At 39.5% G+C, this 72,089-nt stretch overlaps 1 protein-coding gene across 5 annotated transcripts; it reads left to right on the top strand.

Annotated features, from left to right (window-relative positions):
• Positions 1-31,770: 31,770 nt before the first annotated feature.
• SKIL (SKI like proto-oncogene) lies at positions 31,771-56,277 on the top strand. Of its 5 annotated transcripts, XM_021702612.1 has the most exons (7): positions 31,771-31,797; positions 32,427-33,487; positions 48,398-48,495; positions 50,107-50,339; positions 54,038-54,279; positions 54,567-54,791; positions 55,655-56,277. In XM_021702612.1, the coding sequence occupies exons 2-7, from the start codon at positions 32,450-32,452 to the stop codon at positions 55,811-55,813; spliced, it is 1,995 nt and encodes a 664-aa protein (XP_021558287.1). In that variant the 5' UTR covers positions 31,771-31,797; positions 32,427-32,449; the 3' UTR covers positions 55,814-56,277. The 5 variants fall into 5 exon arrangements, with proteins under 5 accessions (XP_021558287.1, XP_021558286.1, XP_044776084.1 ...); XM_021702611.1 differs by lacking the exon at positions 31,771-31,797 and having other exon boundaries at positions 31,874-33,487; XM_044920149.1 differs by lacking the exon at positions 31,771-31,797 and having other exon boundaries at positions 31,874-33,491; positions 48,402-48,495; positions 50,107-50,201.
• Positions 56,278-72,089: the final 15,812 nt, after the last annotated feature.

Raw genomic sequence — 72,089 nt, 5'->3', positions numbered from 1 at the left:
CTTCTCCTTTCTCGGATGTACCTGGTGTCTATAAATAAAAGGTATGAGCCTGGCGCCCCACACTTAACCTCTTTACCATAACTTAATGTCTCCTTCCCTTCACCAGGAGAATAAAATCTTAAGTGCCTTTACTTTTTTTCTCAGTGGACTTCTCAGAGAGCTAGTGCTTATATATTAAAACCACCAAAGACTGATCTCCTGTGTCTTATTTTTTAAAAGATTTTAAAGTAATCTCTACACCCAACATGGAGCTCAAACTTACAACCCTGAGATCAAGTCACACACTCTACCAACTAAGCCAGCCCCACACCTCCTGCGTCTTATTATTTTATCCGAATTTCAATTCTTCCTTAAAATGGAGTTATAGACAGTATTAAGCCCTGCTCAAGCTAGCCCCTGTATCAACTCATAAATTTGATTGTTTTCTTTGAAATAGTAAAATCCCAAAGCAGAGTCCAAAGAGGAGTTTGAAGCTCTAGGGAAATTGTGCAGTAAGGCGACCAGTTTCTCCCTGGTAAAGCCAATCTCCAGTTTTTAACATTCAGCAGCTTGGTTTCTGGACAACACCCAACAGTGAGTTGTTTGGTATATTGATGGCCTGTATCTCCCTAGATTTACCCTCCTCTGCCCTAGTGCTTAAGGGATCAGTTAAGACCCAGATAGTCCGAGTAGTTGGTATCTATGTTTACTGTTCCAGAATATACTGTAATTTACTATGCACGGCACTAAAAAAGAATCTCTGGCCTTGGCATTCAAGACAGAGCATGGACATGCTGAGAAAGATGTTCGTGTCTACAACAAATAGTCCAATGAGAGGAGCCAAATAAATGCAATAAAATCTACAGGATGTGGTCCTAATAGTTTATCAGCTTCACCAATGAAACTTGTCTGAGTTTTACTTGACATTTGTATGTGATTTATGCTAGACATTTTTCAGATGTATGGTAGATTCCACAAAACTTTCAGAATTCATATATACACAGTAAGAATTCATTTATAAACACTAAGAATCCATATATATACATATATGCACTTGTATATTTACATTTGATTGTTTTTGGCTCTTGTGCCCAGAAATATGAATGGGAATGGGAGACAAAATTGTTAAATGCTTCTGCTTAGATTGGATTTTGTACAATTCATCTTTGAAATTTACGATGAAAATGAATCCGGCTCAGAATTTGAGAGTGATTTCCGGCAGTCAGTCCACCTTCATGTAGCAATTTGTGCCTTACTGGCATTAACATGATTTTTACCCTAATTACTATTCTTAATGTTTTTATTGAAGAAAATGAAATTCTAATTTTTCTAAGAGTTAAGTGATTACTTGGTCTGATCTTTTATAGGATGTCTGAAATTTAAAACCCATGCCAGATGGATTTGAGGTTTGAGAGAGCTTTAGCTTTTTTTTTTTTTTTTAAGATTTTATTTACTTATTTGACAGAGAGAGGGAGAGCACAAGCAGGGGGAGTGACAGGCAGAAGGAGAAGGAGAAGCAGGCTCCCCGCTGAGTAGGAAGCCCAATGTGGGGCTCAATGTGGGGCTCGATGAGGGGCTCGATCCCAGGATCCTGGGATCATGATGTGAGCTAAAGGCAGACGCTTAACTGACTGAGCCACCCAGGCGCCCCAAGAGCTTTAGCTTTTCATTGACAGTTTAGCTGATCAGAAGCAAATTCTAATTATATAGGAAAATCCGTTAGAAAAGAAAAAAGCCAGTTGAAAAGCTCTACCAAAATCCATGAAAAATTAGATGCTGCTTTTTTTTTTTCCATAAAAGGTAAGTGCTGGGTTTCTAGAGGTAGTGACACGAAATGAGATTTAAAACTTACATGATATAAACTGTCTGCAATGTGGGTGGTTATACTTGGTGACTTTTTACATTATTCATAACATATTTAGGGGAAAATCAGGTAAAGGTAGTTAAGTACAGGAACCTATTTTAACTCACATTTTATGGCCTTTTACAGAACATTTTCTTTCTAAGCCAAATTTTTTTCTTGGCACTCTAGGTTTTTATTTAAAAGTCAGGTTTTTAAATTTAAGGATCATGAAAGGATGTGCATTTGTGAACAGTTCGAAAGTTTACCCAGTTTGAAACAATATTTCAGTGAGGAAATCTAAGTCACTGTGGCAAAGACTTGATATTTTGCTAAGTTATTCCTTCTTTAAGTTTAAATTTTTAATTATATTTATCGGAGGCGTTACAATGTGTCTAAGCACTCTGTCAATTCCGCAGGATTTAGAAACATTTTATTATGAGGAATTTTTTGTGATCTAAAGAATAAATGCATTCAGAAAAGTTGACGTAAGTTCAAAAGAAAAGTCTGTGTGCATGTTATCCCTTTAGGTAGGGGATATTTCCTATGATTAAAATAAAGTTAACATTCTCCCCCAGGCAGTGAGGTCTGAAACACATGGGAGGGAGAGACAGCTGTATATCCGCCTCTCAGAATGGTGATTCTCTTTGCTTTACCACCACCAGGGGCCAGTCTGTTGCTGTAATCAGGTCAGAGTTACCAGCACCTTAGCCCTCTGGAAGAGGCAGTATGTTCACTGCAAGCCAGTGAACAAGAGGTTCCAGGATTTCATTGGTGCTAAATATGTGTATTGTGACTTTACAGAACTATCAGAAATCAACATTTGAACTGCTCTTCTGTGGGAAGTCTCAAATATGTTATCTGGGAGGCTGGTAAGTTTTCAGAGAAGTGCTTTGCCTCCTGGTGTCAGAACTTTTAGATCTATTAAACACAAGTGAGGACCTACTACGTGCCAGGCACTGGGGATATATCAAGCAAGAATTTCGTCATATCATATCTCATGCTTCCCCTCTATGGAGGGTACCTTCAGCTGAAAATAAAACCAGAGCTGTTTTCAGCCACTTAAATGTTGAGAAATTCAGTGAAAACAAAATCCAAGAAATGGCCCACATTCTTTAGTTGTGGAACTTTCTATATCAAATATTGGGTGGCATCACAGATTTAACCCATGAATGTTTGTAGACCCTCAGATTGTCCATTAAAAACATGATTTCAGAAGAATTTTGACTCTGTTGCTATTTCAAAAACACTAAACACTTTTGTACTGGAGGTAAAGGGTTGAAAGCATCAGTTTGCCAAGAAAAGGCATTTTCTTGTTAATCCTGTTGAAAATTAATTTCCACCATGCCTCAACTCCAGGCAGGTATTTACTTCATTGCCCAAAATAACTGATTGTATGATGTGCGTAAGTTGCATTAAACAACCTCACACCTTCTCCTTCACAACTTTTCATCAACAAGTTTTTTTAAGACTGGTTGTGTTGTTGACACCACTTTATAATCTGCACATTGTAACTTGGTAGTAAGAGTAACTAGGAAGTATGATAGCCGTCCACTTGCACAGTATTCTTAAAAGTATAAGAATTCCTTTTTGTTTTTTAAAATAGTTTTTTAAAAAGCTTGTACTTTAGAATGAGGCCTGGCATGTTTTTGTTTTTTTGCTTCTTCGTTTTTTTTACTTCTGTTTGATTTTCAGTGATGCCAAAGGAAGTTACATTTCCCGAAGAAAGTTGCTCCTCCATGTTGGGTCCACCCAAAAAGGAATATTATTTATGGATTTTAATAGCTGACGTGGGCCAGGCATATGCTAAACATTTTGCATTCAATCCTAAAAATCCTCTGACAGTGCATCCCACCCCAGAGCTACTAAACTGAAATCTCTGGAGGCGGCACCTGAGACTAGCATCTCAGACAGAGTCAGTTTAAATTTTGAGAACCGCGAGCCTGTATTAATATGTACTACTATCACTACTCAACAGACGCAAAAAAAAAATGGAGATTTAGGAAGTAACTTGCTCAAGGTCCCTATGGCTCCAGTATCTACTGCTTCTCAAGAGAGTTTATGTAAAGTTTGCTCTAAAATCTCAGTCTCCTTCTGAGAAATGACACACAAAGAATACACTGTCTTGCTAACTCGAAGGCCATCTCTGCGGGTCTGTTTAAGGCCTTAGTCTGTTCTCCGCGATGGTGTCAGCTCAAGCCTCCCAGCCTTTCCCATTGCTGTACTCTATCTTTCCGTAATTTGAGCCTCCCACTTCATAGACAGCCCAGGACCCTTTCCTTTCAAGCATGCAGAACCGTGCGGTAGTCCATCAGAAACTGTTCCCATATCCAACATTGGGTGTGAGCCTGCCTAGTGAAAGAATCCTGTGGCTGGCCTCCTCACCCAACTCGGACACCCTCAGATCAAGAAGTCCAGGATGCTGCTGGTTTCTGGGAACTCAAGGTGCCCTCTGAAACACACCCATCTTTAATGCACTAGGTGACTACGGGGGTTCGTTCTTTTAGCTATCTCAGAGTTCATTGTGCCCATATGCCGGTGATCTGTGCTGACCGCCCACCATGTGACTCCAGTGAGGTAGCCTGCCCCATCCTCGCTTTCCCATTCTCTGTTCTCACCCTTCCCAAACTCAACCTTCCCTCTTCCCTGCCCTCCTACCATTTCTCCAGTGCCCACTGGGACCCTCCTTCCTGGGTCATTGAACATCATCAACGTTCTCAGCCTATTCGTCACATTTTCCTTCTCCTTCTGACCCCCCTGAGGACATTGTTTTCCCTGCCACCCTCTCACGTGGAAGCTGCTTGTTCTCTGGATGGCCCCTAGCACAGGGGTCAGCATTCTTCCGGATCCTTAATGCCACTGCCTATTATTACTCCTTCACCCAAGTAAGAAAATCCCACTTCTTCGGGTTCATGCCATGTGGCTCAACCTCTTTGTCCTGTAACGTACTCCTGCTTATTCCATTTCAACTGAGGAGGATTTGGCACCTGGTGCATTGCCCTCTCTACCCTAAGGCTGCCTCCATCCCAGGACCAGAGATCATGACCTGAGCCGAAGGCAGACGCTTAACCGACTGAGCCACCCAGCGCCCTGTTCGTTGGCTTATTTTATTATCATCTGTCACTTCCACCAATCTGGGAGTTCCATGAGGACAGGGGCCGTGTCAGTTTCATTGACCACTATAGTCCCAGCACCTGGAGCAAAGCTTGGCACACAGACCCTCCAGAAATATTTATTAAATGAATGAATAAATGAGCGAATGAATAAACATTAGCCCTGTACTTTGGAAAGAGGAAGCTCCTGGTGGCTTGTGGTTTCCCTCTGAGTGGAGACTGTCAGGGTAACTTTCATTGCTGTAGCAGAGTTGAGGCTAAGGAGCCAGGACTTTGAAGAGACCGTGCAGATGGCTTTTATGCTTTAATAGGGACTGGAAAGCTGAGCTAGGAAAAAGCCTTCACCCACACACTGAATGCTGATCTAGGCTAAAGAAACGTTTTGCTACAGTTGGGAAGGTGAATCATTCTGGGGTTTTGTGGGATTCCCCAGCACTGATGTAAACGGAAGCTTTTAGAGAAGGCCCTAAATTTCTCAGGTAATACATGGAAATCTGGGGAAAGGGGCCTTCTGAAATACTGTAGAGACTGCAAAGCATAGACCGGTTTAGTTGATTATTAGTTTTCTGTTTTGTAGGAAGAATTTAGGAGAGGAGAATTTCAGTTTATAGGTTGCCTCGATTGCCTTAACCAGGTGACTCCCATTGAAAATCCTCAGTGGCAGCACATTTCACACTTTGAAGATGGATTTGATTCTCAGAAATACTCAAAAGCTATTTGGAGTCAAGTCCCATGTGGGTGGCAAATCTGGGAAATATCGTTCTGGAAACTTGGACCTTAATTCTGCCTCCTTTCTACCCCCTGATGGGAGAAGCTCTGCTGGAATGACTTGGAGGTAAATAGAACATTGTGCTTCTTTTCTTTGGCCCACAGAGGAAGACTTACATTCTCAGGGGAGAAGAAATGATGTCCTAGAGAACATCTTTTTTTCTCTCCAGCACAATGATTCCCCAAAGCTGTGTCCTTTGTCTTTGTGTTCAGCCCACTGGCAAAACCTCAGGTGCTTGGCCGGGACCCGGGGGGTGGAGAGGGTGTACTTCCAAAGCTCTTCTCAGTCTATATTTGCAGAACCCAGATGAATATTTAATTAGTTCTGTACTCCAGGCTACTCATAACAGGATTTCACAGGGTTGGGATGTGGGGATGAAAAGAGAGGCCTTGCACCTCTAGTTTAGAATCCTTGTCCCTAGAAGCTTACACAATCGCAGGGTCTCGGCCACAGGTCTGGAGGTGTTCTCCCATGGGTGCTCTCTATGATGGCAGAGAATGTCCCACTCAGAGTCCCCCTTTCTCTCTTCCCGTCCCCCATCCTTAATCTACCTCCTTTACCACATGAGTAACTGCTATTCTTACCCCACATCCCCTCTCTGCTGCTCAGATGAGTAGGGGAAACAGGCATTCTGGGGTTGGAGGGGGGCAGAAAAGAATTGCCTTGCCTTTGTTTTCTGTGTTGTTTTGTTTTGTTTTGGGTGACTTCTAAATTCCTTTTTCTAAAAAATCGGTCATCTTGCATCGTGAGGATTAATACCCTGTGGCTACATCTCCAGGTTTACAATTAAGACTCATACTCTCTCTGCTCACATGGTTCTTGGGCCTTTGGGACTTAAAAGAGCATCTGCCTCCTTTTAAAACCTGGAGTAACATTACCAAGTCCCTTTCTATTAATGTGAGCTTAACAGAAACCACGTCTGATTTCCCCTTCTCAATTTCCTGTTTTCTTCACCCTCCGACATCAGACAGAGATGTTATAAATGATGGTGGCCTGTATCGAATTACTGCTTTTGGTATTGTAGTTTAAGCAAGCCTAGGTGTGAGGACCTAGCTGCCATTTCTAACACCATCTACATGGGGAGAGATCTTCTATGTTCCAAATAAGGACAGACAGGCAAACTAGTAGACCTAGTGTTACCGTGGAAACAGTCTCTATGTGTATGCATGGGTGGTCATACACATAACACACATAAAGGCAATGCTCTGGGGCATTCTCTCTGTGACAATCCTTTTGGGGCCTTGGCGAATCTGTGGCCTCACTGAGTATTACTTTAAGGTAGGCTACACTGCTCTAACAAGTAGACTCGTAAGGTAAGGGAAGTTTATTTCTTCCTCTCTTAAGAGTCCAGGACAGATGCTCTGGGTCTGGAGCTGGAAGGATGGGGTTCTGTTTCCACTGCCACTCAGGGGCCCAGGCTGATGGTGGCTCCGCCATCTTCAAGCCATAGGAAGGGGAAAGGCTGGGAGGTATATTCACGGGAGGTGTGATGGCCCAGGCCCCGAAGTAGCTTGCCTCACTTAGGCTCACGTTACTTCGGTGAGAACCCAGTCCTTTGCCTTTAGTAAAGCCTGGGAGGCTGCGGATTGCCAGCCAGCGGTGCGCCTAGCAGGAGGAGGTGGATAGATAGCGGTGGCCGCAGGCTGCTTCCGCCTCGCTGCGGCAGGACTTCTTTCAGACTGAGTCACATCAGGCGAGAGGCCCTGAACTGACCCTCGGCAGGACATCAGCGTATGTTTCAGACTGCGACAGATCGGTGGGAAGTCCTGAATTGACAATCAGAGGGTCACCAGCACGGCCCCCTCTTGGGTCCTGGTGGCTGCAGGTGCTACGCTTTGCCTTCCTTCTTCAATCCCTGGCTCAGTTGGACTTCCAGGTCCTTCCTTTGCTCTCCTCCTGTGCCCTGCTCCCCAGCAGTGTGGCCTCAGGCTCACAGCCTCTCCTTGCTACCCAGGATCTGCCAACGGAGCTTCCTGGCCCCTTATTCAGCTGCCTGCTGGACTCCTTGGCTTTTGGATCATGTACCTTGTGAGTCCCCTTGTGTTTCTCCTAGTGCAGAGAACAGCTCTGGGGCTCTGAGTCCTTGTCCTCATGCCCCACGCCCGGGACACTGTGCTTCATGGCCTCCCATTGGCTTTGGCCCTTTGGTTTCCTCCTTTTTTCTCCTCACCTCCATCTGACCTCCCTCCGGGCTGGTTTGGACTTCTTCTATCTTCTTCTCCTTCTTCTTTTTTTTAAAGACTTTATTTATTTGACACAGAGAGAGAGACAGCGAGAGAGGGAACACAAGCAGGGGGAGTGGGAGAGGGAGAAGCAGGTTTCCTGCTGAACAGGAACCCGATGCAGGGCTTGAACCCAGGACCCTGGGACCATGACCTGAGCCTAAGGCAGACGCTTAACGACTGAGCCACCCAGGTGCCCCTCTGGTTTGGCCTTCTTGAAGTCTCTTTCACACTGAAACACGCTCAGCTTTTTGCTCTCCCAAGCTGCAGACTGCGTCTATATTGAGGGCCTAGAGCTAAGGGCCTAGCTCCTCCTTCCTGTGAGGAGCCCCCTAACTGGAAATCTTCTGTGGCCCAAGCAGTTCAGAAGACATAGAGACATAAAATGCACTCAGTAAGAATCCTACTTCACATATATCAACAGCCTTGTAGTGGTGGGATTTATTTATTTATTTATTTTAGATTTTATTTATTTATTTGACAGAGAGGGAGCACAATCAAGGGGAGAGGTAGAGGGAGAGGGAGAGAAGCAGACTCCCTGCTGAGCAGAGAGCCCGACCTGGGGCTCAATCTAATAACCCAGAGATCATGACCTGAGTGGAAATCCAGAGTCTGACACTTAACCAACTGAGCTACCCAGGCGCCCCAGGAAATTCTTTTTATAGTGAAGATTTAGATGACTTAAGCATTGGCTACTCAGCCCTTAAAATAAATATTACAAATGAAGCAATGACAGAATAGACAATAGGAAAGGCTAAGCATATAGCCCTCCTGAGGAAGATTTTATCAAAAACTAAAGAGAAAAGCAGTTTAAGAACTGTATATACTAGAAAGATGTAAAGCTAGATATTTATTGCACTATTCTAAAGCTTGCTTTGTCATTGTACTTATACTGTGGCTTGCTTGTGCTTTTCACAGCATTATAACTACATGTTAAAATGAGGATCTGTCTCAATAAAAATATGGCAGCCATAAAGAGAAATATCATCTATGCAGGCTAGAAGTTGACCTGCTCAAGAAATTCTTCGGACACTCCTTTGTATCATCTGGCTAAGTGAACCTGGAGAAGGAATTGTAAATTATGGAATAATAGTCAAAATTCCAAAAGGGAAATCTGCTAGGTAGGAAATGAGTGCTTTTTTAAAGAAGCTGATTTATGTGAAATGAAGGAAAAAACTGATGGATGGTTTAAAAGGAAACGTTTGACTGAAGCCTGCCTGCTGTACCCATAGCTACCTGCCCACAAGAATGGGGCTCCCTGGTGACAGCTACACTAATTATAGAAAAACAAGTTGAGTGGAAGAAGATGAATTATGTAAATTTACATTGACTGAGGATCCTGTGTTGGAGCATTTAGGAATTTTGGTTATTAAAAATAAACCTAAGATTTTCTTACATTGAAAAACAATTGAACTGAAGGATAATTTGCTAGAGTCTTAGCATGAAATCTGGATCAGCAAAAATAATATCTATTCACATTACTGTAAATTACTTGCAGGTAACAGCCATTTTGTGGATGTGAAGGGGAATTTAAAGTTTTAGGTTCTAACTTTACATGTGATTTTTTGTTCATAAAAAAATAATAGGGACCCCCCAAAATCACCTTTTTCATAAACCCTTGCTGTTAAAATAGAAGCCTGCCACTTTCTCTGTTCCATTTCAAGCAGTTTTCTTATTCTAAAATATAAATCTATCTTGAGGGCTGAGGATTAGAAAACAATAAAGAAAGGAAAACCACTCAATCTTCTAAAAGAAAACATTTTTTATTTGTGTTCCAAGATGGGCCATTGAAATCAATACCTTCATAAGGAGGATTCTTTACACATTTAGAAATTTGATAAAGTCAGTTTTAGTGACTGTGTTCACAAAAGCAAATGAAACTGGTATTTAAAAATTTTTTCTTAGTGAAACATTACTCAACACTTAATTCAATATGCTGTAATTTTAAATGAATCTTTTTTTCTACTCAGACACATTGAAGATGCAGCTACACTGTTTCAGTCACCCACACTCTGAACCAAAAAATGACTTACTGCTTGGTGCATATCAGGAAGGTGGAGGCCTACCACTAACGCAGCACAATTCACAAGGCAGGTTCCTTTCTCACTCACTCCCCACCATCATAGCACTTTGACTAAGTGGGGCGAGCACTGTTACATCGGGGTCAGAAAAATGTGTGAATGCAGATAGCCCTGTGTTTCTTGCGACTCTTAACTCTCAAGTATGTATATTTTAATAAAATCTACAGTTCAGGAGAGAATACCCAAGCTTTTTTCCAATACAGATCTTTCATGAGTTGTCTTACAAACGAAAACCCCTGTGCAGACAAAGGACAGCTTGAGGATACTGAGCGTTCGTATTTAGCACTGACACAGCATTTTCATCTGTAACGTGCCTTACAAACATTAACTAATTAAGAGGAACAACACCCCTGCAAGGTATTTAGCAAGATGCAAAAATGAAAAGCTACAAGCAAGACAGACAGGATGCATAAATCATGAAGTGTTAAATCAACATGACCTGAAAACCAGCAGGACTCCCTCCCCCTTTTCTTGCCACCACCGTCTTTTGGGAAAGGCAAGAAGTCAGATTTTATGCCAAGTGATCAGGGTGGGGGTGATGTCTGGGTAGGGGTGGGTGGGAGGATGGTGAGATAGTTCCAAGTATCACATTTCCAAAAGGGAAATGTTCTACTAACTCAGAGAAGGGGTTTCAAGAACATAACCCTTTTAGAAATACCCCAGAGAATAGAAAATCAATACGGTGTTTAATTAATCTACTGCAGATGGACTTCACATAAAGGAGCCCCAACCAGGAAGGTCCTCTGCTAGGAAATCTGACAGTGAGCAGTTGGAGAGTCTAAGAGGGCAGGAGAATGCCCTGTAGTATAATTTTCAGTTTTTGTTCTTTAAGGGGTGGGGGAGGGCATCCTGACTACTCTGCGGTCCTCCCACAGATTTTGCTCACTTGCTCTCTGAAAGCGTTCTCAGCAGGTAATAGCATTACACAACAGTGAGGGCAATCAGTTCCGTAGCTTGTAGAGGAAGGAATAGAGGGTCATTCAGAAGAATCTGCCGGCCAGGGCTTTGGGTGAAGAAGACTAGGATTCTAAATAGCGCCATGATGCAAGTCTCTGTCTCGTCACCTCGTATGGTTTAATAATCTCTATCTCAAACAGGATGCTAGAATATGAAATGGGATGGATGGAAACACTTGAAGTGCAGAGCAGATACTCCATGAACTGCCGTTCTCCTTACTGCCTTGGGTGTGCTGCAGATACGAAGCAGGTGCACTCCTGTCTCAACCACAGGAGGTCCCCATCTTAGACGCAGTTCCTAGAGTCTGGTCAGATGCCCTTGAGTTGCACTGTCTATCTAATGCGTTGGCCAGGAGCCACATGTACTACTGAGCATTAGGCTAGTTCAAATTCAGACGAGCTGTCAGTATAGACCACATGCCAGATTTCTAAGGCTTACTTAGAAAAAAATGTAAAAATATTTATTAATAATTTTTATATTTATTACATGTTGAAATGAGAATATTTTGGAAATAATGTGTTAAACAAAATATATTTTAATATATTTATATAAATATATTTGTATATTTATATTTTTACATAAAAAGTAAAATACTTTTTACTTTTTAAAATTGTGGTTATGGAATACTTAAAGTTACATATGGGGCTCACATTTGTGGTTCACATTACATTTCTTTTTTTTTTTTTTTAAAGATTTTATTTATTTGACACAGACACAGCGAGAGAAGGAACACAAGCGGGGGAGTGGGAGAGGGAGAAGCAGGCTCTCCACTGAGCAGGGAGCCCGGTGCGGGGCTCGATCCCAGGACCCCGGGATCATGACCTGAGCTGAAGGCAGACGCTCAACGACTGAGCCACCCAGGAGCCCCTCACATTACATTTCTATTGAACAGTGTTGGCCTAGAACATAACTCTCAAATATCTTAGATCACACAATTCATCAATGAACTGAGCCTGGGTGGCTCAGTTGGTTAAGCGTTTGCCTTTGACTCAGGGCACGACCCCAGGGTCCTAGGATTGGGCCCCACATTGGGGTCCCTGCTCAGTGGGGGTCTGCTTCTCCCTCTGTGCTCCTTCTCTCTTTCTCTCTGAAGTAAACAAACTCTTAAAACAACAACAACAACAATTCATCAATGAAAAAAGTTTGAGAATGCACCCCCAAAATGTAAATTTTTTGTTAGAAGTTTACTTTATGGGGTGCCTGGGTAGCTCAGGTGGTTAAATGTCTGCCTTCAGCTCAGGTCATGATCCGGGGTCCTAGGCTCGAGCCCCGCATCGGGCTCCCTGCTCAGCGGGGAGTCTACTTCTCCCTCTCCCTCTGCCTCCCCGCCCCGCCCCACTTGTGCTCTCTGGCTGTCTCTATCTCTCTGTCAAATAAATAAAATCTTAAAAAAAAAAGTTTACTTTATGTACATTAGAAAACATACAAAAATAGAAAGCAAACATGAATAGAAGTCTCAGTATCTTCTCCCCTCATCCCAATGGTCACCATGTGTACCCCTGGGATGTGCACATGCTCCTTTGGAAATCGCTACCTTAGAACTGGCTCTTGATGAGGCAAAGGACCCATTTATCACACTCCTTTGGAGAGTAGGGGAACTGGGTGCTTATAATGGGAGAGAAACAAAATTACAATAAAAATTGAAACAATACACAGATTACACAAGTACAACCAAAGTAAAATATTACAAATGTTACACCTTGAGTAAAAAAAAAAAAAGGCTAGCAGGAGGCTCTCCTCAGTTGCAGCTGCAGAAGTTAGTTGGTTGGGGGACAAGTGGAGGAGGGGCCAAGTGAGAGGCAGTGAGATCTAACCGGAAGCTATCTGTACACAGAAATTTACATAAGATTGCAAAATTGTCAATTGTTGGAATCAAAGATTATGGGGGAGGGACTAAGGCAGATGCTGCTTATGATCTTCTCTCCCTGCCCATGACCCCCCTCCAAACCCCCCCCAATATTCCCCCACCCCCTTACAGTAAAGAGGAACAGGCTCCGAGTTTCTAAAAGTTCATTAAGAAGAGAAGGAAAGGAAAGAACAAAGTGGAGAAGGAGCCAGTGCCTATGTTTTCAGGTTCTACGAGCAGGGGCGACGGAGTCCCACTCCACATAGGGGCCCCAGAGGTGACAAGACCTTTCTGATGACAAGTGTAGGGAGATGCTAAGATTTGAAGGCAGCAGTGAAAGACTCCTCTGCCCAAGTTTGGACCAAGAACCGAAGAGATTATGGGATTGGACATGGCATGGGAACCTATGTACACTAGAGACCAGAGGACCTGCCCCACGTGTTCTAGAAAACATGAGACCATCTGGGACTCTTGAATGACCTTAGGGAGAGGAGGATTCCAAATCATGCCTGAGATTAATTTCCTGGTAGTAGAATTATTTGAAATAGAAATGTGACAAGTTTTTTTTTTTTTTTTAAAGATTTGATTTATGTATTTGAGAGAGAGAGAGAACATGAGGGGGGCAGGGAGGGGCAGAGGGAGAGGGACAAGCTGACTCTCTACTGAGTGGGGAGGCCAACGTGGGGCTCGATCCCAGGACCCCGAGATCATGACCTGAGTTGAAATCAGACGCTCAACCAACTGAGCCACCCAGGCGCCCCTGAAATGTGACAAGTTGTTAATGAAAAATATCTTAATTTATAAATGTACATAGTTACATAATTTGAAACGTCAAATAGAAATGAAAATAAAAGTCCCTCACCTCACCTCCACACTTTAGATTCCCACTTCCCAGGAACAACCACCTTCAACTTTTTTAGCTATTTCTTCCCACATTTACCTCCGTAATTCTAAATAAGGTAATTCATACTACTTCTGAAGTTTTTGAGTTTTATATATTATCTAAGGACTTCTCACTATGGAAAATAAAAGTTCAACTCCCTTACACACAGACACACACACATACACACACACACACTCTACCTCCCCTCCTTCCTCTCAATATAGTTATATCACAATTTCACAATTTTGGTTATTTATAGATGATTTACATTACTATAACTATATCAGTTTTATTTACAGCGGAACCAGGTAATACATTATGATTTCCTTTCTTGAATGACTTGTTTTCTAGAGTTAGTTAGTACCTAAAAACACAAAACCAAACAACTTTGCTTAGTTTTCTGTATACCCATTTATCACTCATTCATCTTCAAATTTTCTCACTACACACTAGGGCTCTCTCAATTTGTTCAAACATGAGGAAATGTGTCATTTTCTGTCATTTCTCATTCTCCTGCACTCACCTCGCCTGGAACGTGCTTGTCACCTGGGGCTTCCCTCCCACATCAGTCCCATCTTTCTGTCCTGTGTCCTTATCTCTGGCATTTGGTCAGCTGTTCTTGTTTACTCATTTAGTTCCCGTTTAATGAGGGCTCAGAAAGACGCACAGATCATTTTTAGAGGATGGCTGCTTGTCGGGTAGTAGGAATGTGGTATTTCCCCACCTCACTCTTGTAGAGTACGTGATAGCGCCACACAGAACCAGGAGCACCTGAAAACCGCGAGCAGCACAAGACCAATGACACACCGAAGCGAAGTCCCTTCTCGCAGCTGGAGCTGACTCCAACTATCATCACAACCGGCGGACTTCACAGAGGAAGGCAGAGTCCTCTTATACCCTAGGAGCACAGAGATTTTGGTCTACAAATACTGGATTTAAGTAATTCATAACATGTCATTTTGTAAGTTCTGCAAAGTAGCTCTTAGACATATGGGAAAGTAAACGCTTAGGTGATTGTGGGCCATTCGCCTCTAAGAACCAAAGCAGCTCCTATGGCCAAAAGTGGAACTTTTTGGGGCGCCTTGGTGGCTCAGTTGGTTAAGCGACTGCCTTCAGCTCAGGTCATGATGCTGGAGTCCCGGGATCGAGTCCCACATCGGGCTCCCTGCTCGGCGGGGAGTCTGCTTCTCCCTCTGCCCTTCCCCCTCTCATGCTCTCTCTCTCTAATAAATAAATAAATAAATCTTAAAAAAAAACAAAAACAAAAGTGGAACTTTTTGAACAAAAACACACTGTAATAGATTGAGATATGGAAAATATGCTAAAATGTGTGAGTTCATAAGAACACAAAGATTAAAACCTAAAATATTCCTTGGTCATCTTTGGAGGATGCTCATTATCCTGAAAACCAGCAAATAAAAGGCAAACATCCTGCGTTCCCTGAAACAAACAAACAAACAAACAAACCCTATACCTCAGGGTAACCAATAGAAGACGTGGGAGAGTTTTTTTTTTTTTTAAAGATTTATTTATTTGACACAGAGAGACAGCCAGAGAGGAAACACAAGCAGGGGGAATGGAAGAGGGAGAAGCAGGCTCCCGGCCGAGCAGGGAGCCCGATGCGGGGCTCGATCCCAGGACCCTGGGATCATGACCCGAGCCGAAGGCAGACGCTTAACGACTGAGCCACCCAGGCGCCCCATGGGAGAGTTCTTTTAAAAACACATTCTAAGGGCACCTGGGTGGCTCAGTCGGTTACGTGTCTGCCTTTGGCTCAGGTCATGACCCCAGGGTCCTGGGATTTAGCCCCGCATCTGGTTCCCTACTCAGCAGAGAGCCTGCTTCTCCCTCTCCCTCTGCAGCTCCCCCTGCTTGTGCTCTCTCTCTCTGTGTCAAATAAATAAATAAAAACCTTTTAAAAAATAAATAAAATAAATAAAAACTCATTCTAGCTAATACATGAGGAAGGAGTAAATGATATTGCAACCTCTAATGAAATAATAAATCCAGGCAATGTTCATCAGTGGCCTCTGAAATCATTTGTTGAAAACTGATGGGGAACATTATAATAGATGGATCAAGCTGACAACACCTGATCGGCTGAGAACAGGCTGAAAACCATGATTGATCTTAATCTTACAAAAAAAAGAGTCAAGCAGACATTGTGTGTCTCCGGTGATATAAATAGGAAGCACACAACATTGCCAATAAACTCTTTTTGCCAACAAATCACACATAATCTGATTGAGTCTCTAGATTTTACTACCATTATCAAAGAAAATGGAGGGTGCAGGAACATGAAAGATTGACATTATAGGGATGCAGTCAACAAAATCAGGTTATAGGCACCTGTACAGGCCAAATGGCAGTTTCTTCCACAAATAGATTGCAAAGAAAAAGGAGTACCTGTAGATTTAAAGACTCAGAAACACCCGAATCATACCAACTATTAAAAGAAGCAAACAAACAAGACTTTACTGGACAACCAGGGAAATATGATCACTGACTGCATATTTGATGATATTAAGGAACTGTTATTAAGTAGTTAAGGTATGGCACTGGTGTTGTGATTATGTTTTAAGATTTGTTGTTTAGGGGCGCCTGGGTGGCTCAGTCATTAAGCGTCTGCCTTTGGCTCAGGTCATGATCCCAGGGTCCTGGGATCGAGCCCCGCATTGGGCTCCCCGCTCCGCGGGAAGCCTGCTTCTCCCACTCCCACTCCCCCGCTTGTGTTCCTGCTCTCGCTAACTCTCTCTCTCTCTGTCAAATAAATAAATAAAATCTAAAAAAAAAAAAAAAAAGATTTGTTGTTTAGAGGTACATACCAGAGTAAAGAGAGGCTTATTTTTTTGCTTGTCTTCTTTGTCCCACCAACTCTTATCCCGCGGGATTGGCTCTCTTTACAACAGAGTCAGAAACCTAGTGTAGATGCCCAGGCCTCCTCTGGCTTGTCACAGAGCCCACGCTGTGTGGGCCCTTGGAATCAGACTGGGTCTTCAGAGCCAAGGAAGATCCAGCGTGGCTGGCACTGTGAGTGGTAGTAATTGCTGAGTGTGAAAATGTGTGCCAGGGCCAATGCTAGGGAGTATTGGGGCCATGGTAAATTGAAGAGCGCATGCTCTATCTGAAAGCATTCAAATTCGATGACACACAGAAAGAGAGAGAACACTGGAGACCAAAGAGCACAGGTCTAAGCTATAGACTTTCGTCAAATTCATGATCCCTGCAGTAGACCCAAACCTTATCCTATACTTGAGCTTTGAATCTAGACTTTTCTTGGAAGCACAACTTTTGGCCATATCCATTTCTTTGACAGCCCATAGAGAACTCTGACTAGCTATCGCCTGGTCAGAGTAGATTAAAAAATATTTCACTTATCAAACTGACAAAGCAAGAATGGGTAGGAAATGCACGACCAGGAAAAAGGCTGTCCCATAGGGAGCCTGTCTGTGTTGACCTAATGATAAGAATCTGTACACCGAGGGTGTGAGCCAGACAGGAAATCCATCCTGGTGGAGAGTCAGAAGTGCCCCAGTCAGGACTGACAGGCTGTGGCCACATTGATTGGCTCCAAAGGGCATCCATTATACACAAAGGCAAAGGGCATGTCTAGACTTTGCAGTCACCAGAGATTTTCTTGGACACTGTAAGGGAGTAAAGGGCAGTGGGAGGAGGATTAAGGGCCTAGGAAAGAAGCAGAAACCTACTTCTTTGCTCCCTGTGACTGGTTGATTTTTATTCAATTTAAAAATAATTCTGAGGGGCTCAGTCGGTTAAGAGTCTGCCTTCGGCTCAGGTCACGATCCCAGGTCCTGGGATCGAGTCCCACATTGGGCTCCCTGCTCAGCAGGGAGTCTGCTTCTTCTTCTGTCCCTCCCACCCTTGTGCTCTCTCTCTCTCAAAAATAAATAAATAAAATCTTTAAAAAAATAATTATGAGATTCTCCCTCCCTAAGTATTAGAGAAATATCTGTGGTAGGACAGTATTACAAAAAAACAGGATTTTTGGTGTGTTTTAGGATCTTGCTGATAGGATTAGCTCATGTGGTGGGTTAATAGGAAGGCTGACCATATCAACTTCTGTGTTGTCAAGAACAACTACTTACTGAGAGTACCCTGTAAAGGAACCGTACCAAACCCTGTGGGAGATATGGACATGAATAAGATGCAGTTCCTGCCTTGTCAGATCTTTCAATACAGATGATGATCTAAGATCATAAAATTACATTCTAATACATAGTGTGGTAAATATCAATGGCTGTGAGATCAGGAAAGGCTGAGATAGAAAGGCAAATCTTCACAAAAGATCTGGGAAATGACGCTAGCTTTGAAGGATGGCCCAAATTTTAGTAGACGTCAAGGCGGGGAGAGAGCCTTCTTATCTAATTCTTTCATGATATACTAGATGTTGTTTGCATTCCCTCTAAAGAAGCTGACTTGTCCAAAGGCTCTTCTAGGCAGTCATGTTTTAATACCCATGACCTCTGTTCCAGCAAGTTAGGTGAAAGTTGGCTACATGACCCAGGAATGTTATTCCCAGGTGTGGCCTGACCAGCATAGCCCGGCTTAGAATGACCTTCTGAGCCCTTGAGAGTCTCCTTTTTGACAGTTTAAAGGTAGAGACATGAAAAGAGCTCAAATGAAAGGATGCCATGTGTAAGTCAAAGTTCTGAAGAACTTTGGTGGTGGTACGAGGCTACCTCGGAGCCTGAGGACTTTCTGGTTCCAGTTGAGGGTGTCCTTGTAATCCTTCACCTCTAAGTGACTTGAAGTAAATGGAATGGATATCTGTTTAACCAAATCAACTGATTAAATCACATGGACAAGATGAATGGAAATGGTAACTTTTTGCCCTCTCTCTTAGCTCTGAGGCTCTCTTGGTACAAACACCTTGAAAGTCATCTTAGAATTTATATGGTAGACATTACCCTTACATTTGCATGCAACAGGAACTGAGAAGTGGCATGAGTTAACCAGAACTTCCAGTTTCTCTTTCTCTTACTTCCAACTTCTCTCTCCCCCTCCCTCCTTGTCTCACGGATGAAATGAGAGCGATGAGAAATTTAAGGTAGGGAGAAATATAATCAAACCTGGTGTAGAGCCAGCACATGACTGTGACTGGATGTGGTCTACAAATCTGATTCTGAGCTTGTAACGAGTTGGGGGGAAATGTGGTTAATAACAACCTTTTTAGTATTTGTAAGACAGAAGTAGAGCAACTGAGGCCCAATGGAAAGACCTCTCATGGGTCCTCATGAGGGAAACACCATGTCATCCTCAACCAATGAAAGACAGGTGGCTCTTTCTTCGAATATCCATTACACCAACGAAGAGCATAACACCAAATTTGGCTAAGGAAGGGAACTCTCCTTGTTTTAAGTATGAACATTGATGGTTTGATTTGATCCCAAGAAAAAGTCTAAGGAGGGAAAATACAACATGCCTAGAGGAGGGGACAGCCTTCCAGTCCTCCAGGAAATGTTTGATGAATAGCATTCCTTGAATTAAAGAATAGAGAGGTTATATCCTTCATGGCAGAAATTGGATACAGCTGTTTCACAGTAGATGCATATTTCTGACATTTTGATATGCAAATAATCAATGGAGCAGGTGTTTGGCATCAAAGAGACAAACGTGGATAGGTGACACCAGAAGATCTTCTAGTTTAGGTGCGGGTCTCAATAGAACATCTGAGCAGGAGTGGGGTTGGTAGGGTCCTAGAGGCCTGTGGGAATTACTATGGCCCACCACGATCCCTGCAGCATGTATTTCGTGGAGGACCTTAGAAGTTCCAGTATGGATGATTGCTTACAATGGAATAATTTTGTAACGTTTATTGGCAAGTTGTTCTCCCTTTGCCTAAAATCATGGTAATGCCATGTTTATTTTATCTATTTTTAAATGTGTAAAACATACTGACTGCCTGGCACTTGTCCATGCAGAAGAAAGTGACTAGAGCACAAGAGGAAAATATTATATAGAGCTTTATTTGACAAGCTGATTTATTTAAAAATCAACAAAGTGGCTAGTGGAACTTCAGGGTAGTAATTTCACATTTATATTAACCTTTAATGAGCCCCTGTGGTTTCTTTAAAATCTATATTACCTGTGTAAAAAAAACCTATTCATTAGAAATCCAGTCTCTGATTTTGGTAACAGAGCCAATATTCATATCCCACAGAGGCCAATTCTAGCGAGCTTCAAAATCCAAGATATTTAACTTTGTGAATATAAGACTTTGGTATCAGCACTTATTTCCTATGCTGTCAGTTGAAAGAATATGCTGACCACCTACTGTAACTAATTTAACTGGTAAATGGTTGAGACATTAATGGATAAAACAACAGTGTTGTTAATATTTTCTTAAGAAAATAACTTCTAGGGCGCCTGGGTGGCTCAGTTGGTTAAGCGACTGCCTTCGGCTCAGGTCATGATCCTGGAGTCCCTGGATCGAGTCCCGCGTCGGGCTCCCTGCTCGGCAGGGAGTCTGCTTCTCCCTCTGACCCTGCCGACCCTCCCCCCTCTCATGTGCTCTCTCCCTCTCAAATAAATAAATAAAAAATCTAAAAAAAAAAAAAAAAGAAAAGAACTTCTATACTTACATTGGGCATATTTTCAAGTAATCATTTTCTTGCCTGACGTTTTAATATATAACTTTATAATTTATTTATAAAGAAAAATGTGTTTATCGATTCCAATTGCTAGTTCTGTATTTTTCTCTGAAACTGTAAAAGGAGAAAGTCTAATTGGCCTAATTAATTAGTGTCAACCCCTCTGGGCCAGGACTTTTGGGTCAGGCTAAGTCTAAGTTATTGGCCCGCCTATAATTCAGGCCCCACTCCTGATCCATTCAGTGACCGCCCTTTGCTCAAGGAATAGTCCAGGTCATAGCAAAAGACTGAGCAGGGTGGGTTCTGTTAAGAGGATGGAGGGGTCGCTGGCATCATGGTTGATGTGTTTCATATCAGAAGTTTCCAACCTTTCTTTATTGTAAACAACACTGACATACACCCTTGTTTTATATCTTTTTGCACTTGTCCATTAACTCTGTTAGGATAAATTTCTAGAAGAGTAACTAAGTCAAAGGATCTGAAAACTTTTAATTTTGTTACCTATCCTGCCATATTTTACCATATGTTCATCTCTTACTGAACACCAAGAATATAATACCCCTTCTTTCCATGTGGATAGACATAAAAGAAATACAAGTTTTACTTCTGCAATCAGCTCACAAAAATGGTTGAGCCTTACCACTTGGCTCTCCTTGTTTTTCTGTGAAACTGTGACGAAAGACTTTTAATGTTATGTTTTGGGAAACAGTCACATCTCTAGAATTTTCTTACTTCAAGGAAAGGTGAGGGCAGCTTGACTGCTGCTAGGGAGGCTAGCATCCAAGGGAGAGAAAAAGATAAAATTCCAGGTGCTCTTTTTCACTTAATTTTGCAAGTTCTGTAAAAGATTAAAACAAAAAACAGAAGCCAAACTGCCCTCAGTGTGGGGGGGACAGCTGACAGAGTCTGGAAAGTGAGCCTGGCTGTTGTCTCTGGAAATGCTGCGTTGGTATTCGGCCCTATGGGCCACAGTGCCTGGTCTGAGTGGTTCTGCTGCCAGACTTGTTCAAGTAGAAGAATTCTCCCCTCTGCCTTTTCTGTATACTTCCCTTGGTGTAGAGCTTCTCAGACTTGAGAGGGCAGAGACATGCCTGGACGTTTGTCGAAAATGCAGATTCCCACACTCCAAGCCCTGAGATTCTAATTCGGTAGTTCTGGGGCCCAAGAGTCTAGATCTTTAACAAGTTCCTCAGATGACTCTGGTGCAGGTGCTTGGTAAACCCCACTTTGAGAAAAATTGCTTTGGGGACTTAATGGGTACTTTTTGGGTGGGAGGAAATAAAAAGTAAAAATTGTCTATTTAACAAAATTTTCCTATAAAAAATGGTTATGCTACTCTTTGTTTCAGTAAGTCAGGATCTGGATGCATCTTTTTTGTTTTGTTTTGTTTTTAAGATTTTATTTTTAAGTACTCTGTGCACCCAATGTGGGCCTCAAATCTGCAACCCCAAGATCAAGAGTTGCATGCTACACTGATTGAGCCAGCCACGCACCCCAGATCTGGATGCATCTTAAAGAAGAAATTGAACTCTGTTTCAAACCCAGTACTTCCCTAACAAGAATGCTGCTGGCCCTTGCTTTCTCTTACTATCCATCCTTTTTAATTAACTCATGTGTCTCACAGTCTTCCATTCCTAACCTCTCTGGTTCTCCTGTTCTTATTGGCCCCTGCCAGAATCCACTGAGGAGCTCTAGAGTTTCTTCTGATTCAACTTTAGGAATTAATATTTTGAGGACAAGTCCCTGGGACAGGTCAGAGATTGTGTGAGGAGGCCATTTGGCTGTCCGCCAAGGATAGACCCCATTATCTGGATTAATTAGAACCTGGTTTTTGGTCTTGAAGGTTCATGCCCTTGATTTTGTCAACAAACAAGGTTGGATTTGTTTGTGAGCAGGTTCACTTTAACCAAACTCACAACATCTGGTGCACACAGTCAGCATGACATGCATTTGTTTATAGTTAGAAAGGAACTGCACATTTGCATTGACATGGACTTCTCCACATGTCAGTGGTTTGGGAAGCTCAAGTATAATCAGAAGTTTGCTTCAGAATAAGGAAGGTTAAATACACAATTTGCTCTCTGGATGCCTCAAGGCTGATGCATTCATTCATCTCCACAATTGAGATAGCCTTGCTAATCTTGCTGACCAGTTATGCCTTCTGAGGGATACATTTATTTTGTAGGTTTGTTAATGCAATCAGGTAAAGTTTTTGTTTTTTTTTTTAGGATTTATTTTTAAGTAATCTCTGCACCTAACGTGGGGCTCAAAGTCACAACCCTAAGATCAAGAATCACATGCTCTACTGACTGAGCCAGCCCAGCACCCCTGCCATCAGGTAAATTTTATTCTGACCGGAGAATAATTTTATTTTATTTTACATTATTTTATTTTATATGTTTATGTTTGTTTTTTATTTTTTTAAAGATTTTATTTATTAGAGAGAGAGAGAGAGTGGGGAGGGGCAAAAGGGAGAGGAGAAGAGGGAGAAAGAATTTGAAGCAGACTCTGCAATGCTGGCTCCATCCCAGGACTGCAAGATCATGACCTGAGCCAAAACTAAGAGTCAGACACTTAACCAACTGAGGCACCCAGGTGCCCCCAGAGAGCCATTTTACGTCTTCAAAGTGTTTTTGCCTCTCTCTGCTTTCCTCCTTTCTTCCTTTTTTTTTTTTTTTAAAGATTTTTTTTTAAATTTATTTGTCAGACAGAGAGAGAGAGAGTGAGCACAAGCAGGGGGAATGGCAGGCAGAGGGAGAAGCAGACTCTCGCTGATCAAGGAGCCTGACACAGGGCCATCCCAGGACCCTGGGATCATGACCTGAGCCAAAGGCAGACGCTTAACTGACTGAGCCACCCAGGCATCCCTTTTCTTCCCTTTTTTATTCCTTTCTTTCTTTTTATTTGTTTTACAAGTAATTCCTATTATCCTTTTCTAGCTCAATATGGATTGGGAGGTAGGGATGTAGTTTACAATGACTGAGTTAGGCACTTCACAGTTGTTCCCTGGTATTTCTGCACTACTCCCAGTTTTCTTTTGATTCTCATCTTGACACTGCAAACCAACTGTACTATTTGTATTTTATCACAGCAGAAAACCTATTTTTAATTACTAGAGAGCTATGCTGTCCATTGTGAGAGTCACTAGACTCATATAGTGGCTATTTAAACTTAAATTTATTAAAATAAAATTAAAAATTTCTGTATCTTAGTTGTATTGGCCACATTTTAAGTACTCAACAGCCACATGTAGGTATGGGCTTCTTATTGGACAATGTCAATAGAGAATGAATCCATCATTGCAGAGATTTCTATTGGACAACACAGGCCTGAAGACCCCTACATTTAAAAGAAGCATGAAATTCTTTAAATATTTTATATGCCAAAGGCAAAAAAGACGAGACGTTTTATTTTTTAATTCATTTTTTATTTTTTAAAGACTTTATTTATTTATTTGTCAGAGAGAGAGAGAGAGAGAGAGCACAAGCAGGGGGAGCAGCAGGCAGAGGGAGAAGCAGGCTCCCTGCTGAGCCAGTGGCCCGATGTGGGGCTCCATCCCAGGATCCTGCGATCATGACCCGAGCTGAAGGCAGACAAGCGACTGAGCCACCCAGGCGTCCCAGATGGAGTGTTTTAATAGTTGATTTTTTGTTTTTTGTTTTTTGGTTTTGCTTGAGGAATCTAAGTCTAGTGAGATTTGGTAGTTGAAACTAAGTCCAGTGATATGTAAAACTGAAATAGGCAGGTCTTTCTGCCACTACCCCATCCTTCCACTTCTTTCTGACTCTCGGTTGCAAGGACTTAGGACTAGCTCAAGCGTAAAAGGGGATTCAGTTCAGAGACACAGGAGCATCCAAGGACAGGAGTACCGCTCAGGATTGGAACACACTGGAGCCTAAACCTCAAGTCTTATCAGCATTCTATCTGCTCTTCTCTTTATACCCGCTTCATTTTGGTTTCTCCCGGCAGACTGGCTTACACTGCTTTTCCACTCCACGATACAGCAAGCATGACCACCAAAAGTTCTGGAGGTTATATTTTCTCCATTCAATACACCAGCCAGGCTGAGGTTAGACTCTTTTAGTGCTCATTCCAAACACTTCTGGGATGGTGCTCAGTGGTCTAACTTGGCTCAGGTGTCTATTCCTGGTCCAGCTGGCTATGATTGCGGGCAGGGTCAACCGTAGCGGCAGAAGCCCTGCTGTTGTGGCCATGTGGTTCAGAGAGTGGGACAGGAACCAGGAAAAGACACAGAGCTGGGCAGCCAACCCTATGGGAAGCCACTACAATTCTCAATCTACCATTTGGTGGCCCAGAACTCCCTGCTTTGGTCCTTTACCTGCGCTTTCCCTCCCTGAGCTATACATGAATACCTTCTATTTCTACATCCTCCTCTAATCAAAGTTTCCCTATCTTGTGTACCAATATAATAGGATTCTGCTAGGTGACCAATGAATCTGATGTAGACAGCAAAGCAGAGCAAAGATTTCAGATAAACCCAGAATATCAGTTTTCTCATCTGATAAGTAGGGGTAATATTACCTAAACTGAGACAGTGTTGTGAGATTAATAATTATATACTAATAGAGATAAATAATAATAATGTTTATTCCCTTCTATGTAATACATTTGCAGTTTAACCTGGATCTTAATGAAAATAATATATCATGGGAATCTCAAACACTATGTCAGAAAGGCAGTGGGGGCGATAGAATCTTTGGGACCGTCAGATCATATAACATAAAACTTAATCCTGTTTCTTACATCCAAATTGATCTTACATAGAACTCAGATTTGAAAATCATGTATATAATATTTTTTACAATTTGAAGGGGAGGATGTATATGATCTTGAGCACAACTCTGTGCCAGTTTCTTCATCTGTAAGATGGGGTAATAATAGCTACTCTTTCATTGGGTTGTTTTGAGGATTAAATGACTTATACATAAAATGCTTAGAACAGAGCCTAGCAATAATAAATACTATATAAATGTTAACACTGGTTATTATTCTTTAATGGATTGTTTCCTAAATTGTAGGTTGCATGCATTAGTAGTGAAATATAAAGTAGTGAAATATAAAGATTCAGAATAGAGAGTAGACTATCAGAGAACATTACTCCATAGTAAGGGTATTACTGTGGGTTGTGATAAATATTCCCCAAAGCTTGGTACAATGCTACCAACCTGTAATTTCAATATTTGCTTTTTTTTTTTTTTTTTTTTGGCTAATTTGAATCTGTCCTTACAGCTTATGAGCACCTTATTCTTGGTGCTCACACAAAGAAGAGTGAGGAAATGAAGAATGGAAACCCCAGTGATGTGGGTCAAATGCATGTCCTACTAACCCCTGTTCTGCCACTGATCAGCATAGTGGTTTGGCTTGTAACCTAAACTCTGCCTCAACTTCTCTTTTGTTGAAAAGGGAATTTCTTGTATGTATCTCATAGGAAAATGTGAAGCATTTTGAGCTACTTATAGTCTAGCACCACAATTAGACAACACCTCTTGCCTCACAGGTTTCAAATCATAGCTTGGCAATATCATAGGGCTAATTATGACTTCTTTTCCTGGAAAAGAGAAAAGGTCTCGGATTTGCAGTAAGTCAAACTTTGCCACACTTTCTAAACACTCATGAAATTCCTAGAATTGACAATGAAATACACTTCATGTGTCTGTTACGTTGATTTTAGAGTTTGTTGCAATTTATACACTGAAAATTCAAACACTTCTAACATGATCTTTCTCTGTTTTATCCTTTCTGGCTATTCCTTTTTGCTTTCTTCCTCATACTTCCTTTCCAGTTTCACAGAGCCCAAGTGAAAGCCTGAAAAGAAAAAAAAAAAACACAAAGAAAACAAAGTGCTGCATGAAACTATTGGGAAGAGGAGGTTAATAGTTTTTAAGTATCTAGTTCTCATCTTATTTAAGGCATGAAAATAGGGATTAGGATCTTGTAGATATAGTATTGATTTGGCAGATAAGAGGAGCAAGACTAGGCAATGAGGTGAAAGAACTCTGCACCAGCAGGGACAGTAGCATTAAACTAATATGGGGCTTAAAGTGCACTGGGGTTGGGGGGTGGAGGGGGTGGGGTGGGAGAGTGTAGGTACAGAAGAGGGGAGGAGGGATAGGTAGGAAAAAGAAGAGAGTGCTGTGAGGAAGTTAAAGAGCATCAGCATCGTCATAATTCAGACAAGCAGAAATAAATGAAAAGCTACAGAAAACAATGAGGTGGAAAAGGAAATAGTTGAGATTCTTTTGTGAAATTGAAGGACCTTGTAGCATCTGATTTGCTGCTAGAAAATATGTCAAACAAGTTTTTTTGTTGAAGATCAAGGAGAGGGGCACTAGAACCATCAAGCTACAACTGGTTTTTCTTCCTTGGAAAAGAGCACAAGGGGGTGTAAACAAAAACACAAGCTAGTGTTTGTGTGCTCTGTTAACATTTATTTGACCTTTCTTCCCCCTCCTTCATGAAAATAAAATTACATTGAGTGTTTGCACTTTACCCTATCCTTTTCATTTTCATATTCTTCATAATTAATATTGGCAGGTCATTATCAATAGATGGGTAAATGGAGACAAGAGGAAAGCATTTGCCCCAAATCATTTATCAGGTCACAGGTCAGAACTAGTCTTTGAATTTATAACCTTTGAATTCTTGGTTTCTCTTATTACCAGAGAGTTATAACGAATGAAGAAGTTCTAGACCATCTAGTACCAGTTAGTTTGGATCTTCAAGCTGTACTGCTTAATGGAAGATGAGACAATGGGTAGGCTCTCCCCTCCAATCATTTGGAATTATTATTATTATTTTTTAAAGATTTTACTTATTTATTTGACAGAGAGAGAGATAGTGACAGCAGGAACACAAGCAGGGGGAGTGGGAGAGGGAGAAGCAGGCTTCCCGCTGAGCAGGAAGCCCAGATGTGGGGCTCAATCCCAGGACCCTGGGATCATGACCTGAGCCGAAGGCAGATGCTTAATGACCAAGCCACCCAGGCGCCCCTGGAATTTTTAAATGCACACAGGCACACACTCTCACAGTGGTCTTGCTCAGCTCCTGCTGGCAGCCAACAAGGTGAGGTAGGAGGCCATTGGAAACCTATCTAATAGCTATTTACTAACCAATACTTGAGTTGACTTTTCAACACTGATGAAGACCATCAGTATATGGGAATTATAACATTCATTACCTTACAGTGCTTATTTCTTCTACGGATTGTATTCTCTGTGTCCACTTCATTCTGAGATAGAGAACCATTATCATTTGCTTCTGTGTTCTTTTTTTCCTATTATACAATCAATTTTGCTGATAATTCCTGAAAATCTTTAAGTCAGCCTGCAAAAATTTGGCTTAGAAAGAGCCTCCCCATCTGCATGAGACCTCTGTAAATGTACCCTGCTTAGCTTCACTTGTGTTCAAAACTGTACCTTTGAGGCTGAGATGTTGGGAATTCGAGGGCAAAGTGAATTTTAATTTGGTACGTTTTGTACTTTGATGAATAATGAGGAAAAAAAATGCCCTCCAAGCTTGACTGGTTCTAGCTACATTTGCCTGTCACTATTTCTCAAACCACTGTACATAAAATAACAGGCACAAAAGATCCTTCCCTCAAAAAATAGATTCCTGGGGAAAGCAAATCAAAAGAACAGTAGAGGGGATAATGCGTTTGATTTCTCAAAAGTCTATTTCCTGTCCAGTTTATTTTGGTCCTTAGGCCTTTGGACATACTAGCAAGTAATTATTTTTATGGCTGATAAAATGAGTACTAAACATTTATCATTAATTGCAGTTTGGAATCACTTTTTTAAAAATCTGTCATTTTCGTTCCCCAAAATTGTTTCTTCTCGAGAGACACCAGCCAGGTGCCAAGAGTTGCCCGGATGCCAGGTTTCAGGACTGTCCAGTCTTCCACATTGGATCTGCAGCCGGGCCTGCTAAATATTCTCGCGGTTAGAATATCTATCCCCCAGACTCACAGATGCTGTTCTCCCCCCACTGGCTCTGCACAGAACATCATTATCTTTGCCGAGCTTCTGTCTCTATGGCAATAACAGATGGGAAGTGCTGCGGAATTATTCATGTTCCGCAAAGGAGACAGTCAAGAAGGAGGGGAAGGTGGGGGGTGGGCGAAGGGGCACGACCCGGGAGCACGACGTCGGGGGCGTAAGAACGGGAACGTGGGAGTGGGGCGAATGAGAGGTTTGTGAGCCTTTGGCAGGCCTCCTGGGAGGAAAAGAGGGGAAAAAGAAAATCTGTGAGCACAGGACTATGCCCAGTCGGCTAGCTCCAAATGCGGACCCCGTAGGAGCGACCTCGAAGCAGTCAAACCAGGAGATATTGGACAAAAATGGGCGAAAAGGGGGGGGAAAAAAAAAACCCGAGACGAAGCTCGAGTCCTCTGAATTCTGTGCAGTGTAACTCGGTGGACTATTTCGGTTCCTGATCTTGCGGTGGGGTGGAGAAAAGGGGATTTCTTGGTGTTTCGAAATATGACGGAGCAACTCGGCAGAGTTTAATATGCTAATTGGCTATCCTGGGAACACTGACCAAGAAGACCACTCTGCTCGCCCGTGAGGGTCAAAGCCGAAAGCTCCTAGGTCGTACCTTTCCTCATCTCATTTCGTGTTCCCCTCTAAAACAAAACCCAAATAATAAAAAGCCCTCAGTAAACACTGTAGAAACCTGTAATTTCTAGCTCCTTTTTGGAACCGAGGGAGAAGCCTAGTGGGGAGAGAGGGTGGGGGGAGGGAGGCTGAGAAGTAGGGACAAAAATGTTTTCTCTCGGTTTTGCCGGAACTTTGGCCAGCTCTCCAGCCTGGCCGGATGGCGGATGGAGGTCAGCCGGGGAAGGCGTCTGGGCGGAGGCCGCCCGAGCAAGGCGGGGGCCGCCGAGGTAGGGCGGAGCGCAGGCAGCTGGCAGGGCGGCCCGCGGGCGGGAGGCCCCGCGGGGGCGGGGGGGCAGCCCCGGCGCGCCCGGGAGAGCAGGGCCCACACCGGGGGCGCTGCAGGGCGGCCGCCACCCGGCTGCCTCCAGGGCGGGGCGGCCCAGCTGTGGCCTCGCGGGGGCGGGGGGAAGGTCGCCGGTGCCTGACCTCGGGCGGCGGCGCTCTGCCGGGCGGGCCCTGCCGGCTGCTGGGGTCGCGCACAGTGCACCGCGCGGCCGCCCTGCCCCCTCTCTCCCCGTCGCGCGGCAGCCGAGCGGCCAGGGCGCCCCGGGGTCTGGCCCGTCACCACAGAGCAGCGGGTGGGGCGGGGGCGGGGCGGTGGCGGCCCCAGACAGCCGGCTGGGCGACTCGAGGAAGGAGGGAGGGAGGGAGGGCGGCGGTGGGGGGTGGGGCGGGGAGGGAACATCCTGTCTGCGCCGGGTGCACCGCAGACAGCGCCGCGCGCCAGCCGCCCAGACGGCGCGCGAGGCCAGGAGCGCCGGGCGCGCGCTTGGGGGGAGGGGCGCGCGCGAGGCGACGGGGCGAGGGGGGAGCCCTAAGGAGCCACAATAGGCCAGACGGCGCGCGCGTCCCCGAAGGGCTGGGAGCCGAGAGGCGGCGGCGGCAGCGACGCCGGCGGGGCCGCGCGCGCGGTGCCGCCGCTGGCTCCGTTCCCCACCCCTCCCCCTACCCGCCGCCCTCGCTCTCCCCCGGGCGGCCGGAGACGGCGGCGGCGTCTGCGGGAAGCCGTGTGTCTCCGCAGTGACGTGGGCGGGCCGAGGGCTCGGTGACGTCAGAGGGCTGTGTGTAGCGATGTGTGTGGGGTTCGGAGCGGCGCCGGCACAGCCGAAGGGAGCGGGCGAGCGGCGGCGGCTGGCACAGGTGCGGCCCCGGCTCGCGGTGAGGACGCGGCGGGCGCGGCGGGAGGTAAGGGGCGCGCGGCCTCCGGGGAGCCCGACGGCGGTGCTAGGGGTAGTGGGGAGTTAACAAAGCTCGTTGAGCTACTCCGGGCGCGGAGGCCGGAGTCTGGGGTCCGGATGCGCGGGTCCCGGGTGGTGTCGGGGCCACAGAGGGCGCGGGGCGGGTGTCCCACAGCGGATCATGCCTCGCTGACCCTAGGCGGTGGGCGCGGACGCGGGAAGGGCGCTGCACTTGACCGGAGCCGTCGGGACCCCGGAGACCCGGACGCCCGTCACTCCCCCCACCCTCCCCCAGCCGCCTGTCTGCACTCCTCGGGGATGCCCCGGGCGTCTGTCGGCGCCCAGCGGCGCGGGGATCCCGACTAGGCGCCCCACCCGCCTGCAAACCCTTCTCCCTTCTGGCCCCGGGCACGCGGGGGAGGTGCAGTCTTAGGGGTGCTGGGGTAACACCCGAGAACTTCCCGGGGAGAGGGTACGCGGGGGATTTCCACAGTCCTCCCCGCGACCCCCGCAGTGGGGCAGTGTTGGGAGGACACTTGAGGTTGTCCCGAGGCTGTGGGTGGGGGTTGGGGGACTCCTCTTCCTCCACTTCCCGCCCCCCCCCTTGCACAGCCTAAGGCGTCCCGGGTCCCTTGTCCACCACTCCGCCCTCCCCCTCGGGTTTGTGATGGGTGGGTGGATTTGCGTGGGCTGAGGATTTCAGGGTTTGGGGGCTCCCCATTGTAGGTCATGCCTCCTGCCCTCTTTCTCGGCCTGCGTTGGCTGAGGTGTTCCTGTGGTGGGCGAAAGTCAGAACATTGGCTAGTGGCCTTGGTCCGTAACCCTTCGGGTATATTTTAAGGTAAACTGCTGGGAGTTTGGGAGGCAAAAATTTCTGTTTATTGGATTTCTTTCGGAAAAGAAGGAAGGAAGTGGAAGAAGAATCTTTTCTTTTTCCCTCTTCCTCCATTTGCATTCTTTGTGAGGTCTGTCTGCCTTGTGTTTTTTGTCCGGGATTAGTCTTGTTAAGGATGGAGATTCCCAGGAGTGGTGTCTATAGCTTTTGGCTTCCATTAAGCAAATTTACTAACCTTTTAAAGGGAAAGTTAATTTTTGCCTACAGTCATTCCAGAAAAAATAGCATACACTGACTAGGTGAATTAATGCACTTAAAATTGTAACTTAGTTACATATGGTAGATATGTTAACTCCTATCTGATTTTTTTTTTTTTTGGATGAAACTGGTATATTTTTTTAAAATTAAGGGATGAAGTAAGGGATTATTGTAGTTAAAATGGCATAACTGAGAAAGCCTCTGGTACTGAGTTTTGGGTGAGATGATCTGTTTAAGGTTCTTCCTATTCTGAGTTGGAGTAGCCCTTTCTCTTTTGAGGGATGTTATTGCTCCCTTTACTCATTCGCCAGGTTGCTTTCCTGTTTAAATGAAGTTCTTCTAGTTAACTGGTGTTAGATTTAAAGAAATTGCTCAAGTGTCACCTTTGGTAAAGTGAACTCGGTATAAGATTAAGAAACTAGTTTCAAACTGACCCTTTGGCCTCTGGAGCAAATTCAGATGTAACTCTCTCCCACCCCTTTCTCTTCCAGATTAATTAAAAGAAGAATGAACAGTAATCCATGAAGATAACTGGGCAGTTTTTCTTTAGGTATCATTTTTAATTGTAGAAGTTCAAGTGGAGTCAGAAGCTCTTCTTACTGGTGTGAGCCTTCAGTTTGTCAACACAGACCAGAGCATCGCTTTTAGAGAAGATACTTTTTTTTTTCCCTTTTTGGTGTCCCTGGTGCCAAAAACTAAATTTGGGTTTGTGTCTAGGTTTTATGACACAAGTAATCACATAAACTTTTCACATGTTTTGCTTAAAACCAAACCAAATCATTGCATTGATTCTGGACTTCTTGAATTGAGAGAATTGATAAGGTTTATTTTAATGCATATATTTGAAGAATTAAGAAAGAAGGCTTCCTCAGAGGTGTGCCTCACAATTATATTCTTTATTATTAGAGACAAAAGAAGAAAGTTTATAGCACTGGCAGTGAAATTATACTAGAGTAGAAGCAGAACCAAATAAAGTTGCAAAATCTATCAAGTAATTTAGGGAGATTTCTCTTTGAAAATTTAAATTTTCTGGGAGTAAGTTACCATAAGTACTGATATACGTTGGTTTTCTCTCTTCGAATGAGTGACTAAAGAACAATGCAAATTTCAGACTTACTTATTTAACATAACCGTTTTTAGCCATGGCAAACCTACAGACAAATTTTTCCTTGGTTCAAGGCTCAAATAAAAAACTGAATGGGATGGGAGATGATGGCGGCCCTCCAGTGAAAAAAATGATGACAGACATTCACGCAAATGGGAAAATGATGATCAACAAGATGCCAACAGTGAAGAAGGAACACTTGGATGACTACGAAGTGCCAATGGAAACTGATGGGGAACATGTGAAGCGAACCTGTGCCTCTGTGCCTGAACCCTTACATTTAAATCCCAGTTTGAAACACACTTTGGCGCAATTCCATTTAAGTAGTCAGAGCTCTCTGGGTGGACCAGCGGCATTTTCTGCTCGGTATTCCCAAGAAAGCATGTCACCTACTGTATTTCTGCCTCTTCCATCTCCTCAGGTTCTTCCTGGCCCACTGCTCATCCCTTCTGATAGCTCCACAGAACTCACCCAGACTGTGTTGGAAGGGGAGTCTATTTCTTGTTTTCAGGTTGGAGGAGAAAAGAGACTCTGTTTGCCCCAAGTCTTAAATTCTGTTCTCCGAGAATTTTCACTCCAGCAAATAAATACAGTGTGTGACGAATTGTACATCTATTGTTCACGGTGTACCTCAGACCAGCTTCATATCTTAAAGGTCCTGGGAATACTTCCATTCAATGCCCCATCCTGTGGGCTGATCACATTAACTGATGCACAAAGACTATGTAATGCTTTATTGCGGCCACGCACTTTTCCTCAAAATGGTAGTGTACTTCCTGCTAAAAACTCATTGGCCCAGTTAAAGGAAACTGGCAGTGCCTTTGAAGTGGAACATGAATGCTTGGGCAAATGTCAGGGTCTATTTGCACCCCAGTTTTATGTTCAGCCTGATGCTCCATGTATTCAGTGTCTGGAATGCTGTGGAATGTTTGCGCCCCAGACATTTGTGATGCATTCTCACAGATCACCTGACAAAAGGACTTGCCACTGGGGCTTTGAGTCAGCCAAATGGCATTGCTATCTTCATGTGAACCAGAAATACTTAGGGACACCTGAAGAAAAGAAACTGAAGATAATTTTAGAAGAAATGAAGGAGAAATTTAGCGTGAGAAATGGAAAGAGAACTCAATCCAAGGCAAGTTTTGTTTTGTTTTGTTTTTTAAATAGTAATTTTGAATAATGGCAGTAGTTTACCTTGAAATCAGGTCTATATTTAGACTATTACTTAACCTGTGCGTTAAGAAACTGTTACTGCTCATGCAACAGCAACAAAAAATACTGATCTATGTAATGTGTTATGTTTGTATTACACATTTTAGGCTATAAAGTGCTTTCCTGTGTGTGTGCTCATTTGATCTTCCAAACAACCTAGTGCAAGAATTAGGATTATTCCCATTCTACAGATAAAGAGAATGAGGCTCAGAGAGACCAAGTGGCTTTCCCAAGATTATATAGCCAGGGAGTGGAGGATTTGGGGCTTCTTTCTCAAGTCATGTTCTCTTTCTTTTTCACACATCCTGCTTTTTGATGACTAGATCTGTTGTTGTCCCAGGACTCAAGATAATTTACACTTTGGTGTTATTTCCATTTGCAAATGGTATAATAGCTAGCCAAAACAATTCTGACTGTGGGCTTCAAACAGCATTTTTCAAAGGTAGATCTTGGATTTCTGACATTGTTTCTCTATCTGGATATTCAGGCTTGATCAGTATTGGAAATTAATGGAAAAGGTGGCTTTATCTGAAGAATTTGTGATTTTCTTTTTTTAAAAGAAAAATAACTTTAAAAAATTGTGACAGCTAGAATAAAAAGATTATTTTAGACTAAATATTAACATACAAACTTGTCAGCAAAGAGGTCTTAAGTATTATATTTCCAACACATTATCTGGTAACTAAGATCTTTATTCTAAGAGTTTGAATGTCTGGGTAAAACAGGATTTGGATTATTAAATATTCAGTTTGTTGATCTGGTTTTTATATGTATTTTTCTACTTGATTAAAACCAGATACTAGCTAGCACTATTTAACACTTAAAAAGTGGCAGAGATTGTTCTTGAGCAGTTTTACATGTATAATTTTATTTGATTCGTACAACAAAAGATTGGCTATGTTTCATCTTAAGAGTCTAATTTTTCCACTATTAGTTTTTATTTCTTGAAATCATCTCTGCCTTTTCTACTTCACAGAAGACATGAATGAGGTGTATTAAATGACTGAAGCTTATTCACAGCAACCTTAGAACTTGGGCTAGAATCTAAGATTTGGTGTCGTGTGCTTTATTACAGTTCCTTTAAGGTTTTGAGGGAAATTTAGTTACAGTTTAGTTATAAAACTGTGATTTGCTTCTGAAGCTCAAGAAGGTAATTTTAGACTCTAATTCAGGATAGTTTGCTACTTGCTGCTTCCAAAGGGTCAACACTTGGAAATTCCGTGTCTATGGCTCCTAGATAAGTTTATATTGTTCATGTGCAGTTATTGACTGATTTTGAAGCAGGATTGACCTCAAGCCGGTTCTCAAATTGCTGGACTTGCTTACCAGCTGGATTGGTCCCACGCTGAAGCTTGTGCTTGGAAATTATCTATATTCTCAAAATGTGGAATGCCCCTTTTGATATTTATGATATCTTGCCCTAAGCTGATTAGAGGCCCTACTCTTACGTGTCCGTAGGTGACCACATTATTTGCCAGATATTCTTGCTCCAATCTTCATTGCTCTGACATAAGCATTTTTGGGATGAACTACTTTGCCTGATATTCCTGCTCTATGTTTGTGAGAAAAACATTTGAGAACCATGATAAAGGTTAAAAAGAAAAAGATGATGAATTTACTTAACTGAAACTGAATGTGCTAGGGTTGGGGTAAAATTGAAACCATTCTTCATCTGGATGTAGCCCTTTATTGTCTCAGAAATTATTAATTTGAATTCATTTTTTAATTTGAGGAAGGTGTGAGATTTTTCTCCCACCTTTTGGCTATGTTATCTTTTTGCAGGATTTACTTCAGTGTTTTAGTGTATTTTGGTATTATTTCCAGTTCTATGTGAATTTTAAGCAATTTAAGGGAATTTAAGAAAATTTCTAGCAATCAAATCTTTAAGAAAGAAGACTTTTGGGTTCACATGTAATAGATACTTGAGTGGTTTATTATGCTTGCCACTTCATATTTTGAAAATTTACTCCTTAAAACTTTGTGAGGTAGTTCTTGCTTGAAGGTCTGTGATCAAGGTTTCTCATATGAGAAACCAGTCCCAGATGTGTCACATGTTCCTGGTTGTATAACTATTGGGTGATAGAATCAGGAGTTGAATGCAGTTCTTCTGACTGAAGTCTAGTAATTTTCAGTGCTTTTTCCTAAAGCAAACTTAGTAGTAGAAACTGAATTTTGAGAAACATTAACTTTTCTTATCAATTTCCCTTAGTATATTGGTTCATAACCTCTATATTAACTTGAATTAAAGACTGAGGTATTTAACTGGGAGGGGGGCTAGGAGATATCCTTGACTGGGGAACATTTATTATTATCTTCTGTGAGTCAGTGAGTTGGTTGCCAAATAAACCAAATAGACCCAGAGGAAGCTCATTTGAAAAAGTCAAGACAAGCTTTCTTCTTTTTTTTTTTTAAATAGAAGAGTATACTAAATATATTAATCTCTCATATAAAGAACATTAATGTTTAGTGTAAATACTAATGTAATTCAATATGTTTATATAGTTAATGTAGTCAAAGTATTGTTTTAGATTAAAAAAACAAAATTATGAAACTCAATAGGCAGTTGATTGAAATGTAGCAACTGTTAAAAATTATTTCCAAGGATGGAAATTTATTAGTAATGATCACCGAACTATTTGCATGACTAATAGCTACATTTAATTTGCATGGTTAGTAGCTATATTTAGATGGAAGAAATAAGTGGTATAAAGTCAGTGTTCTAAGTGAGGAACTGGCTCTGTGTAGAAACTAAAGGTATATTTTGAACTCTTTCTTACTTAGGTCATGACAAGAAACACATTTGATTTTAGATCTGCCTAGGTGGCTTTGCAAAATGGTGTTCTTAAACTGTTTATTTCTTCATATCACCAGAGCTTTTTGTGCTTTTTGTTAGAAATAAGGTTATTGTATTTTACAGTGTGTGGATGTATGCAAGAATGTTATATTTCTTTTCCACATCTTCGGTGGGTATTATTTATTTGGTCTAATTCTGATTTTGTTGTTTGTACATTTTTGTCTATGGAAAAAAGGTTGCTAAACAAATTGCTCATTAAAAAAAAAATATTTGAGAGAAAGAGAGAATGAAAGAGAGCACGTGTGAGTGGGAAGAGAGACAGAGGGAATCTCAAGAGGAATGCCAAGCAGACTCCATGCCATGCCCAGAGCCCAGTGCAGGGCTTGATTCCATGACCCTGAGATCATGGCCTGAGCCGAAATCATGAGTGGGACGCTTAGCTGACTGAGCCACCCAGATGCCCTGCAAATTGGTTATTTGTAAATAAAATTTGAAGGGTGATATTTACTTAAGATTATTTTCAAGCATAGTAGAAAAGTCCACTTGTAGTCATAGGTGGTTCTTTACTGTTAAAGAATGTGGCTGACAATCTTTAAGTTAAGGATGATGTATACCCTTATATATTTTTTTGAAGATTTATTTATTTTAGAGAGGGAGAGAGTGTGTGTGTGCACATGAGCTCATGTGCACCTGTGTACAAGGGGCGGGGAGGGGCAGAGGGAGAGAATCCCAAGCAGACTTTTTGCTGAGTGTGGAGCCTGATTTCAGCTCCATCCCACAACCCATGAAATCATGACCTGAGCGGAAACCACCAGAGTCAGTTGCTTAACCTACTGAGCCACTCAGGTGCCCCATGTCCTGATTTTTTTTTTAAAGTAAAATTTAGATTCTAACATTTAGACTGGACTACTCTTAAGTAAGTAAAATAATATGGTTTTTACTCTGCTTAGGGAAACCCCCCCCCCCTACAGATTATCTATGATGCAAATAGATGATCTAAAGATATTAACTAGATCGTTTTTTTAAAACCCATTAAACATTTTCCTACTTTGAGTTTTGCCTTTTTCTTTCAGTTCATCATTTCTGCAGAGGTCATTGGAATAATAATAGTACAAAAAAATTTTCCCATCTTGTAAACTGTTTTCTTCTGTTTAGGAAATGCGTTTCTTAGTCCAAATCTAAATGAGGTAAGGAAATACACTAGAGAGAATGGGCAACTACAAACAGTAGTGTTGAGACAAAATGTGTTCCAGTAATAGTTGGGGCAGATTTGGTGGTAATTTTTATATCAGTGATATAGTGTGCATTTTGTGATTAGCATAAATTTTGATTAAGTGGGGATAAATAAGGTTAGAATCAGATGAAGTGTTTGTGCTCATATGGAGGACCAGTATGAATATTTTTATCTGACTTTCTAAAATTAATAACTAACTTCCTGAATTTAGAGACTATCTTTTTCTTATTTTCCCAGGACATAGTTTAGTGCTTGGCACGTCAAAGGCACTCAGCGAATTCCTTTTTTTAACTGAATAAATTTTTTTTTTTGAAGATTTTATTTATTTATTTGACAGAGAGAGACAGTGAGAGAGGGAACACAAGCAGGGGGAGTGGGAGAAGGAGAAGCAGGCTTCCCGCTGAGCAGGGAGCCCTATGCGGGGCTCCATCCCAGGACCCAGGATCATGACCTGAGCCAAAGGCAGATGCTTAACGACTGAGCCACCCAGGCGCCCCATTAACTGAATAAATTTTTGAAAAGCAACACTGCATTATATTTTAGAATATGTGGAGTTTTTTGGAAAAATGATGGTTTGATCTGGAAATAAACACATAATGTAATTTGCAGATAATCTGTTGAATGAGATAACTGATCCAATACGAGAATGGAAGTGAAAGCATTTTGGAAGAGTCTAGGAATGTAGGGTGGTGCTTCAAACTATTATTGAAATATTTATTAATGTGTATTTGGGGACTTTTCCTTTCTCCAAACATCTTTTTTTTTTTTTTTTAAAGGTTTTATTTATTTGACAGACAGATAGAGAGAACAAGTAGGCAGAGAGGCAGGCAGAGGGAGAGGGAGAAGCAGACTCTCCACTGAGCAGGGAGCCCAACGTGGGGCTTGATCCCAGGACCCTGGGATCATGACCCAAGCCAAAGGCAGCCGCTTAACCAACTGAGCCACCCAGGCGCCTCTCTCCAAACATCTTTTTGACTTAACTTAGAATTATGTGAAGATATTTCTAACACAAATAAAATAACTGAGTATTGGGTTCATATGTATCTCACTCTTAGTTATTTGTACACAGTAATTATACTAGTTGGATATTTACTTACTAAAACAAAGTTATGCAAGAAGAAAAGTGTGAAACGGGTCTATTATAAGAATTATGTTAAGGACGGTCCAATAAAATCTTTAGAATGGCTTTGGGAATAGTGCCCCCTTATGGTTTAGAAAATACAGAGCCTATATTTGTTTTTACCACTAAAAAATGATAAAAGTTATAAATGTTAACATTTTTCAAAAGGCTTCTGATAAAAAACTTAGAAGTTTATTCTTTTTGGTCTGAGAAATTGGAAAAAATTAAGAAACTTGAAGAAGAAAAAGGGTACACCTGGATCGATGTGTAGGCAGCCAATAGTGTTCTCATAGCTGTGCATACATTATGATTTTGCCACTGGGAGAACTAGGAAGTAATCAAGAATTGGGTTAATTTCAGTCCTTTTAGAGTTCTGGGAGAGGAAAGTGTGGAGCCAGAACTCAATTTGTTCAAGTAAAGAGGTGGAACTAGTTTGGGAATAGCTTTAGTAATAGCTGGAACCTGTATTTTGTCTACATGCAGAATTTTGGTCTAATGAAGGTTCATACATAAAATAACTTAGGCATTTCATTAGACTACAAGAAGCAAAAAAAGAAAATATATAATTAAATTCTAACCTTAAGGTACGGTTTGCCTCAGTCACTAAATAAAGTTGTGTTTTTTTTTTTTTTTTTTAATTCATGAGAGACATAGCGAGAGAGAAAGGCAGAGGGAGAAGCAGGCTCCCAAAGAGCAGGGAGCCCGATGCGGGACTCGATCCCAGGACCCTGAGATCATGACCTGAGCCGAAGGCAGACGCTTAACCATCTGAGCCACCCAGGCGCCCATCAGTCACTAAATAAAGTATTACAGCACCATGCTAGGCAGAAGAAGGAATGACTAGGAAAAATATAAAATTACTTTTTAAAAAAAAAGATTTTATTTATTTATTTGACAGCACAAACGGGGGAGCGGCAGGCGAAGGGGAGGGAGAAGCAGGCTCCCCGCTGAGCAGAGAGCCCAACTCAGGGCTCACTCCCAGGAGGATCATGACCTGGGGATCATGACCTGAGCCTGTTTAAGCTTAACTGACTGAGCCCCAGGCGCCCAGTTTTATAGGGGTTGGAGGGTGGAGGGTGGCTCCACCTATTTCTAGACTTAGAAGTGCGTCACAGAAATATGTACATAAAGACTAAATGCAGGCCCCCTAGGGCAGGAATTTATCTTCTGGTTTCTGAATCTAGAATGTGGTAGATGTTTAATAAAGGTTTGAATAACTGGATGAAAAGTCTTACTAGCCCTATAGAGTTACCAGTGATTTTCTAGGAGAAAACCAGGTTTAGTTTTAAAGCAAAGCAGCATTTTGTTTTTATTTATGGTATTGAATTTATTTTGAGATTTCAGATAGCACTAAAAGTGCATATTTTGTCTGTGTTATGGGGACAAGGAATACAGAAGTTTAGGAAACTCACTAAAGACCATTTTGGTAACACTAGGGCTTTTATTCCATATTAAAAAGTTTTTTTGGTGTGATTATGAAAGCAGTATAGGCCCATAGTAGTAAATCCTAAACAAGTACAAAGAAGAAAACAAAATTTCATAATTCATAATTGCAACATAGAGTGGTAATTCCTTTATATACGTAATGCTTTGTAAATCTGCAAAAGCACCTGCACAGTACACAGGTGTTATTAATACAGGACCAGTTGTTGAAATAATACTTTCGAACCAATTATAAGACAGTTCACTTGGAGCAAGGTTTTTCAAATTGCAATTTTTCACTCATGCAGCCTTTTTCACCCGGGCTTCCACGAGAGGAAAATTAAGCCCTACAGAAAATGATCTGAGTGATGGTTTCATCAGTTCTCCCAAAGATGGTATATAGTACAGTTCTAAATGCTTTGGAGTGAAGTTGATTCGTTGCATACAGTGGATGCCTTGGGGCATTTGGGCTTGTCTCTTGAGAACCCCAGTTGAGAAGGGCCAGGAGGAGGGTTATGAAATCAATTTAGTGGGTCACCAGCATTCAAATAAAATGAAATAGAGTAAAATAAAAAGAGACTACATTGCACATAATAAAATTAATTAATCTACATTTTGATATTGTCAATATACATTAATTGAAGACCAAAATAATCCGAGATCATAATTTTTTAGAAAGAAAAGCAAAACCTTAGACTTATACAGATATTTTAGTGAAAAGATGTATATGACATGGAGATTGCTAAGTTATTGTAATATTAAATGGATTGGACACTGTAGAATTCCAGTATAAAAAAATTTTATTTTTAGGGGCATCTGACTGGCTCAGTTGGAAGAGCATGTGACTCTTGATCTCAGGGTTGTGGGTTTCAGCCCCACATTTGGTGTAGAGATTACTTAAATAAATAAATAAACTTTAAAAATTATTTTTAAAAGTACCAGGAATTTATTAACAGGACTTTTTATCAGTTTGCTCCTTTTTCCTTCACATTGTAAAGGGAGTGGTACTATACTACTGACTTCACATGGTTTTGTTTCCATAAAGGATTTAAGACAATAGTTGCACGTTATAAAAATGTGAGCCTTTGGGGCGCCTGGGTGGCTCAGTGATTAAGTGTCTGCCTTAGGCTCAGGTCATGATCCCGGGGTCCTGGGATCGAGTCCCACATCGGGCTCCCTGCTCGGTGGGAAGCCTGCTTCTCCCTCTCCCACTCTCCCTGCTTGTGTTCCCTCTCTCTGTCTCTCTCTCTCTCTCTTAATAAATAAAATCTTAAAAAAAAATGTGAGCCTTTGCTTTTCCTGTGGACATTTTTAAGCACGTTAAACTTAAAATTGGCTTTGTGAGGTAGGTGGTATCTTTCAGTGCTGGGGAGCAGCAGACATTGCTATAACTCCTGAAGATCCGTTTTTGGGCAGTTAGTGCTTATATTTCAGTTTTCATTGGGTTGATTAATTCTAATAATTATAAGGAAACAAGGCACAAGACTAAGCCTTAAAATCTCTTTAAGTAGCTATTTGCTACCTTTTAACACTATTCCTGTTTCATTTGTTGAAACACTCATTCACAACATGTTGGAAGTATTGAGGAAACTTGATCCTTTAGTGAGAGATTCAGTTTCTTTCAGTAACTGTTGTTGGCAGCTCTGTGGTAGGGTGTCTTTGTGTCCTTCTGAAATCATTTATTGGCCACTTGAATGTCTTAGTATTATAATAAAACAGTAAAAAGACCCTGACAGGTATATTCATTTTATATCGAAGGAGCTATTGCTTAGTCATGTGTTTTGTAAGGTTGCTAATGACTTATGTTGGGCTTGTACAAAGTAATGATTATTTAATATGCATTATATTTTACTTCTTATGTAAGCACATCATTAGGATTACCTGTTAAATTTACCAATCTGCTAATTCTTTGTATGCTTACTGTCTCACGAACACCACAATGTAAAAATATATATCTTTTATAGCTCTTTATAAATTCTGTTTTTAAAATTTTTTCCACGTATTTAAAAAAATTTAATTCTGATTTTTGGTGAGATTTTGGAAATCCCACCAATATCTTGAGGTATTGCCTTGATTTCTTTGGTTCATTAATATTTGTCATTCACTAAAGATAATATTAATCTGATGTTGTAATTAAAAACTAGAGTGCTACTTAAAAGCAAAGTTTATTATTGGAGATAAGTCTAGGAATTGTAAAGGGTTTTGATTTATTTATTTATTCCAGTACAAATTGGAATGCTTATATATGAATAGTGCTGAGTGGGTGGGATTGTTTTGTATCTAGAAAGTGGCAACTAAAATGTTTATTGTTTTTTTTTTTTTGTAAATGAAATCAAGTTCTCTAAACTATTTGCCATTGTGAGACTAATAAGCATTGTACTACCAAAATACAATAGTTCTTTATTAAGAAATCTGATTATCAAAGGATCATGTGTACATAACACAGTAAGTTGAAATTTAGAGAAACTCACATAAAACATTTCCTAATTTTTACTTATTTAAGATGAATTCTTCTATAACTCTTTGGGATTGTTTAAATTTTGCTTTCATAGATATTATTTGTTGTTTTATGACTTAGAGAAAGAACCTTTGAAATGAAATAATATGTCTGAAAAATTTCCTATGTGTTTCAGATGAGGATGCCATCTGTTCATTTTGTCATAGATAATGGTGGGGAAGTTGGGCAATAAAAGCATTTAAAAATGTTTAAGACTCCAACTTAAGATACTAAGTGATCTATTTCTCTCCTTTGCCAAGTAATGTAATGTATTCTGTTTTAATGTTTAAATACACAAAGTGAATAAATTTTTCCTACATTGAAAGCTAAGAGACAATAGATGCTCATATCTTGGTATCTAATTTTTATTCCTGATCAGTAGTAGCATTACTGCTGTGCCATTTAATTATATTGTTCTTTTTTTGAAGACCTAATTTGTATGTTGACACAAATGCAGAATAGATGAGAAAATCTGGCATGCCTGTGAATGTTCTGTTGTATAATATGTGCTTTTCTTAATTGTTTTTAACACACAGTTAGGATAAGTTGTTATAAATGTGTTTATGGCTTACCACATGTTGGATAAAATTAAATCCCATCATTTTATCATGGTTAGTGTTGTATATTTCCCCATCAGTTATATTATTTAATTTGTAGATTTGATTTCTAAAAATATGCCCCAGAGACTGTTGGGCTTCTTTGGTACTTCATGGAGTAGAAAGATATTGAGTGTGAAAGAGACTGTCTTCTCAGTTTCAGGATAGCAGAGTAACCTGATAAAAGGCCACTCTGGGAATTAATGAGCTAAGCTGTCATTCAGAATTCATTCAGCAAATATTTATTAGTATTAGGAATACTTTATGCCAAGTGCTAGGTACTGAAAATACAAAAGTAAGGAAGGTGGTCCTTGACCTCAAGCTGCTCTGTTGAATTGGAGGCTGGATAGCCTCTGGTTAGGGATTCTGAATGGGGAATTCAGACATTGGCTAGGGGATTGCACTAAGTGATCTTTAAGGAAGGTTTCTTTAAAATCTCTAGACTGTGATTTTGTTAGGAGGATGGTGTGATATTAGAAAAATAAAATAAAGGACAGAAATTAGAGAGGGATGGGTGTTTAACATGCTAGCAATTATTTACGGTGGCATCTGAAGTTTAGAGACCTGGAAATAAAGATACACAGAGTTTGGATCATGAATAGTAGTAAAACAAATCAAGCTGTAGAGTTTTGAAATGAATGTGATCAAAATTGAGTTAGATTTTTTTTTTTTTAAACTGAGTCAGAGTTCAAGTCAAGATCTTTGGGTGAAGAAGTTTAGAACTTGCTGTTTTGAAGATTTGAGATTCCAGATATGATAGAAAAAACTTCTGAATATATAAGTCAATTTTAGTAATTTGAATTTTAAAAAATCTGGAAACAGTTGACATTTTGGGCAGTACATCCAGAATTGTTTTGGATATAAAACTCATTTAAAGTGGAGCTTGCTTTATTTTCTAAACAATGAGTTTAACAAATGACTTCTAGAAAAGAAATTCTCATTTAATTCAAGCTGATGTTATATTTCATTGATTTGTTAGAGTGAGCTTATCCCATGCTTATTAACACCTCTTGTCATACAGTGTTGTGGTGAAAAATGTTCTGCCTAAGTGAGTTTTCTGGATGATGAAGCTACTCTTCAGCAGAGTGTTTTTTAAAACTAACCTTTTTCATGAATTCTAAAATGTCTTAGTTTTCAATCTTTCTAAGTGGTAGGTATATAGTTATGGTATATATGTATATAGTATGCTATTTTTATCTGGCATAAATATAGAATATAATTCAACTATGTCCTGTTAACTCAAGACTTCTTTAACATCAGTTACTGTACATGTTGTGATGAAGGTAGGGGACAATTGAGATATATTAAATTATTTGCCCTGGTCTATGATAAAGCCCTCAGATTGTCTTGCTTTTTGAATCAGGTTTTGGGTTTGCATCTTGTAATTATCCTCTCTTTAGGCTTTCAGCTGTCACCTGGCATCTATCATTTAGTGTTGCCATTACCAGCAATACCCTTTCTAATTTACTTGTAGAACTGAGCTATAGGTTGAGAAACTATGGGAACAAGTGATTGGTTTATTTTATAAATAAGCATTTGATTTTGCCTCAGATTCTGAACTTCCTTAGAATATTTGATCTAGATTGTGAGTTTTTTTTTTAAAGATTGTATTTATTTGAGAGAGAGCTCATGTGCACAGGGTTGGGGGAGGGGGCTGGATAAGGGGGTTGGGGGGAGGGTTCGGGAAAGGGCAGAGGAGGGAGAAGCAGACTCCCCACTGAGCAGGAAGCCCAGTGTTTGGGGGGGGGAGGCATGATCCCAAGATCCTGGGATCCTGACCTGAGCCCAAGGCAGAGGATTAACCAACTGAAGCCCCCCACCCTGCACCCTGAGTTTGTTTTTTTAATTGTATAGAACCTAGAGGCCCCCACTGAATACTCTTAAATCCTTTGAAAATATCATTATTTTCCCTAATCTTGTGATCTCATTAGTTTTTCAAATTCCTTGTTCATTCTTTTTTTTTTTTTTTTTAAAGATTTTTAAATTATTTATTTGAGAGAGAGAGAGAAACAGCATGAGAGGGGATAGGGTCAGAGGGAGAAGCAGGCTCCCCGCTGAGCCGGGAGCCCGATGTGGGACTCGATCCCAGGACTCCGGGATCATGACCTGAGCCGAAGGCAGTCGCTTAACCGACTGAGCCACCCAGGCGCCCTCCTTGTTCATTCTTAACCAAAATGTTGATTTCCCACCAATAGAAGTTGCCATATTTTTATGTTTGGCTTTTCATTGGTCTTAAATCTTCTCCTGATTGATCAAGTTGTGTAATGTTTGCCCCAGAAGCGGTTTCCTTTTAACTGTCAACCCATTTTGTTGGGGCTGTGGGTTGTCAGACTTCTCCTGAGTTTCTTCATCTTAATTGTTTTCCCCCATTAGCGGGAACCCCCCAATCAAACCATGGACAGTTTACAAATTGATTTTGCTTTAATCACAACTGCTTAGCATCTGGAGATCTGTTTCTATTCCATTTTATGTAGTTTCTTGGTTCTGAACTGGAATATTGGGACATCAGGCAAAATAGTTTTTCTAATTTCTTAGTATTTAGTGGCTGTCCCCTGAGAGTGCTGTGTTCATGAATTATTGGATGAGGATGTCATTTCCCACACACCTTACCTAGTTGCAGAAGGGAGTGGAGACATTCAGAGGAATATCCAGCTCTCATTTTTGTCTCATCTTTCCTTTATCTCAATCTCAATTTCATCCTCTCTTACTCCACTGGGGTTGTCCATTAACCTCCTCGTGTCTTTATTGCTCACGCAAACCTTACCTCCTTTCAGCTCCCTCCTCTACCATGTGAGTCTTATTCTCTCTTTAAGATACTCTTTTCCCAAAAGAGCAGGGTAATTACTGTGATTTGAAACATGGTGTGTGTACAAAGTGGCGCTGGTTGGTGGTGGTAGTGGGGAGACTGTGTAAAACAAACAAAAATAAGGGAGAAGTTCGTGGTCACAGGTTATTCTTTTCTTTCTCAGTTTCTGAACCTCAGTTTTCTAATCTGTAAAATGGAGGTCGTAACACCTACTTAATGAAGTACTTGTTAGAATTAAGGAGGGTTTATAAAGTACTTATCAGGTATACAGATGTTCATTAAGTAGGGACGCCTGGGTGGCTCAGATGGTTGAGCGTCTGCTTTCAACTCAGGTCATGATCTCCAGTTCCTGGGATGGAGCCCCAAGTCAGGCTCCCAGCTCAGCAGGGAGTCTGCTTTTCCCTCTCCCTCTGCCTCTCTCCCGCTTGTGCTCTCTCTCAAATGTATAAATAAAATCTTAAAAAAAAAAAAAAGATGTTCATTAAGTACCCACTTACCTTCTTTTCCTTTATTCACATGTATAGTTTATGAGGAAATATGGTTTACTGGTAAGTGTTAGCAAGCAAAGTATTTTCAAGGTTAGCCTGGCAAAGTTTTTTGTTTTGTTTTGTTTTTTGTTTTTTTTGGTGTGTAAGGTGTTTGTTAAGGATCAATTACCTGTTAAAGGAAGGCAGTGGAGGCGAGACTGTAGAGGGAAGGTAAAAATGTGCAATGCAGTCCCATCAGTGTTTCAGCCAAGTTGGCAGGGAGCTGTGGAGTGAATAATGCCCATTTGAGTTTACCATGTTAGGATAAAATGGCTTCTCCTTTGGACTCCTGTCTCCCTCATATCACTCACCATATCAGCTGCCCAGAGAAAGGCACGACTCAGCTTTGAGGCATTTCCTCACGAGCATGTGCTGCTCAGGTACTATGCTGAATTCTTGAGGTGGATCCTCCACAGATCTGTAGAGTTCTCTCTGGGCAGCTTCCTCTGACCTGCAGACTTGATTTGCCTTGTTCTTTCTGGATGTTCTATATTGTTTCCTCCACTCACGCTACTCTGTAAGGCTCTGACTGGGTTCCCTTGTCAGCTCCAAGTTTTGTTTTTTCTTTTCTTTTTTTAAACATTTCACCATACTTCTTTTATTATAAATCTACCTATTCTTCTGTCTATCCACCTTTTTTCCCTTCCAGTGTTGTTGAGAAATAATCGACATACATCACTGTATAAGTGTAAGGCATACAGCATGATAGTTTGATTTACATATATTGTGAAGTGATTACCACAGTAGGTTCAGTTAACACCCATCCTTGTAATGCAGTCTGTCTTGGTCTCTGAGGCGCAGTGGGGTGCTTCAGCCTCCACCTCCACACTCCCATGTTAAAGGATTCTCTCAGTGGTGTCTTGTTCTTGAATAGATGTTAGTTTTTCTTGTGAGGGGGCGTGAAGTCAAGAACAACCTGTGTTGCCATCTTAGTGACATCTCTCCCCTGGCAAAGTATTTATTGCTATAGAATGTTATCTAATCCACTAACAACCGGAGGGAAGGGATATATTCTAGCTGATTGTAGCAGCAAGAAGAATCCAAACTTACCAATGTTGTACATTTGCAAGGTACTATTTAAAATGGATTTTATTATTTATTTATTTATTTATTTTTAAATTTTTATTTATTTATTTATTTTTTTAAGATTTTATTTATTTGACAGAGAGAGACACAGAGAGAGAGGGAACACAAGCAGGGGGAGTGGGAGAGGGAGAAGCAGGCTCCCCGCTGAGCAGGGAGCCTGATGCGGGGCTCGATCCCAGGACCCCGGGACCATGACCCGAACCGAAGGCAGACGCCCAACGACTGAGCCACCCAGGCGCCCCTTTATTTATTTTTTAAAAAGATTTTATTTATTTACTGGAGAGAAAGTGAGCGAGAAAGAGTGCACAAACGGGAGGAGGGGCAGAGGGAGAGGGAGAAGCAGACTCCCCACTGAGCAGGGAGCCAGATGCAGCGGGTGCTTGACCCCAGGACCCTGGGATCATGACCTGAGCCAAAAGCAGACACTTAACCAACTGAGCCACCCAGGTGCCCTTAAAATGGATTTTAAAAATAGATTCCTTAGTATGAAATTTTATGAAATCATTTCTGGTAATCCATGTTAATATGCATACTGAAACTTTTTCTGTTATAGGATAGTTCACATAATTGTGAGTGACTAGATTTGGTACTTTAAGGGAAAGCTGCCTCGTTAGAAGAGGACTCTCAAATAATGTAACTCTTATTAGTCAGGGTTCTTCAGAGGCATACACTGGCCCTGTCAAGTTGACATGTAAAATTAACCATCACATCTTCCCTCGATGAACTTTTTCCCTTCTACATTTTTCTACAGATAGATACACCATCAGGAATGGAATTACAATCATGGTACCCTGTTATAAAGCAGGAAGGTGACCATGTTTCTCAGACACATTCATTTTTACACCCCAGGTGAGTGGGTATTGACTCATTTGTTTGTTCATTCATTCATTTGTTCATTCATTCATTCGACATCTATATGTCAAGTACTGTTCTAGTTCCTGGGAATTCATTATTTAGTTTTAGGCTTGTTAATGAAATGAATTGTAAATTGTGTTGAATATTTGAGATAACCTTTTCTTGGTGTTTTTATGTTCTTTCTAGGAATTCATCATTTCCTTTTCACCCTAATTAAAAATTGGAAGTTTTCCTTGAATTTCCTTGCTTCCCTGTAAGAGGTAAACCAACTCTTTAAGAGTTTGGTATGCGACTTTGGTATTTTACAAAGAAATTTTTTGAAACTTAGAAGCTTTCATAGTAACCACGTCCTTCAAAATCCAGTTTCCGATTTTTAATAAAAATGCAGCTTAGATGATAAACTTTTTATTGATTCCTAGGTTTTTATTGCTGTAGATATATATTCCCCCCAAACATGGTGATGAAGAATCTCAGTCTTACTTACATTTGCACAGTTCCCACCATTCCTGTTGTATTTGAAGTAAATCTTTGGGCATTATTAAACCTGTCAGTTTTCTTAGCAGAATACTTTTTATCCTCAGAATTCATGTAATTAGTAAAGAGGAACAATATAGATTATTGTATAAAGAAAATAAGACGTAAGAGGAGATCATTTAGAGTTTAGGGAATGAAGTAGTACATCAGTTAAATGGTTGCATTTTTTGGCTAAAGGTTATGCAGATTATAGTTAATAATACAGTGCTTCAGTATTTAGCTCAGATTTGTCCCATGGGTCTCTCAGATAATCTGCTGAACAATTTTATGTGAGCTTTGAGCAAAATTGGTAGTTATCCCTTCAATCTTAGTTTTGCGCAATTTATCGAAATTTTATCAAATTAGGAAGTACTAAAGTATTTTAGGAAGATTGCTCTGTGGGGTTTGAAACAAGTAGGACCAACTGCCCAGTAGCAGTAGCTGGGCGGTATTCAGAGTGCTATGTAAGAAGGGCCTTGGGAGCTCCTCATTGGGCCTGTGGTGAATCAGGCCATAGCCTTGTGGTGTGGGACTGAATCAGCCTCTATAACAAAGAGTGAGGATTCCTTGCTTTCACGGGGGGGGGGGGGGGGGGAAGAAAATAGTTCTCCAAGTAGCATACGGTCTGTGTCCTTTCTGGCATAAGCCTTACCTATTCAGGGCTATTAAACAGCTCTAAAGTGCTTCATGCTTCTAGTTCTCAGGTGGTTTTGAGGGAAGGAGATGAGACTGTAGTTTTCTTTCCCAGTGAGTATCTCTTTAGTGCCTAGAAATTACTGTTTGCAAAGTAACAAAAATTATTCATAATTTTATACTTACTGTCTAAAGTACTGAAGTCTTAAAGAATTCTTTTCTATGATCCTTCTTTTCTTTTTTATTATTAACATATAAGTTTCAGGGGTACAGGTCTGTGATTCATCAGTCTTACACAATGCACAGCGCTCCCCACAACACATACCCTTATGATCCTTATTTTCTGAGTTATGTTGTCTATTTTGGTATAAAATTTTTTAACCATAGAAATAGATTTAACGTATTTTACTTCTTACCCACATGTAATATATGTCTTATTTTGCCTTTCTTTCTTTTTAGCTACTACTTATACATGTGTGATAAAGTGGTTGCCCCAAATGTGTCGATTACTTCTGCTGTATCCCAGTCTAAAGAGGTCACGAAGACAGAGGCAAGTAGATCTATACCAAGACAGTCAGAGAAGCCTCATAGTAGTGGGAAACATCAAAAAATGGTGTCTTACCCAGATGTCTCACTGGAGGAACAGGAGAAAATGGATTTAAAAACAAGTAGAGAATTATGTAGCCGTTTAGGTAAGTATTCAGAAATTATTTTTTTGAAATCATACACTTAATAAACACATTTATTCAGCATTTTCTTTCTTTCTTTCTCTTTCTTTCTTTCTTTTTCTTTCTTTCTTTCTCTCTCTCTCCCCCCTCCCTCCCTCTCTTTCTTTCTCTCCTCTTTCTTTCTTCTCTCTTCCTTTCTTAAAAAGATTTTGTTTATTTGACAGAGAGAGAAAGAGAACACAAGCAGGGGGAGTGGGAGGGACAGGCTCTCCACTGAGCTGGGATCATGACCTGAGCTGAAGGCAGACACTTAACCTTAATCAACTGAGCCACCCAGGAGCCCTTAGTCAGCATTTTCAAAGAGGATTTCTATTTAAGAGAGTGTTCCAGATAATTGAAGCTTTTATCTTAAAAAAATGCACCTTTCAAAACTCTGAGTGACTACTTAGAACCTCAGGTCCTATACTTTTTTTTAGAACAGTTATAGCTATAGAGGCTAATGATGTAGTTATGTAGTCTACATGGTTTCATACTGCAAGTGATTTTTGCGTGATTGTTTTTTTTCCTTTCCTGCCCTTTTTTTGCTGTCAGTTTTCTTCAGAAGGTCCTTTCTAATTTGCTGCGAACTGAGAAACCATTTTATAATGCTAAGAAGTATGTAATGGGGTGCCTGGCTGGTTCAGTCAGTAGAGCATGTGACTCTTGGTCTCAGAGTTGTGAGTTTGAGCCCCACGTTGGGTATAGAAATTACTCAAAAAAAAAAAAAAAAAATGAATGAAAGTCTTAAAAAAAAATAAAGCTAAGAAAGATGTAAGAGTTGTGGGGTTAAGGAATCAGGGAAACTTAGCGCCATGTGATAAGCAAGGATTGAAAACTCATAGCTATGGGGGCCAGGCAGAGGGCATAAAAAGCAGAATGCTGGCTGGACATCTTTAAAAAAAAAAAAAAAAAAGCTGCCTAGTTACAATGTCTTTTAAAATACTGTGGACCAAAGGAGACATGTCTGCTCAAATGCTGCCTGTTTTACCCTCTACATAGCAGCAGAGCTTTGCTTACAGCTTAGGCAAGTGTGACAGTTATTTCAGCTATCTTGGAGTAGTTGAAGTGTCCACTAGTCATTTAACTGTTTTCATAGATAACTGAGATTCTTTGGGGGGTTTCTGTACTTTAATTTTGAGATTTTTAAAATTCAACTTTTTTTGGATTTAAATATGGTGAACACTAATTAGTAACATACTGTTATGTCATATTTGTGTTATATTTTTTTCCCAAATTAATTCTAGTGACTTTTAAAAAATTGTTGATATAGTTCATATGTTATAAAATGTACCCTTTTAAGGTGTATACTTTAGTGACTTTCAGTAAATTCACAAAGTTGTTCAACAATCACAGCTATTTAATTTCAGGACATTTTCATCACCCCAAAAAGAAACCCTGTAATCCATTAGAAGTTACTCTCTATTTTCCTCTTTCCCCAGCCTCTATTTATTTTTTGTCTTTATAGATTTGTCTATTCTGGACATATCATATAAAAGAGATCATATAATATGTGACCTTTTATTGTCTGGCTTTTCACTTGGATAATATTTTTTCAGTCCATGTTGTAGCATATTTTAATACTTGTTTTCTTTATATGGTTTAATAATATTCTGTTATTGTATAGATAAATATACCACATTTTGTTTATCCACTTATCAGTTGATGGACATTGAATTGTGTCCACTTTTTTTTTTTTAAAGTAGGCTCCATGCCAAACGTGGGGCTTGAACTCATGACCCCAAGATTAGAAAGATTAAGAGTTGCATGCCCTACTAAGTGAACCAGCTAGGTGCCCCGAATTGTGTCCGCTTTTTGGCTGTGATGAATAATGCTGCTATGAACACTTATGCACATGTTTCAACATAGACATGTTTTCATTTCTCTTGGGTATATATTTAGGAGTGATGTCATGTTTAATATCTGGGTCATGTTTAATATCTCAAGGGACCGCCACACTGTTTTTCAAAGCAGCTGTACCATTTTCCTTTCTACCAGCAGCTTATGAGGGTTCCAATTTCTGCAATCTTTGTCAACTTTTGTTACTGTCTTTCTTCTAATTATAGCCATACTAATGGTTGTAAAGTGGTATCTCATGGTTTTGATTTGCAGTTCTCCAATGACTAATGATATTGAGTGCCTTTCCATGTTTTATTGGATCTCTTCAGATCCTTTGCCTATTTTTAAATTGAGTTCTCTCTTTACTATTGAGTTATAAGTGTTCTTTATATATTCTGGATAGTAGACCCATATCAGATATATGATTTGCCATTCTATCAGTTGTCTTTTCATTTTATTGTTGGTGTTTTGTGAAGCACAAAAGTTTTATTTATTTATTTTTATTTATTATTTTTAGAGAGAGCGCAAGTAGGGTGGGGAAGGGGAGAGGAAGGGAGAGAGAGAATCTTAAGTAGGCTTCATGTTCAGCACAGAGCCCGAGGTGGGGCTCAATCTCATAACCCTGAGATCATGATATGAGCCAAAATCAAGAGTCAGATGCTTAACAGACTGAGCCACCCAGGAACCCCAAAGCACAAAAATTTTAAATTCTGATGAAGTCCAATTTATTTTTTCTTTGGTTGCTTATGTAGATGTCATGTCTAAGAAACCATTGCCTAAACCAAGGTCACAAAGATTTACATGTAAGAGTTGTAGCTCTTATATTTAGGTCTCTTCAATCCATTTTGAGTTAATTTTTATGTACAGTGTGAGGTTCAGTCTCACTCTTTGTATGTGATTACAGTTGTCCCAACACTATTTGTTGAAAAGACCATTTTCTCCTGATTGAGTTGTTTGGTGCCCTTGTTAAATACCAGTTGCCCATAAAAGTATGCAGCCTTGATTTCTGTAGCTTTGTAATAAGCTTTGAAATTAGGCATTGTGAGTCCTAAAAGTTTATTATTATTTTTCAATATTATATTTTGGCTATTTTGGATTCCTTGCGTTTTCATATGAATTTCTGCATCAGCTTGTTAATTTCTGCCACAAAGCCAGCTGGGATTTCAATAGGAATTGAAAAAAAAGTTGCTCGGTTTGGGGAATATTTACCATCTGTCTTAGTCTGTTCAGGCTGCTATAACAAAAATACCCTAGACTGGTGGCTTACGCTACAAACATTTATTTTTTACAGTTCTGGAGGTTGGGAAGTCCAAAATCAAGGCACCAGCAGATTTGGTGTCTGGTAGGGGCCTGCTTCCTGGTTCATAAAGGTCTGTGTTCTCTTCAGACACATGGTGGAAGTCCTCACATGGTGAAAAAGGCAGGAGAGCTTTCTGGAGTCTCTTTTATAAGGGTATAGATCCTATCATGGAGGCTCCACCCTTATGACCTAGTTATGTTCCAAAGGCCCCACCTCCTAACATCATCACATGGGTCATTAGGATTTTAATATATGAATTTTGGGGTCACTAACATTCAATTCATGACACCATTTTAACAATATTAAATTTTCCAATCCATGAACATGGGATGCCTTTCCATTTATTTAGGTCTTTAATTTTTTTCAATGATGTTTTGTAGTATTCATTGTATAGGTCTTGTACTACCTTTCTTAAATTTATTCTTAACTATTTCATTATTTTTTATTTCATTTGTAAATGGAATTTTTTTTTCATTTTGTTTGTGGGTTCTAGTGACTTTTTAACAGTGATGTTCATTTTTTGTTACTTCATTTTTGCCTCTTAAAGATCCATCAATCTCAAATAATTCTACAAGTAAGAAGAAACCCGAGTCTACCACTTGCAGTTTCATCAGAGACACAAGCAAGGCAGGAATAGACCATGATACTGCAGCTTCATCTCCACTTCTTGTCAAAGATATCATCTGTGAGGATGATAAGGGAAAGATCATGGAAGAAGTAATGAGAACTTATGTAAAACAACAGGAAAAACTGAACTCAATTTTGCAGAAGAAGCAACAACTTCAGATGGTAAAATTGTTATTTAAATGATAGTCTATTATGAAAAGATACTTTTGCACATTCTCAAGAAAAGTCAAGGGAGATATTGTAAATGTGTTTAAGATTTAGGGTTCTATACTCACAAGCAATTTTCTTTCAGATTTTTAGAGAAAATAGTTTTTCAGGATAATTACTTATATATAAAACTGATGTGACAGCTGAATTTCAGATGTTTTCTGTCCTATTTTTTCCTTTATTGAAGTTTTTAGCATGATGGAAATAAAATAAAAATTATATTGTTATTCTTGATATTACAGGAAGTTGAAATGTTGAGTAGTTCAAAAGCTATGAAGGAACTCACTGAAGAACAGCAAAATTTGCAGAAAGAGCTTGAATCTTTGCAGAATGAACATGCTCATAGAATGGAAGAATTTTATATTGAACAGAAAGACTTAGAGAAAAAATTAGAGCAGGTAATGAAGCAAAAATGTACCTGTGATTCAAATTTAGAAAAAGACAAAGAGGCTGAATATGCAGCACAGGTAAGAATTACTCAGTTTGTATAATGTTACCCTTTCAATGTGGAAATTGAAGCTGTTACCTTCTCTATTAAAGTTACTTTTTGTCAAGCTCATTTCATTGGGCAAGATTTCAAAATAGATAATTCTGTTAAACACAAGTTTATGGTGTATCATCCAACATGATTTTTTTAAAAAGATTTTATTTATTTATTTGACAGAGAGCACAAGCAGGGGGAGTGGTAGACAGAGGAAGAAGGAGAAGCAGGTTCCCCACTGAGCAGGGAGCCCGATGTGGGGCTCAATCCCAGGACCCCGGGATCATGACCTGAGCCAAAGGCAGATGCTTAACAGACTGAGCCACCCAGGCACCCCCCAAGATGATTTTTTTAAATTTTGATTGCTTTATTAAACTTTCATTAGGTTTCTATATTTTAGTTGCCCAAATTGCTAATCTCTAGCTCTCTGAATATCAAATGTTGTATTATCTTAATGTAGTTTATGGGCCTTCACATCACCAAATTAACAGATATGAATTGTTGCCCACTATGTTCAAAAGCACTTGAGCAAAAATGAATAGTAGCTTGCAACTTGGGGAAGATGAACAAATAACTCGAGCAGGCTGTGTGAGAGGTATGCTAAACTGTAGGGCATAATGAAAGTGCTCTAGGTGTTAGTTCTCTTGACCCTTTTTTTCCCCCCTCAATTCAATATTATGTTAAAACTGGATGAATATTATTAGATACTCAAGAGATTGTAGTATGCATGAATTTACAAATGTAGTTCATTTTGTAAAAAGTAATTTGAAAGTAGGTCTTTGCTATTATGTGAAGATTAAATGGAAAAACAAAACTGAATGAAAACTGACAGTCTTTTAAATCTCACAGTTGGCAGAACTGAGACAGAGATTGGACCATGCTGAGGCTGATAGGCAAGAACTCCAAGATGAACTTCGACAGGAACGGGAGGCAAGACAGAAGTTAGAGATGATGATAAAAGAGCTAAAGCTGCAAATTTTGAAATCATCTAAGACTGTTAAAGAATAGAAACCTTTAAAGAGATTCATCTGTGTATTCCCAACAGGGTTTATTTTTGTTTGTTTGCTTTGGTTATTGAAATCTGAGTAACTTGTCTGCATGAAGATTACTAGGCATCCTATCTATTTGTAGATCAGAAAAAGTGAAGAGATTATATATTAATACATAAATTTTTACATTTTCCAAATGAATGAAAATGTATGCTTCTTTGTACTTTTTTTTTTCAACCGGCTTAAAAACAGTACTATATGATTTGAACTATTAGATAATCTGCCTATATTTCTAATGCAAATTTAGCAGTTGTATACTTTCTAAAAGCTGCATTGTGTGATGGATAGTTGTGGTCAGTTTTGTTACCCATATTTCAGACTCAACTTTACGTACAATGGTGGCTTCATATTTCAAATATATAGAGCTACTGAAGGAGTTGAATCTCCATTTTTTTTCGTTAACAGTCTCCTTTCTAAATTGATACAGTATACTCATTATTATACATAAAATTTGCTTTTATTTTGTTCATATTATAGTATGAATTTCCAGCAGTTCTTTTTTTTAATGTCTCCTAAGAGACATTTTGTCAAAAGAGGAATTTCATTGATGAGGTTATAGCACACCTCATAGGCATAATGAGGAAGGATAACATACTTTATTATACACTGCTATTAAATACAAAAAGCAGTTGTAATTTGTTTTTTGGTTTAAATGTGGTTATGTTTAGAAGTTTTTTTTATGCAACAACTTCATGTAGTAATTTTTGAACTTTTATGTTGTTAATAGAGGTGTGAAAATGTTAACGTTCTTGAGAAAAACTGATACCATTGACGTACATCAGTTTGTATACGATTCATAATCCTCCTGTACAGTTTTTATATGTAGTTATGGGTCTTACTGAAATTTATATAATGGATTTGTTTTCCTTAATGGGTTCGTTTTTCCTTAAATTGTAAAATATTAAATACCTTGAAGGTTCTTTTGGATTTTTGTATGTTTAAATGTTAAGTCTTACCAATATTTGCACGAATGGACCATTTTCAATTACTACTTAATATCAAAATCAGGAATTTACAGTCAACTGGTAGTGTATGGTAGGTTAATGTAGGGAAGTTTAGTTACCTGCTACTAAAAGGTTTTTAGATAATTTTTAGAAGACAGAGGAATTCCATAGTTTGGGGGAGGGGCAAATCTTCTGCACTCTTTTTTGCACAGAAAAGTCTGTCATTCTTTAATGGCAAATTTCATTTTCGTTAATTATTGGCTTAAAAGATATTAGGTAAAATTCTTAGTATGCATTTTTTAAAGGAAGTTTCCTGAAGCTACCATTAATTAACATTATTATTCCAGGAATTACATGTTTATGTTCTCATGTAGGGTACTGTATGAAATTACTTGAGAGCTAAATTTATTTTTAAAATAAATCAACTAGAGTTAAGGTTGTATACTATTTCTAGTGTAGACAGTAGATGCTCTACTGGTGTAGAACTTCAGAAATCAGTAGGTTATCGTTTAGCCAGTTATTTTCGTATTTCACTTAATGGTACTTACATATCCTAAAAGAATTTTTGTACTTCTCAAAGTATAGTTTCTTTACTAGAGTGTGATGTAAATGTGTATTTTCTATTTTCCATTTAAATTTTACTATATTACCCTGCAATTTAATTTGTTGATTCTTGGCTTCCTCAAGGAGGAATAAATGTTAAAAATGATAGACCCTCCTAATACCTTTTATTTAGATATGGAGAAAGAAAAATCAGAAAGACATTTTATGATAAAGTTCATTTTAGTTGTGTCACAGTTAAGCTTTTCGGGAGATAAACTCAAGCCCCTATAATTTTGTTGTTCTAATTTACTAAAAAATCTTCATGCTTATGTTACTTAGTAAATGACAAGTTAAGTTTCAACCCAAAACTTCTAAAATAAATTGCTTAATCTTTGAAATATTTTATTTTAAAATTCTAAGCAGTGCTTAAACATCTTTAAATGATCATAAACTCTTAAGTTAGAATTGAGTAAAATATTTTTTCTAGTCCTTCGCGTAAGGAAAACTTGCCACGTAAAATTGTATAGTCTTCATTTTCCGGAAGATACATTGATGTGCCATAGGTTTCTGTCTAACTTCCTTGAAAATAGAGCTTTTTAGTCAGTTGTAAATATTATACCTATTCTAGTTAAAAGTAGTTTTAAGTTAAACTGCACCACATAGGTTGAAAATAGAGAGATTTTGAATACTTTAAAAGTGGCCTCTGCTGAAATATCCATATAAACTTATTCTTCTACTCTTTGCATGCTCATTTTGTGTGTTGGTTACTAGCTTAAAGTTTGTTTTGGTGTTAGTTTTTGTGTGCCAATTTATTAGGCAAGCAGATTTTTCCTCAGACTTTGTAATATTATTCTTTTTAGGAAAAATATAAAAATATTTACTTTAAAAAGCTGCATTTAAAGGAACGACCTGTCAAAAGTGCTAGAGCATCTTAAGAAGGAAGAAAAGATAGAATATTATTAGCTTACTGGGTGATGGGTGATGTTTAATTTGGGTGATGATAGTTTCTGTATTTGTTGTGAGTAAAAGGTACCAAATCTATAAAGGTAGTAAATGTAAAATCTGCTGTCATTGAGGAAGCTCTAAACCAGCCTGATTTCACAAATGCAACTTGTAACACTATGAAAGATTTGACCAACAAAAGTAAGTTTGGCTTGTGCTTTAGTTTTGTAGAGCATATTCTTTTGCTTGAATTTCTGTGTCCATGAGAGTCAGGATGTTTTATGCTCCTTGAGCTAATTTTATAACATATTTAATATATTACCAGTTGAGATATAAAATCATTTGTACATACTGAATTAAAAACCAGTTACTAAAATAGGTGAAATAGACGAGTACAATGATATTTGCAGGTTATCGATAGGTTTTAGAAGTCATGACAGAACGACCAATTTATTTGCACATCTGTGGCTTCTGTTTGAAGGAACGTAGAATGATAAGGAAACTCCAGTAATACGAAACATGTTCAAGGTATTTTCCTAAAATTAATTGTCAAGCTGGTGCTGAAGGTTTTTGATCAGCTTCTAAAATTTTCTTCTCAGTGACTTATGTTTTGATTGCTTTGGGGAAAATCCTCATTTTCATTTGCTCTTATGCATTTAATCTGCACGACAGGACATTAAAAATCAATGTAATGATAAGTTGTGCTCATACTGTACATCTATTTCTGTGCTTAGAACTACTTGTTAATTTTTATTGAAGCTGTCAGCAATAAGGGATACATTACTGCTGTATTATACATTGTGGGATTGAATAAACAGCTTAAATTTTTTTCTAGTATAGGATACCGAAGCATTTCCATCATTGGAAGAAATTTGTATGGTATTCTATATTACATCTTGTTTAAAGGACAGTTTTTTTTGTTTGTTTCGTTTTGTTTTTATAAAATATTTCCATTTTAGATGGCTTCTGAAACTGTAATGCAATCTGGAGTTTGTTTCTTTAGTAATAGAATTAAAGGTCTTATATAGTGCTACTGTTTTTGAATTAGAAAGTGATCAAATGTAAAAACTGAAATTTAAAAATTAAGCCCAGAAAACAAAATAGTATATTAAGTTAGTTGAATGTAAAAGAAATTTATGATTTTTTTCTTCAATATAGATACCTCACTTGAAAATAAAGCACAGCATACTTAAAGTAGTTCTAGTAAAAAAGTCCTGCTAAAAGAATTGCTTAATCTAGGACAACTTTGGGGGAATTATAGTTTGGGAGAAATAAAATATACTTGCTTTTAACCATCCTGTTAGAAGTATTTGCTTATCCTGATAATTTTAAGCCAACACAGTAGTCTTAAATTGTTTCTGAATTTCTAACCTGTGAAGGCAGTAAGTGAAATATCTGTTCTGCAACTGTTGAAACAAGTTGTTGACTACATTGACCATAATTCAATTTAAAATTTTGCCAATGATGTACAGTTTTATGGTTAAAATTGCTGTGGTTGGTTGCATCACATGACACACAAAACTGTCCTCTACCTCACGTGAAATAAATATTTTATATGGTTTTACTATAAAACAAGACTCATCTATCTGGTCACTTAGTTTACAAATTTTGAATTATATTTATTGAAACATGACATACTGTGCTCTCAGCTTATACCTCAATCGTATTTTGTGCTGTTTTCCATTTTCATGCCTTGTAAATAACTTGTATAGATTGTGGATTAAATTCAGAATAAAAACTTTTAATGCCAATGAAACTGATTTGAAGCCCTTTTAGTATCCTGTGTGAACTCAACTTTCTTGTCCCTTAAGATTGACATTTTCTCCTTTTGTTCCTTTAAAGTCTATTAGTCATTACACACTAAATGATTAACTTGAGGAATCTTTTTTTAATGACAAAATATGAAATTTTATGCAATATTTCAGGTATAGAACATACCAGCATTTTGTGATTATTTTCTTTCATGATATATGGTCTCTTGCTTTCACTTCTTTCCCTTACTCCTCTACTCCCACCTCTGGCATTATTATTTATTACAACATAACAAATTACTCCTAAATTTAGCTGCTTAAAATAACAGATATCTCACGCGATATCTGAGGGTCAGAAACCCGAAGGCAGGTTAGCTGAGTGATGGCTCAGGAGCTCTTACAAGTGTGCAGTTACTATGTTATTTAGGGCTGAAGTCATTTGGAAGCTTGACAGCTGGAGGATCTGCTTTCAAGTTCATTCACATGGCTGTTGACAGGTGCTTACTTCCTTTCTCTTGGATCTGTCCATGGAGCTCTCCATAATATGGTAGATGGCTTCCCCCAAATGAATGATCCAAAAGAGAAAGAATGATGGCAGTTTCTTTTGTTACTTAGACTCATGAGTCACAAGTCCAGCCTATATGCAGTTGGGGGGTATTACACAAGGGTATGGAACACTGGGAGGAAGGGATTATTGAGGGCCATCCTAGAGTCTGATTGCCATATCCTCCCAATTTTTTTATGGCAAAATATAACATAAAACTTAACATTTTAATTGTTTTTAAGAGTAATTCAGTGGCATTAGCTATATTTACAATGTTCTACCATCACCACTATATTCAGAACATTTTCATTATCCCAGACAAATTCTGTACCTGTTAAATAATAACTCCCTTTTCCCACCACTCCCAGCTCTGGACACCCTCTATTCTATGTTCTGTCTCTATGAATTTACCTATTGTAGGTATCTTGTATAAGTGGAATCATAAAATACTTGTCCTTTTGTGTCTGACTTCCTTCATTCCCTCACTTAGCAAAATGTTTTCAAGATACATCCGTGTTGTGGCATATATTGGAATTTCTTTCCCTTTTATGGCTGAATATTTTATTGTAAATATATGTGTATATATATACATGCATATCCTCTGTTAATGCATTCATCTGATGATGGACATTTGGGTTGTTTCCACATTTTAGCTATTGAATAATGCTGCTATGAACAGTGGCTTAGAAGTATCTGATTAAGTCCCTGCTTTTGAGCCTTTGGGTAGATACCCAGAAGTGGAATTGCTGGATCATTGGGTAATTCTACATTTAACTTTTTGAGGAACCACCAAACTTTTTCCCAGCAGCTGCATCATTTTGCATTCCCACCAGGGATGCACAAGTATTCTAATTTTTTCATATCTTCACCAACACTTTGTTATTTTCCATTTTACTGATAATAGCCATCCAAATGGATATAGAGTGTTATTTTCACTGTGGTTTGATTGCATTTCCCTAGTGGCTTAGATGTTAAGCATCTTTTCATGTGTTTATTGGCCATTTGTATATCTTTGGAGAAATGTCCACTTAGGTCCTTTGTCTATTTTTGAATTGGATGATTTGTTTTTGTTGTTGAGCTATAGGAGTTCTTTATATATTCTGGATATTAATCTTTTATCAGATATATGACTTGCAAATATGTTCTCCCATTCTGTAGGTGACCTTTTCACTTCTAATGTCCTTTGATGCACAAAAGTTTTAAATTTTGATGAAGTCCAGTTTACTTATTTTTTCTTTCATTGTCTGTGCTTTTATTATCCTATCCAAGAAATCATTGCTAAATCCAGTGTCATAAAGCTTTCCCCCTATGTTTTCTTCTAAGAATTTTATGTTTTTTAGCTCTTACATTTAGGTCTTTGATCCACTTTGAGTTACTTTTGTAAATGATGTAAGGTTAAGGGGTCCAATTTCTTTCCTTTTTTTTTGTACATGAGTAGCCAGTTCCCAGCATCATCTGTTGAAAACTGTCCTTCCTGTTGAATGGTTTTGACACCTTTGTCCAAAATCACTGACCATATATGAGAAGCTTCCTCTTTGGGCTCTCTTTTATTCCATTGGTCTATGTATCTCTCCTTATGCCAGTACCACCCTGTTTTGATTACAGTAGCTTTGTAGCAAGTTTTGAAACGAGTCTCCCATGTTTGTTCTTTTTCAAGATTGTTTTGGCTATTTGAGGTCCCTTGATATTCCATATGAATTTTAGGATGGGTTTTTCTATTTTTACAAAAACACCATTGGAATTTTGATAGGGATTTCACCGAGGCTGGATCGATTTGGATGGTATTGTCATCTTAACTATATTAGGTCTTCCAGTCTATGACCATGGAATAGCTTTGCATTTATTTATGTCTTTAATTTCAACAATATTTTGTAGTTTTCAACATACAAGACTTTCCCCTCAGATTTATTCTTATATATTAGTTTCCTTTTGATGCATTGTAAATGGGATTTTCTTAATTTCTGTTCAGATTGTTCATTGCTAGTGTGTAGAAAGCGCAGTTAATTTTTGTGTGTTGATTTTGTATCTGGAACTTTGCTGAATTTATTTATTAGCTCTAACAATTTTATAGTGCATGGAATTTTTAGGGTTTTCTACGTGTAAGATCACATCATCTACAAACATAATTTTGCTTATTCCTTTTTCATTTGGATGACTTTATTTCTTTTTCTTGCCCAATTGCTCTAGCTAGAACCTCCAATACTATGCTGAATAGAAGTAGTGAAAGCAGGAATCCTTGTTTAGTTCTTGATCTTAGAGGGAAAACTTTCAATCTTTCATCATTGTGTATGATGTCAGCTGTGGGTTTTTTCTTTTTCTTTCCTTTTTTTTTAGTTGTGGATTTTTCAGATATGGCCTACTTATCACGTTGAAGAAATTCCATCTATATCTAAGTTATTGAGTGTTTTTATAATGACAAGGTGTTGAATTTTGTCAAATGCTTTTTCTGCAGCACTTGAGATGATCATGTGGTTTTTTTCCCCCTTCTATTACTGTGATGTATTACATTGCTTGGTTTTTGTATGTTGAACTATCTTTTGCATTCCAAGAATAAATCCCATTGCTCATGGTGAATAATTCTTTTAATATGCTGTTTATTTATTTATTTATGTGAAATATACTTGATGTACAACATGTAAATTTGATGCATTTATATATTTTTCAGTTTGCTAGGATTTTGTTCAGGGTTTTTGCATCAATACTCATAAAGGATATTGGTCTGTAGTTTTTGTTTTGTTTTGTTTTTTCTTTTTCTGTAGTGTATTTGGTCCTGGTATTAGGGTAATCCTAGCTTCATAGAATGAATTAGGAAATATTCTCTGTGCTTTGACTTTTTGGAAGAGTTTGAGAAAGACTGGTGTTAATTCTTCTTTCAGTGTTTGGTAGAACTCACCAGTGAAACCTTGGGCTTTTCTTTCTTGGGAGGTTTTTGATGAGTGATTTAATCTCCTTACTAGTTATAGTTTTATTCAAATTTTCTATTTCTTCATGAGTTGTTTTTGGTAGATTGTGTGTTTCTAGGAATTTGTCCTTTTCATCTAGGTTATCTTATTTGATGGCATATAATTGTTCATAGTATTCTTTTAAAATCCTTTATATTTTTGTAAAATAAGTAGAAATGTTCCTATTTTCATTTCTGATTTTAGGAATTTGAGGTTTTTTCCTTAGTCAATCTAGCTAAAGGTTTGTCAATTTTGTTGATCTTTTCAAAGAACTAACTTTTGATTTTATTGATTTTCTCTTCTCTATTTCCACTCTAATCTTTATTATTTCCTTCTACTAGCTTTGAGTTTAGTGTGCTCTTCTTTTTTTAGTTGCTCAGGATTTATAGTTTGGTTATTGATTTTAGATCTTTCTTTTTTGTTTTGATGGATGTTTTTACAGCTATAAATTTCTGTCTTAGAATAGAAATTTAATTAGCACCCCATAAGTTCTGGTATGTAGTGTTGTGTTTTTATTTTCATTTGTCTCAAGGTATTTTCTAATTTCCCTTGTGATTTCTTCTTTGACTCCTTGTTTGCATGTTTGCTTTTTTAGAGAGAGAGAGAACATGAGTGGGGTGAAGGGAGGGAGAAGGAGAGATAGAATCTTAAGCAGGCTGTATGCTCAGTGTAGAACCCATCATGGGGCTCTATCTCACAACCCTGAGATCAGACCTGAGCCAAAATCAAAAGTTGGTCTCTTAACCAACTGGCCACCCAGGCACCCCTCCTTGGTTGTTTAAGATTGAGTTGTTTAATTTCCAGTTTGTGTATTTTCCTGTTTTTCTTCTGTTATTGATTTGTAGTTTCATTCCATGGTGATTAGAAAAGATACTTTGTATGATTTCAATCTTATTAAATTTATTAAGACTTGTTTTATGGCTTAACATATGTTCTATCATGGAGAATTCCATATGTACTTGCAAAGAATGTGTACTCTGATGTTACTGAGTGGAATGTTCGGTATGTATCTGTTAGGTCTAATTGGTTTATTGTGTTGTTCAAGTCCTCTATTTCCTTATTGATTTTCTGTCTGGTTGTTTTATCCATTATTGAAAGCAGAGTATTAAAGGTTCCAACTATTATTGTAGAATTATTTGTCCCTTCAATTCTATCAATGTTTGCTTCATATATTTCAGACACTGTTGTTTGGTGCATATTTGTTTACAATTCTTTCTTTTTTTTTTTTTTAAAGATTTTATTTGACAGAGGCACAATGAGAGAGGGAACACAAGCAGGGGGAGTGGGAGAGGGAGAGGGAGAAGCAGACTTCCCGCTGAGCAAGGAGCCAGATGCGGGGCTCAATCCCAGGACCCTAGGATCATGACCCAAGCCGAAGGCAGACGCTTAGAAACTGAGCCACCCAGGTGCCCCTATGTTTACAATTCTTATATCATCTTGATGAATTGACCCTTTTATCAATATATAATATCCTTTGTTTCTTGTAACAGCTTTTGATTTAAAGTCTGTTTCATCTGATATTAGCATAGTTACCCCAGCTCTCTCTTGGTTACTATTTGCACAGAATACAGGCATACATTGTTTTATTGCACCTTGCTTTATTGCATTTCACAGATACTGCATTTTTTATGAATTGAAGGTTTGTGGCAACTGTACATCAAGCAAGTCTACCGGTGCCATTTTTCTAACAACATTTGATCACTTTGTGTTTCTGTGTCGCATTTGGTATTTCTTGCAATATTTCAAACTTTTTCATTATTGTTATATTTGTTGTAGTGACATGTGATCAGTGATTATGACTCCCTGAAAGCTCAGATTATGATCAGCATTTTTTAGCAATGAAGTTTTTTTTTTTTAAGATTTTATTTATTTATTTGACAGAGAGAGAGACAGTGAGAGAGGGAACACAAGCAGGGGGAGCAGGAAAGAGAGAAGCAGGCTTCCCACAGGTCGGGGAGCCTGGCACGGGGCTCAATCCCAGGACCCTGGGATTATGACCTGAGCCGAAGGCAGACGCTCAATGACTGAACCACCCAGGCACCCCTGTTTTTTTTTTTTTTTAAAGATTTTATTTATTTGAGAGGGAGTACGAGCAGGGGGAGGGGCAGAAGAAGAGGGAGAAGTAGATTCCCTGCTGAGCAGGGAGCCCAATGAGGGTCTCAGTCCCAGGACCCTGGGATCATGACCTGAGCCAAAGACAGATGCTTAGCAGACTGAGCCATCAGGCACCCATGAAGTGTTTTTTTAATTAAAGTATGTACATTGTTCTTTCTAGACATAATGGAATTATACACTTAATTGACTACAGTATAGTGTAAACATAGCTTTTATATGCATTGGGATACAAAAAAAAATTCATTTGACTCACTTTATTGTGATATTTGCTTCATTGGGGTGATCTGGAACTGAACCCACATATCTCTGAGGTATTCCTGTAACTTTTTCCATCCTTTCACTTTCAATCTGTTTGTGTTTATAGTTTTAAAGTGTCTTGTACACAGCATATAGCTGGATCTTAAATAAAAAAAAATCCGTTCTGCCACTCTCCAGTTTAATCCATTTATATTCAAAGTAATTACCGATTAAAAAAAGGCCTTACTATTGCCATTTTGCTATTTGTTTTCTTCTTCTTCCTTTTTTTTTTTTTTTATTATCTTACTATTTGTTTGCTGTAAGTCCTATGGCTTTTTTCTTTTTTTGTCCCTTATTTCTTCCATTACTGCCTTAATTTATGTTTAGTTGAGTTTTTTGTAATGACATATTTTGATTCCCTTTTCATTTTTTGGGGGTGTATATTCTATAAACATTTTCTTTGTGGTTACCATGAGGCTTATGTTTAACATCCTAAACTTACAACACTCTAATTTGAATTGATACCAACTTAACTTCAACTGCATATAAAACTTCTGCTCCTATGCCACTACATTCCCCCCGCTTTATTATTATTGATGTTACAAATTACATCTTTATATATTGTGTGCTTAATAACATAGATTTATTATTTTTTAATGCAATTGGTTTTTAAATCATGTGGAACTCAGACTGTAACCACAGACCAAAATTACAGTAATACTGGCTTTTATATTTGTCCAAGTATTCACCTTTATTGGGGATCTTTATTTCTTAAAGCTTCAAGTTACCATTGAGTGTCCTTTTATTTCAATCTGAAGGATTCTCTCTAGTATTTCTTGTAGGACAGGTCTAGTGGGAATGAACTTCCTCAGTTTTTGTTTGTCTGGGAATGTCTTAATTTCTCCCTCATTTTGGAAGGACAGTTTTGCCAAATAGAGATTTCTTGGTTGACTTTTCCACACTATTTTGCAAAGACTGTTCCTTATTGTGTGTGGTCACTGAAGTATCTGTTCCTTTAGTTCATGTTCAGCTAATGTTTTGAAAGATTTCCTTGAATGCCAGGAGCTAAACAGACAAAACAACAACAAAAACTCACAAAAAACATAAAAAGAGAAACAGAAAAGCAAACAAAGAAGTACAAATATTTCTCCCGATTGTTGCAATTTGACTCCGTGTTGGAGCACTCCTTCAACACTTAGCCTAGGAGTCAGCCCAAACTGAAAGTTTAAGGCTTTCTTCGGTCTTTTCGGGGCATGCATCTTGCCAGCATGTGTGTGGCTTTCTAAATTCCCTCACATACAGAGCTGCTTTTGAATGTTCTAATTTCCCAAAGAATCTCATCCTAGCTTCTTCTTCAGTTCTTAGATAGTCTGTTGATCATTTCTACCTTGTTATCTCTTGTCCCAGGCATCTGTGAATTTGTAGTTCCCCTGGCATTGTTTATAAGCAGTCCCCATTGTTTTTCCACTTAAGTTCCAAATTAGGCAAATTGAAGATGAGAATCTTTGTCAGTAGTTCAAGTATTCCAGACAAGTCAGAACAGATGTACACAATGATTTTCTTTTGTTAAAAGATTTTTATTTATTTATTTGAGAAAGAGAGAGTGTACAAGTGGGCAGAGGGGGAGAGAGAAATAGACTGCAGAGCAGGGAGCCCGATGCGGGGCTCAATCCCAGGACCCTGGGATCATGACCTGAGCCAAAGGCAGATGCTTAACTGACTGAGCCACCCAGGCACCCCAGATGTATACAATGATTTTCAAATAAGGTTTGCTTTGCTCCCTCTTGTTCAAGGGAGGGATCTGGAAACTGGGTTGGCGCTTCAAGATCAAGACTGCGGAGGGGAAGAAAAAGGGCAAACAAACATCCCTAAACATTCTTATCATCTTAGAAGATGGGTTTTTTTTTGACTGGGTGTTTGCTGGGTTGCTATAAACCTTTGACTATTTTCCAGAGCACTGACAAAGCACCTTTTTTTTTTTTTTTTAATGTTTCTGTGGGAGAATGAGAGCTTAGAGCTACTAGGTTCATTGTATGGCTTACCACTGTCCTATTTAGCCATAGACATTTTTTTTTTTTAAGATTTATTTATTTGAGAGAGCGAGAATGAGAGAGAGAGAGAGAGAGAGTACATGAGAGGGGGGAGGGTTTCAGAAGGAGAAGCAGGCTCCTCGCCGAGCAGGGAGCCCGATGCGGGACTGGATCCTGGGACTCCAGGATCATGACCTGCGCTGAAGGCAGTCGCTTAACCAACTGAGTCACCCAGGTGCCCCGACATTTTTTTTTTTAAAGATTTTATTTATTTATTTGACAGAGAGAGACACAGTGAGAGAGGGAACACAAGCAGGGGCAGAGGGAGAGGGAGAAGCAGGCTTCCCGCAGAGCAGGGAGCCCGATGCGGGGCTCGATCCCAGGACCCTGGGATCATGACCTGAGCCGAAGGCAGATGCTTAACGACTGAGCCACCCAGGTGCCCCAGCCACAGACATTTTATAACCTGATCTTGCAAGTGATATACCATGACTTCTGTCATATGTTATTGTTCATACAGACTCACCCTGGGACAGTGTGGGAGGGTACTACACAAGAATGAATACCAGGAGGCAGGGATCACTGGATGTTGGCTTAGAGGTTGATTACCACAGGATAGGACCAGAATTTTCCTCCAAAATAATCTTGGTTGAACCCACAGAGTTGTATACATTATAGCTGGAACCTTGATTTGGAAAGCTTTAAGGGAAGGTGTTTAGCTCAGATAGCAATGATTACTGTTTGTCCTGGCTTGACACAGATACCGGATGTATCAGCGTGAGTCAGGCATAGCTTCTGTCTTTGAGGAACTCCGTGACACCTGAACAGATAATTTCAAAGCAGCATGTCTCAGTTCTAGACAGAGGGCCAGGGGAACATGAAGAGTACACTTAACTTAACCTGAAAGTTGAGGAGTGTTCCTGTCCCAAATGATACCTGAACAGAACGTTGAGAGATGTGAATTTGGGGAGGAGGAGCTGTGGCTGTGTCAGGAAGCCTTCTAGGAAGAAGGATCTACATCCAGATAGGTTGGAGGCTAGTAATGAATACAGTTTTATACTTTATGAAAAAACCAGTCACACAGTTTAATTTGAAACTTAACAGTATAATATTGGTAATTTATGTTTTTTTTAAATAAAATCTTTATTTTATTTTTTTAAAATAATTTTTATTTATTTATTTGACAGAGAGAGAGAGCATAAGCAGGCAGAGTAGCAGGCAGAGGGAGAGGGAGAAGCAGACTTCCCACTGAGCAGGGAGCCCAATGCGGGGCTCGATCCCAGGACCCTGGGATCATGGCCTGAGCCGAAGGCAGCTGCTTAACCGACTGAGCCACCCAGGAGCCCCAGTAATTTATGTTTTGATATAAGCATACACAAGGTGCTTTGTGAACCCTTCAGAACTTTATAGGAAAAGGCAGGGAAAGTCCTGTCTTAGGAAGTTCTTGGGCTAACTAATTTTGGGTGACTGGAAAATAGCTGGGTGGAGAAAGGTCCTTTCCTACAGGGTGAAGGGCAGGTGTAAAGCATAGGGAATGAGAGAGTGTGGCATTCTTCTATGAAGAACTGCCAGAAAGTTCATTATAACTGGTATGGAGGTTGCTTGGGGTGGGGGGCTGTACAGAGGAGGGGAGAGGTTGCTGAGAGGGTTGTTCACAAAGGGTCTGTATGGTCTTGCATCCTAAAGGTTTCGGACTATGTTCTGAAGGTGAAAAGGACTGCCAGTGAGGGAGTGACATAATCATCAGGATGGCCACATAGTGTATAGGGACATGAGTACTCTTTATAGACCCTTATAATCATGGACATTTAAAAATATTGAAAGCATTTTAAATGAAAAAAATTAAAAAGCTTTTTCTCATTTTAAAATCAACTCATACTCATTATGGAAAATTGGAAAATGCCTAAAGAACAAGAGCGAGGGAAAGAACCCTCAGTCTCACTACCTAAAGGAACTGCTTGTTATCATTTCAGCATTGATTTTCCACATACATTTGTATGTATTTAAAAGCCAATCTCCAACCATCCAGATATTTCTAAATGAAATTTAACAATCTGCATTTTGAAATTCATATTTTATAATATATTTACTTCTCTCTCTCTCTCTTTTTTTTTTAAGTAAGCTCTATGTTCAATACAGGACTTGCACTCATGACCCCAGGATCAAGAGTCACATGCTACTGAGTGCACCAGCCAGGCATCCCAACATATTTGCTTCTTAACTGAACACTTAATTGAAATGTAAACTGAAAAACTGGGGGTCCCTGGGTGGATAAGTTGGTTAAGCCTCTGCCTTCGGCTCAGTTCATGACCCCAGGATCCTTGGATTAAGCCCCTCGTGGGGCTCCCTGCTCAGTGGGGAGTCTGCTTGTCTGTCCCTCTCCCTCTGTGCCCCCACTCCCCCCACTCGCGTGTGTTCTCTCTCTCTCTCAAATAAATAAATAAAACCTTAAAAAAAAACTAATTGAATACTTATATAATGATTTTCTTAGGAAGACTTTTAGAAGCTGGATCAAAGAATATACATATTTAAATCCTTTAGCTTATATTGCTAAATTACTTTTATAAAAGGATGTATCATATGTTTTATTAGTATTTGTAATGTTCATTCTTTGTGTTATTTTTATCGAATCACTTTTATATAGTGTTAATGAGCGACTATGAGAGCCCTCCAGTGGCCAAGCTGATTTTTGCAAAAATATTACCAACAGTAGAATTAAAAAGGAATTGTATCTAGTTGTTAAATCTTAATGACAAAAAGAGGGAAGGGCTAGAAATATCTTGGCTGTTAAAAAGGCCTTCTCCTTTAGAGAAGAGATGCCATTTGCTTTCCTTTCAAATTCTTGTTCATTGGCTACCAGATTATGAAATGTTTTGAATTTCACTGCTATGTAATATGAAGATTATATTGGTTTCAAATAGATTTAAAACCAACTGATTAACTACTTATAAAAGCTAATATTTATTGAGTTCTTATATGTGTCAAGCATTGCTCCAAGCACTTTACATATAGTAATTCTCATGGTTATTGTAAAATAATTACTATTTTAAATACCATTTTACTGGCAAGAAATAGAATATTATTAGTTACTAAACAGAATAACTTAACAGAGAGGTTAAATAACTTGCCCAACTAGTTAAATAACTAGTAAGTGATGGAGCTAGGATTCCAACCCAGTGCCCTTAACCACCTGCTCTAATGTCTCCCTTGGATCTTGGTGTCCAGGAATGTTCTCATTCAGGATAATTCGTAAAGCAGAATCTTTATTTATGTAACAAACACATGAAAAAACAAAAGAAAACAATTAGTACAATTGAGACGTATACTTCTTCTGTAGTAATTCTTTATGGAACAGTATAGTGTTGATAACATAATTTATGATCTTATATCATGTATTGAATGAATAACAAGAGGACACACGATAGTTTTGATTATTTTGTAATTCATACATTTTTCAGTGCAAGACTTACAGTTTGACAGATTGCTCTGTATTTTGATGTCCTAGGTGGGTAAATGGAAACACCTGCTCTTAATTTCAAAGAGAATTTAATGATGTGGCCTTTGAGTTAATTGTCTTATTTTCCTTTTAGTACTTACATACTTCACTACTATTCTATTTTCAGAAAATGTGATCTCTGGTTTGAATTAAAAATAGGGACTTCTACCGGTCTTCAGGACATATGATCTTAGAGGTTGAATGAGACCTATCCCATCCAATGTATTCTGAAACTTCTGGTAGAGAAGCAGATGAATAGCTGTTTGAAGGCAGAGGAGAGAAAACATTCTGGAAAGGACTCACTCCTAACAATCCAGGTACAACTTTTCATTATTTTGCTTTATCTCCAAGTGGAAGGAGGGGAAATTTTTAATAAATTGGCTTCTGCAGGAATGGTTTTTTAATTGCATCAAGAAGGCCAAGAAATGGGACCCCGAGAAGGCAGTTTTTTCCCCAGTAGTTGAAGTTGAAATTCTAGATGGAAGTCATTTGTGAAAGCTCTGCTCTGCTCTTGGTGGAGATACCTTGACAGAGCCAGTATCTCTAGGTTATCAGAGATTTTCTTGTTTGAGACCTGAGCAGCACACATTCCTTATTGGAGAAGGCTCTTCTTTACAAGGACAGCAGGTGGGTACTGAGACCACAAAGGGCCTTCCCTCTGCCTCTTGCCTGCTCTCAGAGCAGTTCTTTT

This window comes from Neomonachus schauinslandi, chromosome 1, assembly GCF_002201575.2.
Source record: "Neomonachus schauinslandi chromosome 1, ASM220157v2, whole genome shotgun sequence".
Taxonomy (NCBI): Eukaryota; Metazoa; Chordata; class Mammalia; order Carnivora; family Phocidae; genus Neomonachus; species Neomonachus schauinslandi.
Note: the sequence above shows the minus strand (reverse complement) of the source record. Positions and strands in the feature narration are given on the sequence as shown.

Coding starts and splice junctions, on each gene's coding strand:
- SKIL (XM_021702611.1), top strand. CDS start 32,390: ATGGCAAACCTACAGACAAATTTTTCCTTGGTTCAAGGCTCAAATAAA. Junction 50,340..54,037: donor AGAATTATGTAGCCGTTTAG/GTAAGTATTCAG, acceptor TGCCTCTTAAAG/ATCCATCAATCTCAAATAAT. Junction 54,792..55,654: donor AGGCTGAATATGCAGCACAG/GTAAGAATTACT, acceptor TAAATCTCACAG/TTGGCAGAACTGAGACAGAG.